Genomic DNA, 72,089 nt, shown 5'->3' on the forward strand with positions numbered 1-72,089 from the left:
AGCCATTGTCTTCAACAGCTGTATTTTCCATTTCGTTTTGGGGTGAAATAGAAAGACTCCAAGGAGCTAGAAAGACAAGACTGGTCTTGCCTAGCCAAAACAGGCTACAGTAGGACCTTCTCCTCGGGTAGTTGGTGTCTGGATGTTTTAAGGATCTCCAGGTATGTTATTAGGATTCATAGTTGCTTCTCTGTCCCTCTCTCTGCCATGTTCTAAAAGACTTGTTCTGAGCTTTCCATGTGAAAACTTGTTGTCTCCTGAAAATAGAGTGTAAAACTGTCCGTGCTTCTGAAATTGTAAGAGCCTAAGACTGTGGTTCCTGGCATGTCTTTTTTCTTCTCTACGTTTTCAATCTTTCCTCCATGATTTTATTGTTACTTCTGCTATTACACTTTTCAAGCAATAAACCATTTTTGTATGTTTCACATGTTTAGTAAAGGTCAAGTTTTATCATTTTTAGACTATATTTTGGCTCTGGCACTCTGTGTACATATTTATCATTAAAATTATTATTGCTTTAGAAGGAGGCAATCATTACTGATATAATAAAGTTCTGAACTTTATAAAAATCTGAAATAAACATTCAGAAAAGTTGTCAAACTGTTAATGGACTTCAAAAACTAAGCTGACAGCTTTGACTAACAAACATAGATATTCCCATATAATGTGACTGAAATGAAGCTGAAATATGAATTATAAATAATTCCAGACATTTTGAAAATAACTTTAATTTCTTCTCTGTATTTTCTGTCTATATAATAACCCAGTACTTAGAAATTTTTCCTAATGCTTTTAACTCATTGAATGTGTGTGTAACATGTTTAATTAAATAAGTATTAGTCTAAGATTGAATATATAAGATGCTAGCAACAAATATATTTTTCAAGTTAGAAAATTGAATCATTTTTATGACATATAATTTCCAGTATGATTTAATAATTTATTGAGAATGAGAGTATATCAGATAAAATTCATGTGTTTAGAGATATTTTGAACAAGTGTACTGGTAAATCACACTTAGTACATATACTCATAGTCAACACAATCTTCCTTTTCTTAAATACATAAAACAATGCCAGAGGAGCTGCAGATGACAATTGGTTTCAGGGGATAGGCCCACCAGGAAACAAAATTCTAATAGATGAATTTCAGATATCAAGACACTAAGAGCCTCGGTCCCAAAATGCCTCTTGCTACTGTTACACCTTTGCGTGTTTGCTGCTGCTATATTTCTCTGGTATCTGGCAAGGTGGGAATGGGCATGAGAAGATCCCCACCTCCCTTAATGCAGTATGATCATCTCTTGGAAATGTCCAACTACTGGGCATTTTCATGAAAATACACTAGGAATTTTTATGAAGATGGTTTCTTTCTAAGCTGTACTGTCTCATCGACAATAGTAACATTAGTTTAGAGTTTTGATGATTGAAAATAAAAACAAAGAAGTGTCACACAGCTAAGGCCTATGCGTTTCACTTTAAGGAGCTGCATAGATCGCAGTTCAGGTTAATGATTAAGGAAAACAATTGAGTCCCAGGAGCCAGGCTGGCTCAAATTCGTTTAATTGTGATGTTCAAAGGTGCATTCAAAGGTTTTGTTGTGCATCATAGCTAAAGCAAAATCTTAAAATAACTTCAGGTTGGGTTGAGATATTTTGATAGTGGCTTAGAGAAGAAAATCCCTAGAAACAATCTAAAGTTTACAAGGACACATAGCTGAGGGATAGATTCATTAGGTTAGTGGTAAAAAAAAAACAAAGCAGCCCAATTATTACTAGCTGTTGGACTTTCCTTGCTAGCATTGGTTGGTGATCAAAATGATGATCAATTCCTTGTGCCCCTTTCTGCCCCCAATCTCCTGATATAAAAAAAAAAAAAACTATTGATGAGTGGGTATGCACCCTAAAAATTGAAAGTGGAGATGACAGATAGTTTTTCATGTATAAAAGCTGAAGTTTGTGATTCCTTTAAGGCACCTTATAAGATTACCTTTCAAGATAAGTAATAAAGTGATTGACTCTTTCTTTGTAACCGCCATATGCAGCCTGCCAGTAAAAACACTAGCTGAGAAAAATATCTTGCTTGCTCACACCCTGTTAATCCTTAACAAGATACGTAGATGTAAATGTAAGTGGGTTCTTGGGACAACTTTGTTTTAATCATGTAAGGGAGATGAAAAACATGTTTTTACCTGTATTCATTATAAACTTTCACTTGAGAAATAGGATGTAACCACATTGTGATTTTTATATTGCCGGAAAGATTCTGTTGGGGTATATAAGCTATAAAGGGAAAATAAAGAATCAGAATAGAGAATACAGAAGAAAAATAAAGAAAAAAGTCTGAAGGAAATGATTTGAAGAGTGTGCAAGTGTCTTTCCCCTTACCCCTCAGAATAAAATAAAAAAAAGTCTTAGTACACAGACTCCATGGATCTCCTTCAAGCTCTGCACTGTTGGAGACTGGTCCCCCAAGAAGTGGTACTAATGTATTCATTAGATTCAAGAAAAACAATGTATTTAACAAAAGTTATCAGAAAAATTAGCTGCTGAACAATTTTGCCAATATTAGAAGCCTAAATAACACAACTGAATACTATTATTGAACAGTTTTTCAAAAATATTCTCATTTTTTTTGCACAGTAAAATAACACAATGAAAGAAATGCATATTTAAACTCTCAAGATTTATTCCTGATGAATATAAAGAAATATGTTGGAGATATCATAATATCAAGCTGTTATTCTCTGATACTCTCCTGTCTTGCCTGATGTCACTCATCACATTTGAGGATGTCTCTTTCAGTGTTTTATTAAATATTAAATATCCACATAGACAATAATTTGCTAGTATTCTGTTATGTCCATTTTCCTTGTCTTTTTTAAAAAATTAATATACATAGGAAAGAACTTACAATAGATCCTAATAATAATAAAGGTCATTCATTACTGTTCTTAGTAAAGAAGACAGAAGAAGATAAAATCAGCCACTATGAAAATCAGAGTCAAGAATTCTCAAAATGCTAAAAGTATATGTGCTATATGATCTATATACACCAAACCTTGGTATATGCCCAAAAGAGCATAGCATCCTCCTCCATAGACGCACAGTCATGTCCATTGCTCCTCCACTCAGAATTGCTAGACAATGGAAACAAGTTAAATGCCCTTCACCAAATGAATGGATACTGAAAACGCAGTACATGTTCACAGTAGAATTCTATTATGATAAAAAAATCATGAACTTCTCAGAAAAAAAATGGATAAAACAAGTAAATATTTTTTACTGTGTGTAGTATTTCAAACCCAGGAAAACTAACATTACATGTTCTTTCTTATTTATGGATCCTAGCTCTGAATACCAAGATACGAATATATAATCTAGAGTAACTGTGGAGACCTGGAGATACAATTTCTCAACTATTAGTAAAATCCATAGTCATATGAAATCCTGTATTTTCTCTGTTAGACAATGATAGGGTAGTAGGTCACTATTCAGAAATATGGAAATCAAGGTGAGGAAAGTATGTATCTAATCCCTGCTTTTCTCTTTTGTCCTTTATTTTAGCATTTTAACTGGGGTATAAATGAAATTGAACAATATATTATGAAGTATTATATAATTCATACAAAAGTTACTAAAAGTATTTCCCATCAACATATGACACTGCCTTTGTGTATTCATTCTTTCTGGCATTGTTCTTTATTTTATTATTATTCATTTGAATTGTTAACCTGTATTTCTGTCAGCATTAAATTCAAAACTCAACATTATTTCTCCAGTTTGGTTGGAAACAGTTTTAAGCCAAGATCATGAAATGCATGCTGACTTGGTTAGATCAAAATCAGATGTATTGCTGACATTTTACAATTCTGTTTTGAAACCAAACCAAAACCATTCTGTTAAAAACAAACTCTTACAGACACTGAAAATAGGCATCATTTTTCTAACTTAGCAATGATTAGTTGATGCAACTTTACCTGAGAACACAGAGGGTGGAGAAGTTACTACTTGGGTCAATACCCTTATAAGCAGAAAGCCCTGAAGCAAGAGGCAGCGTTCAAGGATCAAAAACCCAGACACATAAAATATGCTGTATACTGGCCTTGGGTGAGTGATTTGTCTACTGTTCTGATCTCAGCTCTATTAAATGCAATGCCCTAGGCACCAACACTAGTTAAAGCAAACAAGCAAACAGAATTAGGCATTTCCAACTGTCTCTGCCAGTCTCTCGAACCCCTACTGTATTCCAGCTAATGTAAAATATGCTCTGGTATAAATTTGTCATAAAATAGCAACTCGGTGTAAAAGCATTGATTCATCTTAATGAAATCTTTGAACAGATGGGACGTTTTTTCTGCCCTCAACCCTTTTACTTGAACAACTTGCTTTGTAATTAGTATTGTTCTAAAAGCATTCTCCTTGAAAGGGGTAGAACTGACTACATTTTCAGGCTTCACAACGAAACCCATGAAACAAAGAAATCATGGGGCAAGATTAATTTTTAACACTTATTTCCTTTGAGTGGACATTTTTAAAAGCTGTGAGTAATTTCCTGTGTTTCCCCATGCTGTTTACCCCCTTATGGCTTCATTCAAAGTGTAAACAATTAGATAAATGCAAATTGAATAATGTAGGTGGTCTTTAAAGGAGCATCCTTTATGTCTGACCCTGGGTTCTCTTTGATGATCAGACAGCTTCTATCTCTCTTTTTCTTTGTTTCCTTCATGCATTTTCCCCCTGAATGTTGTCTCTTGTATTCATTATCTTTTCTACCCTTATTTTTTCTCTTTTCAATCTTATAAAATAATAAAAATATTATAGCAAAACTCTATAGCTCTTTAAATTTAGAAGTGATATGCTATATACACAATTTAACAGTAAAAATAAGGAACATGAGTTTTAAAGTGTTCTATTTGCTACTTAAACTCCAGAAGCAGATTTTTACAGAGATGGATTTAAATAGCTAATATATGCTAAATATTTTGACTTATCTCAGTTTTCTTCCATGGGAGAGAAAATGCCTCACAACCAAATACTAACCAGGTCCGATCCTTCTTAACTTCAAAGACCAACCCCAGTTCTAAGTTAAAAAGCTATTTTAGGAGAAGGAGAGTTGCTTTTTACTAGGGAATAGCCAGCTTAGGTTAACTTCAGTCCAGTGGATGGTCTCAAAACCATGAGCATATAGGCAGTACTAATTAGACTTGGTGGGTTATAATAAGTAAAAATATAAAAGATGACAGGAAGTTGGGAAATAGATGTGGGCCAAGGTGTGCTAGAGAGAAGGGATTGGGAGTGAATATGTTCAAGTGCATTGTATAGATGTGTGTTTTCAATGGTATATAAAAAGTAGAAATCAATTCATGTTTCCCCTTTAATACTTAAGAGCTGCAAAGTTTAAATGAATAATTTTTAGACTTTTAAAAATAGGAAATTAAAATTGAGTTAAATTGATAGCTTTAGATTCTCATCAGAATAAATAAAAGGAACACTGTATTTGGTTTCAAGGTTTCCCTTCATCCTTATGGAAACTGTTTCCCCATCTTTTTTAGATCTGCTTTCAGTGGCTTGGAGTTCACAGACCATTTCTAAGCTCAGTAATCATAATCATATTCATTTGCATTTGGCCTCTCCTAATGATCAGTAACTTGCAGCCTTGGGGTTACAGACTAAACTATCCAAATGTACATTTTTTTTTTTTTTTTTTTTTTTGCTTAGACCCCTGGCCTCTCATGTCAGGCAAACTGCTTTCTGTTGGTTCCCTACACTTCTGTTCTAAGATGCTGCATAAACTTGTGCTCACTAGATTTTCAGGTGTCACCCACTACCACTCTATCCTAATCCTTATCTTGCATTTGGGACGCTTTAACCCTTGTTGTATGTCTAATATTTCTGTCTTACTTTAAGGGTTTGGCCAGCAAAGTGACTCTAGATCATAAATACAAAATCATAGATGTTCAACAGGATAGAGTGAGTGAGAAAACCTTCTTTCACCAGTGGAAAAGCAGAGAGTTCAAAAGTGTGAACTTGCTTCAACATTAGCAGTGAGAACTTAGATGGTTAGGACACTCTTGATAGTTTAACCTAGGTGATTCTAAAATTTCCTAGGTGGGTAGTAAAAATAAATCTTCGATGCATTTTATTATTTGCTTGTCTCCAGCACTGGCTCCAAACTGTTTGAAATTATGGTTGTATGTTCTATCAAGGAAGTCCCAGAAAGTAATGCATGGAATACAATGTCCAGTGTTTGTTTATTAAATAAATTAATCTTAAAAAAATAAAGGAGGCAGCCAGGTATGATGGTTAAGACCTGCAGTTCCAACATTTTGGAAACAGAATTAGGACAATTTCTAGAATATCAAGACCAGCATGATGTACATAGTGAATTTAAGGCTAAGGAAACAAAGAGAGAGAGAAAGAATGAAAGAAAGTAAGGAGGCAGGCAAACACTTAAACATAACCAGCCAAACAGCTGCCAAGATTTCTGAATGAAGTAGAATCCTAAGGGTCTACAAGTGTGAATTAGATTGTATCTGTTAATTATTATTAAAATATATTACCCAAATTTAGTAACATGATTAAGAAGATACAAAATAAAAAGTGATTGAAGTGATGTGAGAAGGTGAGTCCTGAGTTGCTGTTGATAAGAAACAGACTGCTCTAGAGCAATGAGGGAGAAAGGCAGAGGTAGGCAGTGAATGTAGACTCCCTGTAATGTTTCATCAGGTCTGCTACTGTGCCTTCTCCAAAGGGAAAGAAATGGGCATTCTCGAGAGACATCTGCACTCCTATGTTACTGCAGAACTCTTCACAATAGCCAAGAAATATTAGAAAACAATAAGTATAATTATTTTATATAACAACATCATAATTCTATTAATTATAATTATATGTAACCTATAATTATAATAATGATATGAAATATCTGTGTCAATCAGTTGATGAATGGCTTAAAAATAAATAATTAGATGCACAAAGGACATGAAAAGACAAATCTTACAAATTTCAGCAAAATAGATGAAAGTAGGGGTCAGTTTACTAAGTTACTTTTATATTCTATTGCACTGTGTCTGCATGTCTGGTTTTGGTGGGTACCATGCTATTTTAATGACTGTGGTTTTCAATATAATTAAAGATCATGTAGAGTTATATCAACTGCAGTATTCTGTTGTTAATTAAGCATCTTATTGGAAAAGTAATACAATTTCTATGAAGGATCATTTTATGGGACGGATGAGGAGCAAACGCATAGGAGGTACAAAGTCTTGGACTCAGTCTCCATTATGGTAAATAGACATTTGATGTAGTCATTGTTTCCTTCTTCCATTTACTTATTTTTTCATTTGTATCAAGCTGTATTTATTCAAGTGAAGCTATTTGTTCAAACTACTTTTTCAAATCATGATGTTTATACTGATGAGAGTATAGAAAATATGAATCTTACTATATACTTGTGAGCCAAGAAACTACATGATAAAGTTTGAATCTGAAGCATCATCAGAGGCAGAAGTTAGGAATTGCTGACCCTGGTTTTGGACATGACTTTGAAGTATTGGGAGTCTTGTTCAAGAACCTTGGCTGGGAGAAAGTGAGTTTGTCATTAATATGTTGCGCTAGGTCTCTGAAGACCAAGTAAAGACCTGTTCCCTCAAACACTATCAAAAGACTGAAGCTTCTCTTACCACATGGGATAACTGTGTGTGATAATGGTTCACATGTAGTAAATCAACAAAGCCAAGGCAAACTTAATCATGATGCATGAGGAGAAAAGTTTCTTCAGCCTGTGGGGGAAACACTTCATACCAAAGGACATCCCTAAAATTTCCTGACTAGGTTCAAATAGTGAATAGAATCTCACTCAGTTGCTTCAGCACTGCCTGAAATCCAAAGCCTCACCTCTGGTTTTGTAGAGGCCAAAAATCGCATCTATTTTACTGGCTTTGATACTGAGTTGAAGAACACAGTAAAATCAGCAAATTGCCTTTCTCAATGTCCAAAGTATCTACAAATAGAAAGTCTCCATTTTCCACAATAGTAGATAATACACATATTATTCAAATTTTCCACTTCAACACTTCCAACTCAAAACAATAGCTGTACATATTCTTTTGCTACACATTTGAACTTCATGCTTCTGAGACTGAGGTCTGTCTAAAACTAATTGCCTAGACCCACTAACTTCTTACCTGCATACAAGCATTTGTTTCTTAGAATCATTGGCAGAAACTTATCTGTTAACACAAGAAAAGAATGCAACCTTTAAATCAGGTGTTAACACATCACCGGCTGGGCAAACTAAGGTGACACACTGCAAAGACTCTTTAGTTTGAATTGTTAAAAGCTTGAACCCAAACCAGTAAGGCTCCCCCAGACAATCCCACTCTTATTTTGAAGCAAAATTAATTCCTTGAGAGTTACAATTTTTCTGGTTTGATTTGCATTGTTTGTGACTTCGTACCCTAACCTGCCAGCTACCACAATTCCTCTGCACCGACTTCTCAGTTTTTTTTTTTTTTGCTCCAAAGCTTACATAAATATCTTACAACAGTGAAATGTGGATTTCTCTGCATGCACAAATATAACGCGTTTCAAAGAAAAAGAAAAGAAAAATACCAGTACTTCCTCAAGACAATAGAGAAACCAGAGAATGAAAAAGAATATTCTCAACCTAGATATGCCTAAGTTACAGAAGAAAAGTAAATGCATGTGGTGGATGCAGCACGGTGAAGGGATGGATGCTAGACTCAATAAATGAGTTCTAATAAGTTAAGTGCATCCTGTAGGACAGGGCAGATGATCTTTCTCCACACAGCTGCTTTCCTTTTCATTACTTCAATGCTTACCCCTCATCCCAGGACCTTGCCAGGATGCTGAAGACTTGCTCATGCATAATCAATACTATGACCTTGAGTAGCTTCTATGTACAGAGACTCCTGGAGTGAAGGCACACCTGCTTGACTGGAGGGTGATTCAACTTCAATAAGTATGGAGAGGTTGGAATGTTGCAGGTCCCTGCCCTAATTACAAATTATTTTGAAGATCTCTTGACCTCTTACTAGCCATACAAGTTATCTATGTATATGACCGAACATTTTGCCAATATTATGCATGTACAGAAATCAGCTTCTACCAAACAAAGTGCTAAGAATGCTGTCACACAGCATCTAAAGCCTGTAGCAGACATAAAATTCCCCATTTTTGTGTAATCCTCTACATTACATGTCTCCCAACATCTTTTGAAACGTCATTGCTTTATGATCTCCTCTGTTCTGGTATAGTAAAACTTTACAAAAATGTTACTTAAAAGTTGTATATTTTTTCATCCACACTTCTTTCCATATATAGGACCTTGACACAGTAATTTTATTTTGGTAGTAGAAAACAAATTAATTACTAAAACACTACAGCTAATTTACATGGTCAATGGTCAATGGACAGAAAATTATGTTTCGATATTCTTATATAACTGGTAGTTCAGATAAAAACAAACAAAACCCTATAGTTCATTCCTCAGCTAGACCAAATTTGTGTATACCATTTTCTATACCTGTTGTCTGTGAGATCCTTTTTGATCTTTCCAAAGCCTTCCATATTGTGACAAAGGAGGAATTCTTTGTAAGCAAGTTCCTCCCTACAGGAAAGTCTTAGGATTGAACCTGAGTAAGGTCTTAGAATAATTTGCCCATTTGCTACATGATGGAAAAGTTCTTTTTAAATACAAGGAACAACATACTATTTGATACTTGGGACAGTGTTTTGAACAAATGAGTTACAAGCTTACATACTTCATAACTTAGCACATGGCAAAAATAAATTCCACCTACAGATATTTATAATAAAGGGGCATGGACAAGTGATAGAGCATACTAGTGTGAATCTTAAATAAAATGTCAGTGTTAATGGGTGTGGAAATATGTTTGGAAACAGAAACAAACAAACAAAAAAACACATTTGTTTTCTACTTTGTGGGGCGTTTACCCAACAGTTTACCCCACAGTTCCCCAGAGTTTTCTTGAGTTTGAGCAGCAGGAAATATTAGATAGAAAGATTTAGATTGTGAAGATAAACAGATAGAAAATAAAGGATAGTCTTAAGAGGGCCTGGAACCAATTCCAAGGAGCCCTGACTGTCTCTGCCCCAGGGTATTTATAGAGACACCAAGGGGTGGATCAAAAGACCTCCCTGCCCCTAGCATAGCCACGTGCAGGCCATCTTAGACACCTACACTCAGGCCTGTCATCCAATCATCCTCTCTATGCAGACCTACTGGGCAAAGCCACAAGGAACCTGAAAACGGGCTCCCACACCATGTAACTCTACCTCATTTCCTGCATGTCTGTCTTGGGAGGGTGTGGGGGTAGGGTGTTCGTTTTAAGTACCATTGTCAAAAAAGAAACATTATTTTCTTATCTTTCTTTCATGTCTCTTTTGATTCATTTACAAAAAGAAAAGAACATATGTTTGACAGACTAAAATCAGTAACTCTAAAAATTAACTTACTTTTCTCCTCCAATAACAGATTTAGACATGTACATAAATAATGCATCTGGAATACAAAGGAGAACAATAAATGCTGTAGAAATGACAGTTTTCAGGAGACAGCTAAGAGGGCTATAGAAATGCCTGGTGCCCAAAGAATAAATAAAATCAAGTTGACTAAGATACATTTCTCCTTTTGATATAGATTCTGTGGAAATAAAAGGCTTGCAATAGAAAGGACACATTTTTTTTTTCATTTCAAGTAAATTCTGGATAATTTGCACTCATCTAATAAATACAGCTCTTTTATATGTGGATTATAATATTTGACTTTGGTCAATATTGTTCTTCTTTTTTAGTGATATGATAATACTGTCTGACAAATGAATGTCTGAAGAATTTACAAGGATGTGAGCAGTGTGTTCCACTTCAAAAATTTTGAAACTGTTTAAAACTTATCAGCATTTCTTTAAGTGTAAATTCTTTTAGTATAAATTTGGAGCTGAGTAAAACTACTTTCTCCTCACTGGAGATTTGTTTAAATCCCCAAGTAAACTCTTATCCCAGCAAGCTGTCAGTTTGGATATTTGTAGCTGATTAGAGAGAAATTAATGTCCCATTGCACTCTCCCTCTGGCCAAAGAATATTTCCAAGGTTTCTTAAAAACCCAAGTAGAGTTAACTACCTAATACATAACTCAGAGTAAATGCACACATTTCTGTGCTTGAGCATTCCCACTAATAGAACCAACAAAGACCAGTAATTTGTCTTAAAATAAGTGTCTCTTTTGTGCTCAGTAAATGGGAATCCATTTACCGTCTTTTGCATTCTATATAATTACAGCAGATGGGAACGCTTTTCCTTAGATTGAAAACTTGGCATTTTACTTGTTTAATTTGGCTCAAGACAAAATAGTGATAGAGCTGTGTTCTGGACAGTGATTTTTCTAAAGATTCCCCACTGGATTTAAATGTAGTAACGTTAAATACCTCACCCCTAAATTATAACCTTAAACCTAAATATTATTTGCTAGGTACAAAACAAAAATGCAGTACATTTTTTAAAAGTATATTTTCTAGCCTACTTTTGGAATTCTGTAGCTTACCTGTCAATTCTCTGATTTATTGTTAACTTAGTTTTAACCCACACCAACAGTTTTTGGATTATTAATAATTAGTCATGACTTTTTCTATGGTATTTTCATGTATTGCTTAAAGTCAAGTCTTTTTTGAAATGACTAGCAAAGAAGAGCATTCTGGACATGCTGAGAGAGTGAGACAGACTAGAATGTCAGATCTTTACCTTTACTCTTTTGTATTTGTTCAATTTGGTGATGAGAACTGGGCCACGTACATAAAATTAGCACAAATTATTAAATCAATGCTGATTTTTTTTTTAGAGGAATCAGGAGTTTACAGGGAGGGAAGAAATCCAACCAGTTTAAAAGATGTGGCTGGGTGACCAGAAAATTTGAAACAAATGAACAACTTGCTGTGTCATGTTTGGAATCAATGCCTAAATTCAAAACAATGATAAAGCTTATTCAATACAATTTAATATCCACGAGTGGAGGTCACCATGGGAACCAAGCCAGAGCCATTCAGAGTTGGCCTGGTAGTTGTCACACTTCAGAGAATATATTGATGTAAAACATCAAAACTAAAAAGGGTAAGATCAATTTCAAGAAAGAATAACTGAAAATTACAGAGGACATAATTAAATTTATGTGACCTTCAGAAACAGACAAAACCCTGAAGGAAGAATAAACACACCATTGATTTTATCAGTGATTCTGTTCTTTTTTTTTTTTTTTGGTTTTTCGAGACAGGGTTTCTCTGTGTAGCTTTGCGCCTTTCCTGGAACTCACTTGGTAGCCCAGGCTGGCCTCGAACTCACAGAGATCCGCCTGGCTCTGCCTCCCGAGTGCTGGGATTAAAGGCGTGCGCCACCACCGCCCGGCTTCAGTGATTCTGTTCTTATGTATGCCATCAAAGTATAACCTGCAAAAAGGAAAATAACAAGCTAGATTGTCCACGATTTAGATTGAAAAAAAAAATGTACTTCCCCAAAAGCTGTTAAAAAAGTAAAACAAAAACTCAAAAAGTGAAATAGAATATTTGCAATTTGTATATTCAATGGGAGGTTTGAATGCAGATTATATTAGACTTTTCAATTAAATAAAATCTAAGGTAATCATTCTATTAAAAAATGGATGAGAGAGCTAATCTTTTTCCAAACAAGACATGCAGTGATTGTCAAGCACGTGAAAGAGTGTTCAATATTGTTAGCCAATAAAAAACACAAAGAGGCTGTGGTGGTTGGATCAGGGTAACAGTAAAATGTTCATTTTATAGGAAGAACACAACTTAAGAAAACTGTCAGCAATGTGACTGAATTTACCTACAATGTGTTGTATATGAAATATGATAAAGATCAAATGTTAAACGCTATCATATAACATGCTAAATGATATGTGTTATATGCTATCATATCTCATAGGCTAGTTATGAGAATGAATTAGTTTGTGTTTGCACTGCATAGCATCAAGTTGTACAAGATTTATCATAGTGTTTCCTGTAAATTAAAACATATGCTAGATATATAAAAAAATGACTCTCCTTTTTTATAGTATCACCATAAATACCACAATTGACAGAGATGTAGAACGTGTAGCCAGTATGGTAGGAATATTACTCAATCCTGCCACTATGGAAAATAAGCTTGCTCACCCTTAGAAGTTAAACCACTTGCCACAACTAAAGAATTCCCCTGTAATAAAATTGAAAACATGCACACTGAAAAAGTTTACTCAAAAAACAAAAAAACAAAAAAAAACAAAAAAAAAAAAACAAAAAAAAAGGCCGGGCGGTGGTGGCGCACGCCTTTAATCCCACCACTCGGGAGGCAGAGACAGGCGGATCTCTGTGAGTTCGAGGCTAGCCTGGGCTATCAAGTGAGTCCCAGGAAAGGCGCAAAGCTACACAGAGAAACCCTGTCTCGAAAAAAAAAAAAAAAAAAAGTTTACTCAAAATTTCCAAATACATTTTTCATAATTACATAGGTATAAAAAGCCCAAACTTCCATCGAACAATAAATGGATAAACATACTATGGTATATGTGTACAATAGAATATTCATTAAAGAAAAAATGCAATAGGTTATTTACATAAGCTACAGTGTGGAAGGATACTGCCAACATTATTGTAAGTGAAAAAAGCAAGAGATTAAAAGACTATGTATTGTTTAATTCTCATAATGGATGAGTCCCTAAATAAACAGAAAGCACTTCAACCTCCCTTAGCTCTAGTGTGTGCATCAGTGTGTTTGTAGAAGCTGGTAGGTATTGACTGGCAATATTTACAGTTGTTTGAGTTGCCAATGCAAAAAAAAAAAAAAAAAAAAAAAAAAAAAAAAAAAAAAAAAAAAAAACCTAAACTAGAACCATGATGCAGTACAGCTCTGCAAGCTTATTAAGGAGACCACTAGATTTTACAGTTAAAATATGAGGCAAATCTGTTTTAACATTTTATTATAAAACCTAACAGTAAAGAGTACACAGTGTTCTTCCAGACCTGAGTTCAGTTCTCAACAAGCACAACCACTTGCAGTAGCTAACGACTGCTTATAATGTTAGCTCCAGAGTGTCTGAAACCCTCTTCTGGTTTCCAATGACACACACACACACACACACACACACACACACACACACACACACACTCACACAAGCACACACACAGAGATACACATAAATAAATTAATTAATTAATATTTAAACTTTTTTTTATTTTAAAGAACTTGCAAGTAAAATCATCACAGGGCAAAATTAACCAGACCAGGAATCTATAATCTTCAATGAACTTCTATACCCCTCAAATCTATGAAAAAGCAAAAGAATATCCCCAGGATACAGATGAACCCGATCAATAGAGGATTGTGTTTTTGCTGTAAATCATTTTGTTTCCTTATTTATCTCTTTTTTACCCTGCTAATTAAATTGAATCTGTTAGTGATAAAATAAAACTCTTTTTACATCTGGATCCTTATGAAAAGCTTATAGAAATATTAAATGATTGTAAAGAAGCATGAGTTTTTTCCCTTCTCTATTTTATTATCCACGTATTTAGTTTCATACATGAAATTTCAGAAATTCATTTATGATGTTTTGAGTTACATTTCTTTATGAACATGTTCAATGTTCTGATAGTTATCATAAAAATAACAATACTTAAGACCAACTTCCTTTAAATTTCTTTGCTGTAATGGATGATAAGATATATTAATTAAAAGCCAATACTCTTAACTGAAAAAAAAATCTTTTTTTTTTATAACTCATTCCTTTAAGAATTGAAGCAAAGTTAAATTTACCTATATTTTGGAATTTAGTTATAAAAGGAAAGTTATAAGAGAGCCTGAGAATTTCCTGTATTATATATGTTTCTACCTCTTACAAATGTGAAACCTCCATGATCACTTTTATGACTTACATTTTAAATATTTCCAGGAAAATATCAATAAATTAGACTTACATGAATATAGCATGTATGTAGTTACATGTAGCATTTATGAGATTCTTACATGTGTATAATTATTTACTTTGAGTGTCATTAACTACAATGCGTAACATTTTGTGTTGAGCTTTGTTAGAGTTGTTTAATACAGAGCAACTCTATTTCTAATGATCCAAGTGTAAGTAATTATTCAGAATGCATTTTCATTGCACATGGACACCAGAAAACAAAACATGGAGATGAAACAAGATCTGAAACATGACCAGCATACACATTTCATGGCTTCCCAAAAGTGAAATATCTACCATCTTAATTCCATGATCATTACTGATTTACATACGGGAGAATAGAAGTACAGGATACCCTAATGTCATAAAACAATTAGAAGAAAATGACACGTTTCAAATACACAACATACTTTAGCAAAGAACAAAACAGTTTAAAGAATGTTATGTGAAAAGTTTTCATGCACTTTTGTGATTTTTTTGGAATGATTTTTTCCAACACAATTTTCTTTAACTTTGGCTGCAAAATGACTGAATTCCTTTCTGCTTCAAATGTCAGAATTCTGGTAGTTATAGATGAACAGTGTCATAATTCAAAACTAATACTTTTTGACTGGTTCCAGTTCAGTGATTTTCTAGTTTTGCAAAGGATATATCTAAAGCATAAGAAAATAAAAGTAAGAAACCTGACAAGTTCTCTCAAACTTCATTGCAAGTTCAATAGTCCCTACCGTGCTGGCTTAGATGACCTGCTGTCATCTGTCAGCCTGTCACAGATTGTCACACATTCAGTTCTGAGGACATAGTAATGTGTTTGCATGCTAACTAAAGAATTAAATAAAGATCTATCTTTGATGAAGTAAAACAATTTTGAATAGGAATCTATTTGACCGATAAAGATACTCAACAATTGACAAATAAGAATTCATAAGATTCAGAAGTTCTGTACAACTAAGGAAACAATCAGTTGAGTGAAGAGGAAGCTAATAGATTAGGAGAGAATCTTTGTCTGCTATACATCTGATAGAGGGTTAAGATCCAGAATATATAAAGAACAACAACAGCAAAAGGGATAAATTAAAAAACAACAACAACCGAACAACAGCAAAAGCACAAATGACCCATTTAAAAATGAACTTGGCAACTGAACGGAGAGTGATCAAAAGAACAAATAAAAAACACTCAGAAGCATTTAAAGAATGCTCATTGTCCCTACCAATTAGGGAAATGTAAATCAAAATAACTTTGAAACTTCATCTTACTGCTTGAAATTTCATCATCAGAATAACAAAGGTCAACAAAACAAATGACAACAAAGGCTGAAGAAGATGTGGGAGAAAGTGACCTCTCCTACTGTTGGTGTCATTCAAAACTGGTCCAGCACTCTGAAAATTAGTGTGACAAAGCTAAAAAATCAGTCTTCCATATGACTCCGCTATATGACTCCCTGGATGATCAAAGGCCTTGATATTTCATACCAGAGATACTTGCTCAGTCATCTCCATTGCTGTTTGAATAAGAATAGCTAGAAAATGGAGAAAAAGGGGGCCTTCTGTTGACAACAGGATAATGAAAATGTGGCATGCATCCACTATGGACTATTTGGCTATAAAGAAAAAATGAAATTATTAAATTTGTAGGTAAGTTAATAGACCTGAGGAAGATCATATTAAGTGAGGTAATCCAGATCCGGAAAGACAGATGTTGCATGCCCACACTCATTGGAATTTCCTGTCTCTAAATTATCAAAAGTGAGTTTATAAACGAGAATAACTACAGAAAGGGGAAAGTCAAGAGGCACCGTTTCCAGGAAGGGTGGGAACTAGAGCAGGTAAGAGCAGGCACAAGTGAAATAAAGGGGGGAATGAAAAACTGAGAGTCTTTAGTTAGAGAGGGGAAGGGACATAAATACAGAAACAATGAGGAAGGGGCTGAACAAAAGTAAAACAGTGTGAGTGTCTGAAAGTATCATCAGGATTCATTCTATTATCGATCTACCTACTATTAACTATCTTCACAAAAAGTACCTGTAGGACAAATATTTTGATATGCTACCCCAAATAACCATAGACTAACAAAACCCCAACACTAGGCATGAGAAGCTGCTTTTGAATTCTTGGTCAGGGTTTTCTAAGAGACTCCCCAAACTACAGAACATTGTTGTTGTCCTCGGTTGCCCCCTACAGGTACAAGGGCAAATATGTATTGCAGAAGAAATCATTCACTTTGGACAGAGCCCCAGAGGCTCTCAAGGTAGATATGACCTGGAAGCCTCCTCAGGGAGCTAGCTTTCATAGTACTAGAAGGTACCTGGCAAGCTTCCAAAGGAGAGAAGCAATCAATAGTCTGTCCAAGCTATGAAACTATGAACTAAAACAAGAGCCTATTGGCAGCAGTGGCATACGTACCTTGGTGGAAAAACAAAACAAACCAAACAAACAGCTCTCTCTTTGAACTTAACAGCCTGCTCGACAAGATCAATATCACTCCTTGTACTAGAAAACTAGCCAACTACCCAGAGATCTTGAAGAAGAATCTACAACTGCTAACATAATCCATAACTGCATTCTAAATAGTTATCCTTATACTCTCTGATAAATGTAGCTCTTACCCCCACCAAGGAAATTTATCTTTGCAACAGATGAAGATCATTACAGAGAATCACCATCAATCAAAAGATAGAGTTTGAAGCCTGGTAACTACTGGTACATCTCCAATGTGACTCCTGGACCACTGTAAAAAAAAAAAGAGAGAGAGAGAGAGAGAGAGAGAGAGAGAGAGAGAGAGAGAGAGAGAGAGAGAGAGAGAGGAAAGATGGTAAGAGCTGGAGAAACAGGAAGATTGTGGAGAATTGTGTGTCTTAGAAATATCAGAGAAGCTAGACACATGAAGTCACACCAGCATGTTTGCTTAAATATAATTGGAACAAGGAAGACACTAATAGATTTGCATATATGGAAGGAAGGAAGCCTCAACATTAGACTAAGAACTACAGGCAACTAAGGGATGCTGAGAGTGAGAAAATGTGTGTTCCTCAGGAAAGAGCACAGGAATTGGTTATCCAATACCAAATGATCACTCTTACAAGCATATACATACAACACTATACAGAATTAACTTGTTGTATTGGTATATAGAAGAACACACACACACACACACACACACACACACACACACACACACACACACACACACCCAATTAAAGGAAAAGGCCATGGATTTGAAAGGAACCAGGGCAGAAATATATGAGACAGGCTGCAGAGCAGGTGAAGAAGAGGTTGAATGACGTAATTATACTATAATTTCAAAAGATATTTTTAAAGATTTATTTATTTATTTTATGTTTACAGTTTTTTTTTTCTACAAGTCTGTCTGCACACCAGAAGAGGTCATCAGATCCCATGAAACTCCAGTTATAACCAGTTGAGAGGTGTCATGTGGCTGCTGGGAAATGTACCCAGGATCTCTGGATAGAGCAGCCATTGCTCTTAACCACTGAGCAATCTCTTCAGCTAAATTGAATGAACAAAGGGGTATCTACATAGTTTACAAGTACATGCTCTTGACTTCAGGGGTTCTTTTGGGGAACACTCAGTAAACATATAATCATGCACCCTGAGCATACTCAGCTCCTGCTCTTCCCATACTGTAAATACACAAGCATAAGGTAATAGCTACTAAATCACTATCATCCTTCTCATATGTTTTGACTCTGAGGTTGCAATTATGAGTTTTGATTATATATATTATGTGTTCCTGGGGATTGAACTCAGGACCTTTCCTGTGCTATACAATAAGGATCTACTGAGACATATATCCTTCCCTCTTTATTTGTAAGATTTTATTTTTATTTTGAATTATGTGTATGTGTGTGTGGAGATGAAGGAGCTTATACACAAGGGTGATGTCCATAAAAGTAATGACAGGGATCCCATGGAGTTAGGGTTACAGATAAGTGTGAGCCTCCCGATGTACAATTCAATTCTCTACAAGAGTATTATGTGCTGGCAATGGTTAAACTATCTCTCTAGGTACAATCTTTGTTTGTTTGTTTTACTTTAAATGTTGAGACAAAATATCATTAAGTTGCCCAAGCTAGGAGTAAACTTATTCTTTAGGTCAGGCTGGGCTTGAATGCTCATTATTACTTCCCCAACCTTCCAAAAGTATGTGGAATTATATACCTTTCCCACCAGGCTAGCTTATCTGTACATATGCAATTGTCATTTTCTCCTAAATTCTGAATCATTGAGAGAAGAGCAGTTTATTTTCAGCTTGGCATTCCTTCATCACCAATATTCTTAGGCCTTAATATATAAATCAAATCAGGAAACAATTAGATGTTTTAATTAATTGTTGTAAAGTGCCAAAAGTATGGTTCTGGTTATTTGAAAATTGTTTAAATGAATTAATAATTGGTTAATTTTACTAGTATTTTCACTGAAGTAAATATGATAGAAGAATATTAAAGTAAAAAGATGGATTGTCAGGTCATTTGTAAAGAAAATACACTTCTCCAAGTTCCAATTATACTCACATGCCAAGGTGATGAATGAAAGTAAATAATCTAGAGAAGAGACATGAGTAGCAAAAGCAATGTGGTATTTTGGAGGAAATACTGAACAAAAGAAGCCCAGTAGTGTAAGTTTTGGGAAATCCAAATGACACATAAAGTTTAATTAATAGAATTGTATTGATGTCATTTATCAGCTCTTTGTATGAAAGATGGCAACATCAGTTGACATGGAATGATAAGTATATTGGATATCTCATCATTTTTTTAAAATACTTTTATAATTTAAAAGTATTTATATATAATTTATTTAGTACAACCTTTTGATGGTATGACTGATTTAGGAATCCTTTAGAATGGGTATATTGAAAGCTTGGATAGTTTACTAAGAACCCTTGGTAAATCTAAAGTTATACTAATTTCTCACTTACATGATGAATAATGATAACAGGAAAATATTAATAGTCTTTGTTTTCATGATTGAATTAGTATGGTTCTATAAAAGTAGTAAAATTTGCACGTACTATTAAATATAAGTAACTTATAAGTATACTATTAAGTATAAGTAACATTACTGTAGCTCACTTTATTTATTTTATTATTATTTTTATTTTGGTTTTTCGAGACAGGGTTTCTCTGCATAGCTTTGTGCCTTTCCTGGAACTTTGTAGTCCAGGTTGGCCTCAAACTCACAGAGATCAGCCTGCCTCTGCCTCTCAAGTGCTGGGATTAAAGGAGTGCGCCACCACTGCCCAGCATACAGTTCATTTTATGATCTCAAATAGAAGCTGAGCTGTTTTAGGGAGTGCTTGGTGGGACTGTGTGGTGTAAAGGTACGGCAGTTCATGCATGCTGTTTATTCGGAACCAAGGTGACACTGATGTTGCTTGACTGAGCACAAGAGAGTGCTGTCAAAAATACTGCAGCCAGGTTACTTGTTTCATTTTGAGTTAATATTTGGTTGTTGCTTGTTCAGGCAAACTTTTGCTGTTGTCAAAGTACCCATAAATTTAGTTATATGATTATATATAGAGGCATTGCTCACAAGCTAAGAGACCCTTTATTTACATTCTTCTATGTACACCCAATGAAAGTAAGCAGTTCAAAATAAAAAGCCATCAAAACACAAAGAAGAATATTTGGGAATAAGTGATCAGATTGAGTGAGGAGGTAGAAGGGAACCCAACCTAATATGGAAATCTGACCAAAGTACATACATTAATAAAAAAGTCATAATGAAACGTATTTTATGTATAATATAGCAATAAAATGAAAAAAATTAAGCATGATTTTTTGTGAATTTAATAGGTATATTTATCAAATAATTCTTAAGGAAACGTTAGCTGTAGCCTGTGACAGGAAAACTCTACTGGAATATGCAGCCTTAACACCTATTTTATAGAGTAAACAGGAAAGAAATACTCAAGGTGACTAAATGTCTAAATCTGCCGATAAAATATGCATGATGGGGCTATGGGAAGCAAAAATGGATTCTACAACCAACACTGGACCTACTGTGTACCCAAAAGATGCAAGACAAAAGTGAACAATCTATATAACCCAAAAAAGTTTGTTAGGTGAGCAGTGGAAAGACAATGATATGTGAAAAACATCATCTTCCTCCTGCCATAGAAAAATATAACACGATGCAGAAAGCATGGCATTTTGGCTTTTATAAGATGTGCATCAGACATGATCCTTCTATCCTCACCAATGTTATATAGGGGCCTGTGAGATGGCTGAGTAAGTACAAGTGCTTGATGCTGAGCCTGGGGTTCTGAGTCAGATTTCTGGAAACCATATAGTGAAAGGAGAGAATCAACTCCCTAAGTTGTCTTCTCTCCATGATGTTGCCATGGCATGTGCTCAGATGCATAGGCACATGCACACACACACACACACACACACACACACACACACACACACACACACACACACCTAAATAAATAATTTTTAATGAAATATAATTGGAGGCATTTCTCAACCCTCATCTGAGAGGCTTCTATTTGCAGTAGATGGTGATTAAAACAGAAGGCTTACAACTGGCCAAGGTGCAGAGAATAAGAGACCGAAGAATGCTCAACCCTAAGTGGAGCAGATATATTACCCAACTCCCAGACTCAAGGATCACTGTGGATGAGTGGAAGAGGCATAGAAAATTGATGGCTATGAGGAAACATCTGGACACAGCAGGGCAGCTGCACATAAGAACACACAGCAGTTGCAGCAGCATGCACTAAACCTACAAAAATCCCAAGCAGACCAAATCCTAGTATGAGCAGGGGAGGAAAACACAAAATACCACCACGATATACAGAGAAATTGCCAGGTGCTTGGAGATGCAGAATCTTTTTTTTTCCTGAGAATAGCCTGTGGTAATTCAACCATACTACAGTGGAAGACCACACATGCACACAATTTGGGTAGACAATTTGGAACTGGAGGTTTTGAAAGATAGAAGATGATAGGTTGGGAGAGAAAGGAAGGGGGGTTGGTCTGAGATGAGCTGGGAATGGAGATAGATATTATTAAAACAAACTATACAAAGCTCTCAAAGTGTTTATAAAGATAATAAAAATAATGCTGTGTTTGCCTGGAATCAAATCCTTTGGAATTAGAGACTATAGGCATAAACCATGGAGACACATTCATCGGGCCCATGTATTGTGGCACTCTGATGCACCACTCACTTAAATCAATATAAATGTCTCAAAGGACAGAATTACTTGGACAGATGAGGTTCTGATCTTAGGAAAACTCAGGGATAAGTCCATAAAATGGGTGAAGTGCTATTCTCATGGAGATTTTCACTGTACTTGTTTTGTCCACTGATCTCAAGTTACAGTGATTGTTTTCAACTGAAACTCCCTAAGGTATGTATCACCTACAACTTGTTGCTTGTAAGTTAAAAAAAAAATCTCCAGACAAAAATATCAGTGAATATATCTATGCTCCAAGTCTCGGTTTTCAGATCTTATTATTAAAGACATATGAATTGTTTATCAACTTCTTCTAAAGCTTCACTGGACTTTCTGTATTGGCATTCTTCCAGTGCCTATATGGAGAAAATATTGTACAGGCCTCTCATCCTATGTACATTCAGGTTCAAATAAAGAGAATGGTGAAGCATGCTACTCAACTCTTCCTGAAAATAATGTAAGAGTTGTTATACCAATACTGCATTAAATACTCACCTTGGCCATATTGGCAAAGCATGGAGTCAATTCTTTCCTTTACTGGTGAGTCACTGGATCCCACTGAGAGCCTACTGAGATTAATGAGGCACATCTCCCCTAGAAAGATTGGCAAGACTTCAACGTTTTGATTTGTTGGTTCTCAAGTCTATTCCAGCCTTCAGGCTTCTACTCTATATTCCTGAAAGTGATATTTACAATGGGCTTTCCTGAAAGTTGATTAACATAGGTTTCTTGGGCTGAAAATGAGTGCCAAACCATCTTCCCTCCCTTTGCTTCTTAATACTTTTGACAATAATGAGTGACTAAGTCTCCAAATATGAGTGGTTGATTCCAATAAAGCCACAAATATTCAGTAATGGCAAGTGGGGCAGTGGGGTTGGGGTGGGAGTGTGGGTAAGCCTTCAGCAGTTCACAGGGTAACAGCAACCAGTATCTAGCAGTGTAGCATAAGCAACAGCAAGTGTGGTTATAATATGCCATCACCCCTTGCTTTAACTCTTGGCTTAAAGCAGTGTTTTGCTTCCTTGTGTTTTAGATACTCTTATTACCAGCTCCTTTTGTGCACGGCATAGCATGGTTTCTCTATTCATAGCTCATTGGTGCTGAGGATGTTGCCAATTACCATTGTAATGATGTCCAGAGACCAACAATGGAAACTTTGACTTGGGTTGCTTTGAAGAAAAAATGATACTGGAAGCATTTCTTTTTGATTCTCACTTTTATAAATAAAAGCACTTGAAGCTTGAATTTCAAAGAACGGCTGATATCTTTTTTTTAAAAAGTCAGGATAAACAGATCTAATCCTATCTTACTGAGTGATGTTAAATTACAGAGGTTTAGGTACTGTAATAGCAGTAGTTTCTCCACATTATTTTGGTGTTGATCAGATATCGAGAAAGCTGTGTTTGAACTTTTCAGTTGTTTTATGAGAATAACAAATGAAAGAAAACTTCCAAAGAATTTCTTTAAAAGAATTTCTGATAATGAAGGCATGTGCATGGCTTTGCCATGTGGCAATTCAAGAGTCCTTGCTCTCAAGTGGCTATACACAAGGGTTATTAATAATTATTTTGTCTCATCAGATTTTAATTATCATATCCAGGACTTTAGAAATTAATTTAGGTACTGGATAGGCTTGTGAGGACAATTATTTCCTTCATAATTTTAAAAGGCAAAAATCATGTTATGTATTATATATTACATATATATATACACACATATATATGTGTATATATATGTCTATATATATAACCTATTTAATATAAGTTTTTGATGATATGGGACACCTGTTCCTTATAAATAAATAGTTATTGAAAATGGAAGTAATAGTAAGTAATTAGAAAGTTGGTATTCAGCCTCTGCTTTGGTCAATAATAAAAGTTAATTTGACATCCTCTTTGTATATTTCTATGTACATTTATTTAAATAAATTTCACATATTTAAGAACTGAAATTATACTATATTTTTAAGTCAGTTCTCTAATCAAACATAATACTTTGTAAAGTCTAGAAATTTTGCTAATGGGCTCTCTCACATCCTGAAATCTTATTACTCTCTACAGATAAATACATAGATAAATAGATGTGGCCATGTCATACCAGTATTTAGTAAAAACATTGGCATTGTAAGTTACTAACTTGGAGACGTTAACAAACTTTTGGGACTAGAGTAATATTTGGCTGTGAGATTTCATCATTTGGGAAAATTTGTGGTTTGATTTTGATTTTTTTTTGCAGTGCTAGAATTTGAACCCAGGGATTAGTAGGTATTAAGTCACTCTTCTACCACTAAGCTACATCCAATATCCTCTCAACAGAAATTTAATTTTCCAAGAAAGAAAACAAAATAAGATGATGATAAAACAACCAGTACTCAAGAGAAATGTTAAAAGAACATTTCACAAATTATATTATTTTCTCTAATTTTCTAACATAAGAGAAATATTGAATTATGGTTCTAGCCTGCAATAGTTAGACATTTCTACATGATCATGATGGTACATTGATTAAATGATTAAGGACTATTTAACAAAATTTACTATATTACAAACTACTTTATACCAGCTGAACGACAAGAGAAAACATTGCTTCTCTTTCTGAATTTATGACTGAGACAAATAAAGGTAGAGAAGTATAAAATTACAAATTGTGATAAAATAGAGTGAGGAATAGCTATTTCCTATGATAGAGATCATTATACTGAAGATTGATACATTTAAAACTTCAGTATTTAGCAATTACATAAAGAAACAGAAATTCTGCAAAAAGATACAGAAGAGGAAGATAGAAATGTTGTTGTCATGGATACGAAAATAAAAGTGCAAAATGGAGGCGACCATACACAATTCCTTCAAATTATGCAGAAATTGCTGTTAAGATGAACGATAAATATTCACAATCAAATTCAGTGACATAAAAAGTATCCTATATTTTTACATGAATGCATGCGTTTTGTTTGTTGCAATCCAGTTAGAGGGTACTGAAGAATTTTTGCTGCAGAGGGAAACAAAGGAAACTTTTGCAGATATCTCTCAGGAACTCTTTTTCTTTAATAAAAGGTGGCAGAGATAGAAGGAAAAGTTCTCAAAAGTTAGAACTCAGGCATGAAAAAACCTGAGACTAGCTATACCCAGCAGATATAGAAACAGTATAACTTTAAAGTGAGCCCACCAGGATCTGATGGATATTTCTAAACACAGGGCCATGTAGGCACCATAATTAAAATCAGTGGGTGGACAAAACAAAATAAAAAAATGTGAAAAAAAAGATTTGTATGGAGAAGAAGATATTAATAGGAGTCAAGGGAACGAATAGAGGTGTCTGAGAAGATAGTAGCCAGAATGCATCATGGACATGTATGGAATAGGCAAAAACACATTTATTTTACAGGAAACTCCTACATCTAAAAAAGGAATGATGATGTGTGGTGACATATTGTGCACTCTAATAAAATTTGCCTGAAGATCAGAGAAATGAACAAGCCACTAGGTTAAACATAGAGGCCAGGCAGTGGTGGCACATACCTTTAATCCCAGCACTCAGGAGGCAGAGATCTGTCTGGATCTCTGTGAGTTCAAAGCCACCCTCTACTACAAGAGATCGATTCAGTCTAAGAGAGAAACAAAGCCAGGCAGTGGTGGCACACTCCTTTAATCCCAGTACTTGGGAAGCACACATGCCTTTAATGGCTGGGTGGAGAAAGGTATATAAGGTGTGAGGAGACAGGAACTAAAGACGTTTTGGGTGAGAACTCAGAGGATTTCGTTCAGAGGATTTGTGGAGTTGGCAAGGTGAGATGTGGCAGTGGTTTGGTCCTTTGTCTCTCTGATCTTTCAGCATTTACCCCAATATCTGCTCTGGGGTTTTTATTATAAGACCATTAGAAATTCAAACAATAACAATGACCATGGGGAAGAATTCAGAAAAAATAGCCAAAATATTATTGGTAGAAATGTGAATTAGTAGAAAAGTTATAAGAAACACTGTCCTCTTCAACAATTACTTAGAAGAACAGGAAGGCAACTGGAAGTCCACAAGAATAAAGAAACATACATGAGGAAGAATTCTGAAGTAAATGGTAGAAGAATATCATCTTATGGATGTGGAATGAGCAACATAAAGAAGCAGTTTTCTAATAAATAACAGTTTTTGATTTCCCATGTAACAACACATAGTTACATTCACCCAGCATTGAGTATTTGTGAGTTGAATACACTGGAGCAAAGCCATAGAGCAGAGGCTTGTTAAGAGATACTTATTACCATGTAAGATTGTGAAAATAACTTTAACAAAGAAGAAAAGATTCAGACTAGGTGAAGGAAATCAAAGACAACTGATTGGAAGTTTTCATAAGGCAAACCTAGTGTTACAAGGGAGAAATAGAGAAATAAGCTTGATTTTAACGTTTAATGAACAACAACATAGCTTCAGATTGGTGTCAAGTCAAGTAACCCAGAGGACATGCTGCAAATTAACAGTGTTGGAAATCAAATGTACATCAGATCTGAAAGTAACAGATTCATTTTATGAAAATAATGAAAGAACTCAATTCTGTCTATCTCTATCTCATTCCATTTCTCAACCTCATCAGCTCTCCCCCTATTTGATCAGTTCTCATCTTCCATCCCTGGCCCCAGTCCACCCGTAGAATCTACTCTACTTCCCTCTTCCAGGGAGATCCATGTGTCCCTCTTAGTCTCTTCCTCTATCTCTAATCTCTCTAGGTCTATGTATTGTAGCTTTATTATCATTTATTTAAAAGTTAATATCCACATATAAGCAAGTACAGGATAGGTTTACTTTCTAGGTCTGGGTTATCTCGCTCAGGATGCATTTTAATTCCATCCACTTGCCTGCAAATTTCATGATGCCATTTTTTAAACAGCTGAGTAATACTCCATCTGTAAATGTAAATATTTTTCTTTATCCATTCTTCTGTTGAGGAACATCTAGTATGTTCCTAGTTTCTATCTTTTAGGAATAGAAAAACAATGAATATGGTTGATAAAATGTCCTTGTGGTGGGATAGAGCATCCTTTGAGTATATTCATTCTCAAGAGTGGTATAGTATCTCTGGATACTGAGATAGATCGATTTCCATCTTTCTTAAGAACTGCTAGACATTCGAGGGGTTATAGAGAAATCTAGTACAGTGGAAACTACCTAGAATATATGAAACTGATTGTAATGAAGTCTCCAAATGATGGAGGAAACAGTCCTAACTGGCCTTCTCATGTCACCAAATGAAGCTTCCAATACTGGGACTGGATTACATCGAGTTGAATTGTTGGCCAAAGAGATCCCATTGATATCCTCAAACAATCCAGGCTGCTGTTGCCAAGACAATACGGTGCTAGGAACAAACTGATACTAAGGTACCATTGCTGAAGACAATAGCCACACAACTGATTAAACATGGAGAGGTCAAGCAAGTGCCTACATAGAAACCTCACCCCCATGTTCTAGTGTCTTTGGTATGGAAAGGTACTCAGCAGGTCAACAGAAGAGAAACATAAAAACCAACATAGCCACAAAACCTTTAATCTACAATCTCTTCTGCCTGCCAAATAAACTAGGTCAATGGTGGCACAAAACCTGTGAGAGTAACCAACCAATATCTCAGGCCCACTCCATGAGATGGAAACCATATCTGGGTGACCAAGAATCAGAAAATAGATAGCACAGAGACCTAGGCTAAAATCAAACACTAGTGTTCTTAAAAATAGTGATAAAAAGATAAAATAGTATGATATTTCACTATGTTCATAGATCAGTGCCTTATTCAGCCATCATCAGAGAAGCTTCCTCCTGTAGCAGATGGAAACAAATACTGAGACCCACAGCCAGACATTACATATACACACATGAGAGAGAGAGAGAGAGAGAGAGAGAGAGAGAGAGAGAGAGAATGGAGGACAACAAGTAAACAAAAATCTCTAAATCAACATGAATTCACAGAGACTGAAGCAGCAAACACAAAGTCAACATGGGTTTTCACCAGGTCCTCTGCATATATTATATCTTTCAGTTTATTATTTTATGGGACCCTTGAGTGTGTTAATTAGTAGGTCTCTGATTCTTGTGTTGTCTATTGAGGTTTTTTCCTTCTGTTGGTTTGCCTTGTCCATCTTTGATGTGGTGGTATTTGTTTTATATTATTATATTCTATTTTCTTATGCTTTGTGTTATCAATTATGAGTCCATTCTTTTCTAGTGAGAGACAGAAAGGTAGTGAATCCAGATGGGAGGGGGGTTAGGGTGGAACTGGAAGGAGTAGATGAGGGGAAACTGTAATCAGGATGTATTGTATAAGAAAAAAGTTATTTTTTTAATAAAAGTGGGAGGAAAAAGAAAGAAAAGGAAAAAAAAAAACCTGACACAAATAGACAAGGAACAAAGAGTGTCCAAAGATGCCATTTAAAAAAAAAGTAAGAACTACTTGAGATGGTACCTGGTAAAGTTCTGTAGTACACTGAATATAGAAAGACCTATGGCTGATACACATCATATTATGTTATACTTAGCATGGCAATGCAACAAAAGCATGAAAGCACAGAATTTTAGGCATCATTAACCATACTTAAATGCTTAAAAGTCTCAAGAAGCCATACATGTGTAAACAACATTCTATAATATAATAGTATTAATCAATATAACTCATAGTCAATAATGCATTAGAAATCTCAAAATTTGAGCATACTATGTAATGTATAGAACATCTGATTAATTTTCTGAAAATGAAATTTAATAATCAAATTTTCATTGCTTGTATTTAATTTCCTTAGTAAGTTTAAGTATATCTAATTTTAATAAATGTTTGTTTAAAATAGGGGATATTGTCCACACAGGTTACAAGTAGTATGTCTAGAGTCTGTGGAAGCTATAAGTTGGGAAACTTATGCTAGTTTATAGTAGATAGAAATCAGGAATACTGTTCAACATGTTGCAGTTCCCTGGGTGTCTCCTGTAATGAATGATAATCTAGTGAAATAATATTCAGCCTTCAAAATGAGTGAGTTCTAATACTTGACAATCACACAAGCATTATATCAGGTAATATGAATCAAATATAGTAGAAAATATAACATGTTCTCACTTGCATAATGAATCTCGAGTGGCTGATCTCACTGATCTTAGAAATACAATGTGGTTCAAAAGGCTGGAAGAATAAAGGATGGGAAGAATATAGAAAGACTGGTCACTGGACAATAGCCACAATTATAGAGGAGCAGAAGTTCAGGTGAAGAAGGGAGAAAGAACATAAGAAAGGAAGACAGACACAGGGAAGGAGAAAAACAAATGCAAAGAAACCCCAAGGCTGCTTTTCTGCCACAGTGTAGGAAGACACACAACCACTTTCTAAATGATTCTATGATCAGGGTGGAAGCTCATTAACGTAGGTGAACAAATAATGATACGCTGTCAAAGAAGGATAAGGTGTTATAGTTACTCTTACCCCTAACCCTTAACATTCATGGTAGATGACTAAAGGGAATTTTGTTTGCTATCAAAACAACGCAGTTGAACTCACAGGAGGGCATATGAACTCACAGCAGTTGTAACAGCATAACTTGCAAGACCTGCTCAAGCCCAGGCCAAACAAAACTCTAGCCTGGAGAGAGGAATTTGAAATGAAGTCTCTTCCCTACTATTGTGGGACAAAGTTTTTCCTTGGGATCAATAACACATGCCTATTCATCCCAGATAGGAAGCCCACAACTGACTAAAATATAGACACCACTTAACTCTAACTTGGTGAACCAAGGAGTTTTATTGTGATTACTTACAGGAATATGAATGAGAGGTTACTTAAAGGAGCAGAAATGACTACAAGACAGCTGCATCCCTAAGGCCCCCCTTCAGCATGGGATGATAGGAAAAATCTAGAATAGTAGAATCCACTTGCTGCCTTTGGAAAAATAATATGCTCATTATCTCACAATATTCTGAGACAGCTCTGACTGAATGTTGTATAATCCAACTAAGATAGAAGATGTAGAATTTACCCAAGATTTAGCTTATGGAAAGTATATTGGAACTGACACAGACTAATATATCACCCTCAATACATTTGGTAGGTAGAAGAAAATCCCTTGCTTTCAAACCTACACATGTACAAACCAATGTTTCATTTGACCCCATTCTTAAAATTGAGACTCATTATTCGACCACAAACAGATTTCAGAATCTAAATTTATAGGCAGTTCATGAAGAAACTGACTTAAATCTTTGATATGCTTGCACGATGTCAGTGCACAATTTATTACACACCAGAGTAATCAAGACTTTTTCTTTATTCATTTCCATATTCCAAGTCTAAAAAGGAAAATGATGGTTAGGTCTATTTATTAGATTCCTAGCTAGTATTTAGAATTGCTATCTACAAGTAGAGTTTTATATTTGTAGTATATTGCTGATGTGGAAGACTTCTCTGAGGACTAGCTATCAGAGCATCCAAAGGTTCCATAGAAGGACCAAGAAAGAAAATAAATTAAAAGTCCTACTTAGCTATAAAACCTTAGAACCACAAAAATGATGACCATGGCAAGATACGCCTATGACGTGATGGCAGAATTTCTATCTTGGGGAAAAACAATAGTAAACTGATTGGGTTAAGGCCACTGAATATGAAAAAAAAAAAAAAAACATCATTCCTGGTAATGTAAACCTAGCCAACAACCTGTGGCTGGTGAAGTCATAGAACTTAGCGGAAAACCTGTAACTTATTTTCTGAAATGTGTATAATTTTCCAATATGTTCTAAATATCTATCCTTATATCCACAGATAAATATAGTTCTCACCCTTCATCAAAAAAAAAAAAAACTTTCTGCAAACAGATGGAGACCATCACAGTGATTCACAAATTATCAAAATACAAAGAACAACCTACTGTGATGCAAATTTGCAATCGATATATCTATATCATAACCTATTCATAAGACTCAGGGAAGTTTGTAGAAGTGAGAGTGGAAAAAATTGTAAGAGCCAGAGCATCACCATGTTTGCTATGAGGGAGAATCTGCTATATATAACAAGGCTTTGCTCCAGTGAAACAAGATTGGCACAGTGATAATACCAGTTGGCATCCCAATATGGATGCAGAAAATCTTAAAAATTTACCTCTGCATGAAGAGCTATGAGTATTTAATGACTACTTAGAAAGTATTTATTCTCCAGGGAGGAATAACCTGAAAGGTTATACAATACCAACTAATCATTCCCCAAAACATGTGCATATGAATATTACTAAATGGATAAAGAAAGACATGTGTGTTTATATATACAATATATATTTATATATTTACTTAATGATGAATAGTCATTAAGTTGAAAGACAGTAGGGTTTGGAAGAGCTTGAAGAATGAAAGCGCAGGGTGAAAATCATGTAAATACAGTTCTCATGCATGAAATTCTCAAAAAATATATAATAAAACTAGTACTCATAAAAAGATGACTAAGAAATTAAATGTGGCTATCATATTCATCATCAAAATTATAATATAGGAGATTTTGTTACATTTGTATTTATTAGTTGTACTTTTTCTTCACACTTCAACCTTTCATTGTTATTTATTCTTTTATATATTTAATGATGAAAATAAAATCCCAGGACTTACTTGTGCTTGGGAAGCATGACTTACTGAATTATGCCACCATATTTTTTTATTTTTTAATTAATAGGAATGACCTTTTGTATCACCATCTCATTTCTATACACTCTGTCATTTGCCTGGTGTCATCAGTCCAGAACCATATGATTATTCTAATTTGATTATTTCTTGTTGTTAATTTGGAATACACAGTTACCATAAATTAATATAAAGCTAGCACAAAGCTTAAGCTTAATTCAGTAATCAAAGAAAATCACTTCATAATCTACTCATGATTCAAATCCCATAGTTATCTTATTGACCCATCTGAATATTACATATGAGATACTTAACCTAGAAATTCTTTATTGAATATTCCCTTTTTCATATGCCATATCTTTCTGTATAAATTTCTATTTATTTTTTCCTATCAGTTTTTTTATTCATAATCACATTTGCTCACAGTTCCTACAAACTTGGAATCTATTTGGTAAAGGTTAAATGTTGCTAAAATACAAAGTTCACTGCATTAAAATTGTGAAAAATAACACCTTGAGTAGTTTTCAGGAGCTTTCTTGATAAATTAACTATACATAAATTGCAAAACCAATGTAAAGAAAGTGGGTTGATATATCCCATTTAATTTGATAAGCACTGTGACTTCTTTATAAATATAACTTTGTATGATGGTGAGCCCTTTCTGTCTCTGACATAATTACCCCTCTAAGTTTACAAACTGTGCCATCAATCTGAAACCTATACAAAGCTGCCCCCTACTGTCCTGCTGTTTGCAACATTTTTTTGTCACTGTATTCTGAATTAGCTTTTGGCTCAGGAAAAGTAATTGGACAGGCATAAAATTAAGTAGAAGATTTACCAAAAGGCACAAAATACATCACTCTGTAAAGAACAGCAAACAGGCAATAGGTTGACTTTTGTTAAAGAAAACATTACCGTTGCATGTTCTAGCTTTGATGTTCTCTGCTCTTCTTATTTGACCTGTCGTCTTTCTTTGTTACTCTTCAAACTGTGTCTATTTCTATTATTCTGACAAGTATAAGTGAAAGTACTTTATTAGCTACTACATGAGAATTACAGGTACATGTGTTATCTGTGTATACTGTTAATCCATAAAGATTCTAGACAGTTTTATATTTATACAATGATAAAATTCAAGAGCTTTCTCATCCTTGTAGCAAGTCATCTGTGCCTTAGTTGTGAGAGGCAACTAGAAAGTTTGATACATAGTTTTAGTGCACAAATATCCTAAGTAGAATCCAATTTCCTCAAGAGTAACTTGTCTTCCCAAACTATGTGCCCATATGTTCTTTTGGTGTACAGTATGTTCCATTGTATTGGTTAGCAATACTTGCTTTGTTTTGTTTTGTTTGGGTCACGTTCTCACACTGTGGCTCATGGTAGCTTCAAACCTACATCTCTCATGTTGACCCATCCTCTAAAGTGCTGGTCATACAAATGGAAGCTACAGGCCAGGCGGTGGTGGCGCACGCCTTTAATCCCAGCACTCGGGAGGCAGAGGCCGGCGGATCTCTGTGAGTTCGAGGCCAGCCTGGGCTACCAAGTGAGTTCCAGGAAAGGCGCAAAGCTACACAGAGAAACCCTGTCTCGAAAAACCAAAAAAAAAAAAAAAGAAAGAAACAAATGGAAGCTACAGTGGAAGTACAATTTAAAAATCCATCAAACCTTTGAATATGTTATCATTAATTAATAATAAAATCATTTATAAATTCTATTAACTTAAATCTTTTTTTGTAAATTGGTTTAAATGATTTATAAGTCCTATTAAATGAAGGGAGAACAATTCTAAACAATATGGAATAACAGCACGTTTTTAAAAGAGTTGGTGTTATATAATCATGAAAGAGCTTATCAGTTTATGTGCAGTACTGGCTCTGTATCTGGTACTGAGTTTGAATTAGACATGTCCACAATGACATGTACTTGGTGGTGGAGGACAGACAGGCAATTCGAGGGTCCACAAGCAAAGTGGGGACCCCTCTACTAGTTCTAAGAAAACAACAACCTTTCAGGAAAAATTGCTAATTCTTCACTACATAGCTGCTTGAGGACTGGTGGAGCCAGATAGACATCACTGCTTCAGAAGGATGAGTGACAGCAGAACAGCTAATGGTCACAAACAGACCCTGAAACTCTGCGGGACTCGTCGCTGATATTTAAAAAGGGAAGTATTTGATATCCCTTGACTCTAGCCCTCAAAATCCTGTGTAAAACTCCCCCCTGACTAACTCTATTTTAAAAATTAAAAAAATAGGGTAATAAAGTTATACTGTAGTTAAATGGACATGGACCACAGCTCCCAAGTGTTATCCCTTGTCCACTTCATAGATATACATATTTTTACACATTGGGAACCTGTAATTTTGCCTAAAATGATGTAGCTATCAACCAAAGATGTCAAATTATATCTTAAAATAATTTTGAGATTCAAGTTTAGCTATTATAAAATAACAAAAACAACAATAATTGTAACAACAACAATAATAAAAATAATGTGAAACCAAAAGGCAGTGCTAGAGATGGAGGAAGGGGAAGCCACATGGCAATTATCTTCTTTTCTAATGTTGCTCACATGAGTGCAGTATACACTGTACTAATTTCTTCTTCACATTGTCCTCAGCAAGCACCACAGGTTTTTGTTGTCCTTTCATGGTAGAGTGATGCAGGAGCCAGAAAACATAATTGTGTAAGTGAACCATCTTTCTCTGAATAATGTTTCCTAAGATTATTTTGTATCTTCACAAGAAATAAGGATGGTAGGTAAAACAAAACAAATACTGAAACAAACCTCTTTTTCAATTATATAACTGATTTTACTGTCATTTATAGCATATATACTATACATTATATAGTTTTGCTTAGGACATGCAGCTCTGTCTCCAACAGTTTCCTCATTAATTAAATGGAAACTAATGTCTCAGAAGCAAGTGTAAAGTAACATTGGATTACACATTTCACAGACCTGGAGTATAGGCACTTTGTTAATGCCACTCTTCTGTAGTAGTGGAAATATAGTGGCGATAGTATTTTTCTCAGAAAAACTTAGTACATGTTTTCTAGTAAATTTTGTATCAATTATGAATGAATGAATGAATGAATGAATGAATGAATGACTAGGGAATCCCCAAAGTCAAAATGAACTGTTAACTGTATCTGACAATACAAAGTGGTTTGCAAAACAGTATCAGCAGGAAAGATTGGTGTTGGTTAAGTTTTTAATGATTCAGTCCATCATGATGGGGGAGGGCATGGCAGAGGAGAGCAACTCACATCATGGCACCTGGTTATCAGAGGCTGCTTGCCTACCTTACTGTGCCTTCATCTATCCCCTCCTTTTACTCAATTTGGACTCCCAGCCTAATGGATGGGGCCACTTACATCCAGGGCAAATAGCTTCACTGCTTTTCCTGTTGCTGTGAAAAAATACCCTGGCAAAACAACTTAAGAAAGGAGAGGCTTGTCTTAGCTCGCCATTCCAGGTACTGTATGTCCATTGTGGAGGGGATGTCAAGGCAGCAGGACCTTGAAGCAGCTGTGTAGTTGGTAGTTTCTCTGGTCCCACCAGGCCCTCCGGTCCTGTATTTCTCCTGTCCTGCCTGGCTGCACCATCCCATAGCTGCTTATAAAATAATCACTCAGAGACTTAATATTAATTGCAAATTATATAGCTTATGTGTCGGGCACATTATTAACTAGCTCTTATAACTCAATTGAACCTATTCCTACTATTCTATATGTTGCTATATGGCCATGGCGTTACCTGTCTGCTGGTATCTTGTTGCTCCTTTTGTGGCAGGCTGGCGTCTCTCTCCTCTCTACCTTTCTTTCCTTTGTATCTCTGCTTGGATTTCCCACTTGGCTCTGAGCTTTTTTGATATCGACCCAAACAACTTTATTTGCTATCCAATGGGAGCCCCCCATATTCACAGCAGACAGAAAGACATCCATCCCACGGCACAACTGGTTATGCAGCATCCACAAACAGAAGGATAGGAAAGAGGAATATGTTACTGCCAGGCCAAGAAGCTAACCTGAAATAAATAACCCAGTACTATGCACAAAGGCTTGTCTCCTAGGCAAGCATAGATTCCATCAAGTTGACAGTACTCTCAACAAGAACCTTTCCCGCTTAGATAATACTCTCTGGAAATATCATCACAGGTGTATACTTTATTAATGCCTTATTACTTCTAAATACAAAAAAAAAGTTGACTAGACATACTAATCACTACAGTGAACTATTTGCAATTAGCTATACACACCATCGTCCTAGCTGAGCACTAGTATAAACAGATGAAGTTATTCCATACTACATTACCAATCTAAGACAGGAGAAAACTAGGACCCTATTCTGATGCATAACAGATAAATTCATAGGCATATAAGTAAAACTGACTTATAGGCATTGTTTTGTTTATAATATAATCTGATTGGAACACTAAATCTTTGTGGCTTCCCAAGAGTAACCATCTTGAAATACTACTATATACATAGCAAAAGATTTTTGATGGAGGATTAGGCCAGAAAACCAGACAGAAACAAATGATCAAGAAAGCCCTAAACCAGTACTTGAGCATGAAACCTTGTGTGACTGATGTTCAGGCTGCTATTCCTGGTTGGAAGCTTACTTCATTCTTCTTACACAAGTCATAAAAAAGTGTGATGTTTATAGGAGCCATTTTAAACAAGCCACATGCTTGAGAGCTACAGCTGTCAAAAAGGAGGATCCTTCTCTAAGATCCATGGCTCTAATTACCAAATGTATTGTTAAGTCAAGACAGACTGTGGAAATGTTTGAAGTAAGCCCATCTGGAGTCAGAATTTCCAAGTACATTATTGCTGACCACACACAAGACCCAATGCCTAATTAGGTGAAATGAATGCCTTTAGGGTACAAACAAATTTACTCCCATTTATTTCCTTTGCCAATTTTAAAATATATTAATGTAAGTGTAACAATGTAAAATGTAATCTAAGCTTTTTGATGGCATAATTAGCCCAGATATGCTCTAAGAGCTTTTAAATACATTAGTTTCCTTATTTCTTAATACAACCATATAAGTCATACAATTTTTTTGTTGGGGATAGGGTCATTTACTAAATTGCCAAATGTCAAACATCTCTGCCATTTGTAAATAAGATTAAATCATAGCCATGTGGATCATGAGTCCAAACTCATCTAACACAATATGTTCACTCTTTCATTGTTAGTTGCTGAGTTTGGATTCCTAGAAATATGGTCTGTACAATTGCAGAGACTTTCATGCTTCCCAAGGGAATTTCATTTGTTTTAAGATTACACTGTTTAGTTGACAATCATTCTTGGGAGCATGGTTTCTTTTTTAAGTCCAATGTAAAGGATATCATTCAGTTGGCAAAGCATATGACTCACATCAACAGATCTAACTTGTTGGTCTGCTCCATATGATCATCCTCTAAATTACTATCTTTCCCATTTCTTAATTCTGTATAGTAAATATCCCCAATTTGTTAAGGTATATATATATAAAATAACTATATATAGATATATAGTTATTAACCTAATATTTTAAGACTGTTTTACTTCTTGATGTCTGTGGACTTTGATGAGAAGACTCAATGCGTGAGCATGACTCTATTGCCGGATGATGATAGAAGGTTCTGGTGTCTTTATTAATAACCTGGATCAACTGCACTCTCAGTAGCGGATGCTGAAAGCAACACTTAAAATATGGCATTTATCCAAAACACTTATAAGGGGGATAGGAGGATCACAGTTAATGGTCATTCTTCCCTACATAGAGAATATAAATCCAGTCTGAACTACCTAAGATCCTGTTTCAGAAACAAAGCGAAATAAGGCAATCGAAATACAGTTGATTCTCCTTGTAACCTTAACTTCCTCGTAGTAATTTAACATCATGGCACACAGACTTTGGAGAGAATTACATGTTCTAAGTGACTATGTCAAAACTGATGGGGATTTTTGCTATCGTAGTCTCAGAGTCATTCATATAGCTTTTATATTCTATTATCGGGGAGCAGTGACTCACTTGCCTCAGTTCTCAGAGGAAGGATAATGCTCCTACTTCTTAATAGAATCCTGCAGAATCACACAACAGTATCTTAAATAAGTTCTTCCCTTGGAAAAATATGGTTATTCACGTGTACTATGTACTTCAGAAAGCATAGCTAAAAATGGATTGCTATAAAGATTACACTGTAATGTATTTTACATATATTTATGGCTGACATTCAAAGATTCAGCAGCTCTTGATCCATTCTGGTTGAATAGTCACTGAATGGATTTGTGATGAAACACCATTCATGTATTGAACATTAGTGAAGGATAATAAGATGTATGCTGTGGGATGTTCTGTATGGAAAATGTGTTGCTAATTAGTCAATAAATAAAACACTGATTGGCCATTGGCTAGGCAGGAAGTGTAGGTGGGGCAAAGAGGAGAATAAAGCTGGGAAGTAGAAGGCTGAGTCAGAGAGACACTGATAGCTGCCACGATGAGAAACAGCATGTGAAGATACCGGTAAGCCACAAGCCACGTGGCAAGGTATAGATTAATAGAAATGGGTTAATTTAAGCTGTAAGAACAGTTAGCAAGAAGCCTGCCACGGCCATACAGTTTGTAAGCAAAATAAGCCTCTGTGTTTACTTGGTTGGGTTTGAAAGGCTGTGGGACTGGCAAGTGAGAGAGATTTGTCCTGACTGTGGGCCAGGCAGGAAAACTCCAACTACAAATGGCATCCAACGTGGTGGCAAGAGCTTCCACCTAAAAACTGAGAAAAAAAGATTTTAAAACGGAGCTAAAAACAGCTTCCTAATTGTCTCTCTCAAATGAGCGGCAGCTGCCTGTTTGAGCTACTGGTGGGTTCCTAGAGTGCGTGCTCGACCTGCAGTATGGCGGGAATGAGGCCTCTGCAAGTGGCACATTAAGCTACATGGTGGATTTAGCCTTTGCTAGTGCAAAACAAAAAAGGGTTTCTGGGCTACTTGCTGCTTGGATAAAAGCATAGACCCACGATAGCTCCCAGAGCTGGTGGTAAACCACTGCCATGTTGGGAAGCTGAGGTGGGTTGAGCCAGCAGCCACAGCTGCTGCAGTTTAAAGCAAGAGATTCACAATAAGACAGATTCAGATGTAATAGTTTGCAATGTGTGTAAAAGATACGTAGGCTTGAAAGAGACAAAAAAAGATGATATATAGAGTTATAGAAACAAATACATAGTTTTAAAAAATAAAGTTTTTAAAGAGACAGTAAAGGTAGTATAAAATATAAGCCATGTAAAAATGGATATTACACAGAGAATCTGCATTGTGTTGTCTTTGGGACTTGTAACTGCAGAAAAACATTTGATTGTAAAAGCTGTTGAGTTATGCCAAAATGTATATTTTAAAGGTACCTTGACTTCAAAATTTGAATATAAGGATATGTTACTTTGGAAAGGAGACTCTGCTTTTGTTCCCACAGAAAGCAAGAGGCTATGGATTTGTTCAAGATTAAGATACATCAGGTTTGACCAGCCAAGACCCCCTGAAAGGTCTCCGATGACACCATGGCCCAGATGACACCATGGCCCAGATGACACCATGGCCCAGATGATCCAACATCCAGAATGATTTGAAAGCAACTGGCTCAGATGATACACCCTCATGGACTATTCTATAATTCTAAAATTTTCTTTGTATCCCCATAAGATACAGGGCCCCCCTCCAGCAGGAAGTAGTAAGAGAAGCTACGCCCAAATTCCCAAATTATATGTAATTTTACTTTGTTAAGGTTAAAACCTTCCTTTTTGAAAAAAAAAAGGGGGAAGTGCTGTGGGATGTTCTGTATGGAAAATGTGTTGCTAATTAGTCAATAAATAAAACACTGATTGGCCATTGGCTAGGCAGGAAGTGTAGGTGGGGCAAAGAGGAGAATAAAGCTGGGAAGTAGAAGGCTGAGAGAGACACTGCCAGCTGCCACGATGAGAAACAGCATGTGAAGATGCCGGTAAGCCACGAGCCACGTGGCAAGGTATAGATTAATAGAAATGGGTTAATTTAAGCTGTAAGAACAGTTAGCAAGAAGCCTGCCACGGCCATACAGTTTGTAAGCAAAATAAGCCTCTGTGTTTACTTGGTTGGGTTTGAAAGGCTGTGGGACTGGCAGGTGAGAGAGATTTGTCCTGACTGTGGGCCAGGCAGGAAAACTCCAACTACAGATGTATGATTTTTCATATAAGTTATGGAGATAATTATAATATTAGAATGTAAAAGCTTGAATGAAATAATGTTTTACCAGTAGTAACAGATTTTAATAAAACCATAGGAAATAGATTGTAATAAAGGAAATTGGTCCCTGAATATATTATGGTGGAAATTGGAGTCTAGATGAAGAGAAAATTGTAGATTTATTATATAATCATTTGATTTCTTTACAAATATACAACAATTCCACTTCCCTTAGATGTAATTTAAGTTAATTCTATTTTTAATGGAAGCAGATAAACATTATAAAACTCATAGTTTGAAAGATGCATATAATGATAATTGGAAAAGTTGGATTTTTTCCATATGTTGATTTAAAAAATTAAATTAATAATTTCACAAAACTGAATTTGGAGGGAGTTTACCTGTTATTCCTATACATCTTTTAAAAATAATTCAAATTATGCTTACGTATCTCACACAGGGACTCAGGAAACCCACTAGCCAGGTTTGCAAAGGAAAGGAAAGAACTGAGACATCTCTCAATTACACAAGTAATTTAATTGACCTCATACTGTTATTCAATCTAGGAGCTCATATTGAGGCAGGGGATCATGGGAGTACTCTTAGAAACCTTTTATCACAGCATATATGTAAATAAGAAATACTACCTGTTTTTCCCACTCCATTTTACTTTTCTTAAGATTAAATTCTTACTTTGAGAAGTGAAAAAAAATCTTAATTTTCTGCTTTCAAATAATCACAAAATTCATAGAAAAACATTTATGTATTTTCCAGGTATAATTCTTCCTTCAAATATTAGAAAAAGAATCTCATTATTATGCAAGAATCAATTAGAGAAGGCAGAAAACATCTGCTCTTACTCACTTGTTAAATAATCAGGGATTTCTAGTTATGTAATATACAGGTATTAAGGTATTGTGGACACTAAAACATACAGGACTCATCCCTGACTTTACAATATTCTAGGTAAACAAGAATAAATAAATTATTAGATATAATGAAAGATGAATAACCCATCAGCAGAATGCTAAAATAACATCGGACAATCATTCTAAACAGAGAGAGGTTATTGAAGAGAGCCTCCCAGAGAAGGGCTAAGATTTGATTAAGGTACTAAATGATTTATTTTACTAATTAAATCTCAATATTTCTTACTTACAACACTCCATTAGAAGAAGCATGAAGATTTGAATATGACAAGAGCGAGTTTTCTTTGAATGTAAAGCATGTAACCACTGAAATGATGTTTTGAATAACAACAAAGAAACTGCAAAATTTAATACACACCATCTGCTCCTCTTCTTTAAACCAGACCTCTGGGACAATGGCTTTCATGTGAATAGCACATGTGATTCTAACAGTTTTGATTCTTTGGGTTTATATGTCATTAAGTTCACAGAATATTGAATCAAAGGAAGATTATATAGGAAGTTACTGCATGCATAGATGTTTTGATATTAATAATGATGCATAGTAACTATACCAAGAGTGTAACACATTAAATAATAAAAGCAATAGAGAAGAAAATATTACTTAGAGTTTTTATTCATGTGAACAGTGGTAAAATGCTGAATTTGGTTATATATACATGCTGCACATATTTTCTTTTTAAGTTTAAATTCAGTACTCCAACACTGATACTCTAATTTTACCTTACCCTCCAGTGGGAAAAAAGAGAGATTCTTAATGATTGAAGACAACATCAGTTAGTTAGATAATAATGTCCCTTTTGTGATAATGTATAAATCCTTTTAGCAAGTTGCTTCCTTCACACTAACTTCTGTTAGCAGGCTAATCTAAGTGTCTCTAGATTCCCTGGTCCCTAGCTATGCTGGGTTTCACAAATCCATCTGCTCCAGCTTCTGATATGATCACACTCTACATATGTTATCTTTATTTCTGAAGGAGGTGACTCCACACACACCCTTTCTGCCATGGTAACAGCCTTTGTTTACTGCTAGTTTACATCTTGAACACAGACTGCCAAAGATGTGCTGTATACACTAATGAGACCATTACTTCTTTTCCCAGTCAGGGCCAAATCTTGTCTTAACCTCAACATAGCACAGAGCATGCGTGGGGTCCTTCATTAAATAAGAATCCTATGCTTCTGGGTGTATATTTTCTTGCCACAGGCATGGAAAGATTCCTGACTTTCATTTCATCTAAGCCTTTTCTCTGCACAAATTGTTCCCTTTTGTGTCAGCATCAGATTATACCAAATAAAACTCTTTGAAAATTTAATTTTAAATTATGGCATACATACCTGGCAAAGTGTTCCTCTTTGCATCCCACTCACTGTTCAAGCCTAGCCTTAACAGTTTGGAACACACACGAAGAAACACTTCTAAAATGTTTCAACAATGTATTAATAGAGGCAAGTGTGTAGAAAAAAATTCAAATGAAAGACAAAAGATAAACTTAATATTTAAATTTCAAATACTTTAGTTTAACATAAAAAAAAAAGCCATACCTAGATTGGCTGCCTCTGAAAAATCAAGAAATTTCACTGAGATTTTTATAGCACATATGAAAATCAAGCATTGCCTTGGGTCTGAAAACTCAACAAGTTCATATTAAGTTCAGATACAGGTAAATATACTACAGTAAATAAAATTTGTGAATTTCTATGAGATGCTGCATACCCACAGTTCACAAATTTTTATGATTATCTAAAACATATTTTACTAACTCATCCACATTTAAAGATTCCCAATGACATTATATGAAAAAAACACATGAATAAAAATTAATTGCAAAGAAATGTCTCTTTTAACATTCAATTACAATTCAATAGGGGAACATTTCAGTTATGATAAAGATCAAAAAACACAATACATTTTTATTTTTATCAAAGTTTCATTAATTAATCCAGATTCTTTAATCTAGTAAATAGCTCCCAAACTCAGCTTCTTGAAAAAAAAAAAAAAAACTGTTTCTGTACAGCATCGACACAGATCAGGTAGATCCTCCTCATTGTTGCTTGAATAGTTTCATCTTGTTAATCACAGGATGATGGTTATCCCTGTTCAGGAAAATTATTAGAGTAAGACAAGACAATGGTCCCTCTTATCAAATGTGAAGTTGAAGTAAGAGTGTTTTTTCTCATTGTTGCATCCAAAAGGCCAATAACAAATACTGTCTTTTCTGCACAGATAGCTGTGAATTCTGCTGAGTGAGGTGGCATCAGCAGTCAATAGTTTTTGTTGATTTTTTTTTCCCAACTAAGAAAATATAAATGATACCACTACAATATAAACCTATGCCACTTACCCTTCATAGACTCACTGAACCATTGGATTAAAAATGAGAAAAACACAGGATAAAGGATGTCTGCAATACCACTATTGAAAATTCCATAAGGAAGTAGAATAACTACTGCTAAGTAGAGCAAGAATGAATCACTGTGTTCGTTACTCTTCTACTTCTTATGACCAAATACCTGACCAAAAAAAAAAAAAGAAAAAGAAACAGCTTGAGAGAGGAAGTAGTTATTTCATCTTAGAGTTTAAGAAGGACATAGCCATCATGGTGGGGAAGGGGTAGGTACAGCCACCATGGTAGGGAAGGAACACGGCCTTCATGGTGGGGAAGGAATGGTGCAATTGTCTCTGGAGTCTGGATGTGAGCTGGACCAAAGAAAGAAAAACAAAAACAAACAAAAAACCAAACCCTAGTGACCCACAGATTTTAGAAAGACTTTCCCTTCCAGAAGGTTCACAGTCTTCTAAAATAGTGTTACCACTTGGGGACAATTTGTATTCAAAAAAATAACAGGCAATGAGGAACACTTGGGATCTGTAGGAGTAGCAATAAAAACTTAAATCATGGATACTTCCAGATAGAATGGTCTTAACATGAAAGTTTAAGAATATCCAGGGATGCTCTCATGAGCCTGATAGTATATGACCTGTAAGTAGTAACTAGGAATGTTAAGGCAGAGGGATCTCAAGTTTAAGGGTTTTTTAGACTACAAAAGAAGTTCAAGACCTGTCTCAGCAATTGTATTAGTCCCACTTTCAAATAAAGAAATAAAAATGGGATGTGAAAATAGCTCATTGTTTAGTGTCCTTGTGCTAACATGTGTAAGGCTCTGGTTCAACACACAACATAATTACACACACTAAATATAAATAAATAAATGATAAAGCAAGAAAAAGCTGTAAATGTGAAGGGTATAATATGCCACTGTTTGACTATATATTGTTACAAATATATTCTAATATTTTTACCTATTTTCCCTTTGGTCTACCTTCTATTTTTTATTTCACATAGCATATTTGAATATCAAATAGTTTCCAAATATAAAGCATACATTTCAGAATATTGAATCAGAATTTAAAAAAGAATCTTGGAAAGAAATATCTGCACACAGAGACTATATCAGCATTTTGCCCCTGTCCAAAGAAAGGAAGAACGAAAGGAAAAGAGTGAGAGAGGGAGGGAGGGAAGGAAGCAAAGAAAGAAAGAAGGGAGGAAATGAAAGAGAAAAAGAAAAAAATGAAAGATTTCACAAAATTGGGTCCTAACATTTTGGGAAACAATGAAAGAGTTTTTAATTACAGAAGCAGTATGTGGGTGTCTTTTCCAGAAAACTGTGTGACAAATGCAACCTGTACCTATGGTGACGGCTTGACAACACTGCTCTCCAAGGACCAGTAACCATGTTATTCCAGTTTCTGCAAAATTAGAAAACAGGCCATAGTTGTCTTCGGTTGTCTAGGCAATGGTAAGCCCACCAGCCTCCAACAGAGTTTTAAACCTGTGAGGACACAGATGGTGTTGCTTTAAGTCCTTGGGTCACAAACAAAACAAAAAGAAATAAATGTAAGAAGAGGACTTGAAGAGAGGAAGAGGGACTGACAGGCAGGAAGTAGGTAAGAGGGCATTGAGTCAAATTGAACATTGTAACACACACACACACACACATACACACACACACACACACACACACACACACACAATACATCAATAAACTCATATACATGAATTTGTCAAAGAACAAATCTAATCAATAAAAATTAACAGTGTTATAAATTAAGAAGTGTTTATAGAGAAAATGAGCATGTATAGAATTTTCCCAGCTTATGTAAAGCTGAAAGATGTGCAGATCCTAAGACGTGGAGAGACCTGGGAGCTTTTGGGGTTCCTTCTGGATTTGAGTGCTAATGAATACTCATGGTCCTCCACGAGTCTTCTCCAAGCAAGCTCTCCAACACTAGTGTAAAGAACTAAGGTGATAACAAGAATCCTTGTCTCATTTCATTCTCATGAGAAATATTAGACTTTCAAAATGCAAATCCAAAAATCCACAAATATATTTTTCCTCCATTTTGAAAGCAGAGTAGAAAAGCTCCAGACTCTAAGGAAATTTAATATAAGATACAATATTTGGTTTTGAAAGAATCAACTTTCTTATCAAGTAAAAGTAGGATATTTTAAACAATGAAACATTACAGAAAAAAAGTTGTATTTGCTTTTAGCCATTGGAGTATTTGACTCCATAAAGCCTGTCTAAAGCTGAAAAATTGCATTTTAGCAAAGGAAAATATTTAAAGCAGGTTCGTTTGATCTTTATGCCCATATGTTCAAGTCTGTCTTAAAATAAATCTTTCAGCAAATTTGGACCTCTTCTAATAGAGTAGAGAAAAGTCAGCCTCTAAGTTTGTAAAGATTTTTGAAAAGAAAACATTGTTTTTTATTTGAAAATAAGCCTGCATACTTTCTTAAAGCTATTCAATGAAATTAAACCTAATGGCTCAGACTTTCATAGTGTACTCAAACACTTAGATTTTCTGCTGCAAACCATCTCAAAACCTAAAGTCTGTATCAATCAAATGTGTAATGGATGCCTCAACTGATCTGAATTTGTTTTAGATATCTCAATCAGGCAATCTAATCATGTATAATTTATCCAGCTGTACCTTTTAAGAAATCTTGGTCATTGTAGAATTCTGAGAGGATCAGAGATAAAGATACCAAACATTAGTTCTGTATTTTCCACTTTAATAGTAATATCAGATAAAATAGCAATACAGGCTTAAGCATAAGAGAGGAACTAAATGTGTAGAGACAAAAGCATTCACAGAAGGGAAAGAAAAGTTCTGCTTCGGGTGGCAGAGGCTTCATAAGAAAATAAAAAAATCAATCTCTCCTGAAAGGAGACAGAGATAGAAGACGAGAGAGAGAAACTACTATTACCATTTGAAAAATGATAAAAAAAAGACTTGGAAATACCTTCCAGGACATGCTATACTCTCTTGTATCTCCTCATATTATATCAAGATTAAAAAAAAAATTGGTTTAGGAAATCTGTGTGTTGAAATTAGAATCGAGGTAAAGAAAGAAACAGTGTAGACTGTGAACTATGATTTGAGCATATATGTTTTAGCTCTTCTTGAATACTTGTCTCTTTGTTTCTATTCCATATTTATCATTGACAGAATATTTGAATGTTTGGGATTCCTAAGTGTTAGTTATCCTGTGGAAGTATTGACTCATAATTTTAAAATTTTCTTCTACTTGGGTCAGTTATCTAGATTTTTGGAACCATCAGCTTTCCAGATACAAACGTGTAATGAGGTTTGAGATTGCATTGCACGTGAAAAAACAAACAATAAGAATCTTTACTATTATCCCGATTTTTGAATTGTAGCTGCTAGTTACAAATAAAGCATGCTTTTGATGAAACAAAACAAAACAAAAAAAAAGAAACAGCATCAACAGCAATAAAAGTGGAAAGAAAGGGCATTGGAGGTATGGCTAAGCAGTTACCGAGAGGGAAGACACTTCTTCCAGAAAGCAGCCGTTGTGTTTGCGGTACACACGCTCACTATCACCTGCAATTCCAGCTACTGCATTGTACGTCCTCTCTCGACTCTGCATCTCAAGAAAGACATTAAAAAAAACCCTCCCTCAGCAATCTTTAATTGCTTGTAGCTCTTGATAGGATGCCTTGAGATTTCCCCCATTCATAGTGAGTTGTCAATTAAGCAGAAATTGTTCAGACCTTGTTTGAATAGACATGTTGTTGAGATTTCCTGAGTGTAGTTTCCTCATCACTTCCAGAAGACACAATCTCACAGCGGACTTCCTCTGGTACTCACAGTTATTTAGACCCCTCTTCCATGCTGCTCCCTAAGCCTTAAATGAAGTAGTGCTTTGCTGATACTTTGACAGGGGCTGCGCTTCCCACAGTCAGTTGTTCTCATTTTGAAAAGTTGTGAAATTCTGTAATAGTCTCTGGCTCCTGAATGAAGAAGATTCTTAGATGATGAGTGAGAGCTATACTTAAACTCTGCCTAGAAGGATAATTATTTAAAACGCAGTTAGCAATCATACTGTTTTAACTTATCCAATACTAAGTGACCAGCCATAAAAATATATATGTATAAGCAATGCTAAAGAAATACAACATGTTGAAATAAAAAGTTTGCATTTGTTTATTTATCTATCTAGTCATATCTATTTGTGTATATGTGTGTATAGCAATAATTTTTAAAAAAGAGTCCAGGAATTTGATGAGAGGGGACAGATATGGGAAAGAAAAAAGGAGGAGAGGGAGGGGAGTTATGCAATATTTTAAAGAAAAATAAATCATTAAAAATAAAAAAGAAACAATTGTTTTGTTATCAATTAACAGACATCTCAACAACTTATAAGTAGTGAATGTCACCAAACTCAGAGAAGTAAGTTTAAATATTTATTCATGTTTTGGCTTTATCTTGTGTACCTTTATCACCTTTCCCTTGAAACCTTTGAACCATAGCTCCTTACTAATCTAATTTTCTGAGCTTTATAGCTTTTCCAAAAGAAAATACTGATACACACATTATATATATATATATATATATATATATATATATATATATATGTATATATACACACACACACATACACACACAAAATAAAACCAACCCAGAGGACCATCAACAGATGGAGAAATGAAGAAAATGTGGTACATGTGTTTAATGAAATCTAATTTAAGCATAACGAAAAATGAAGTTGTGAAATTTTCAGGAAAATTGATGGAACTGAAAATTATTATCATAAGTAAAATTTCTTCTACTTATAAATACAAATAATGAATGATTTCTTCCCTCACATGCAGATCCCAGATTTTAGCCTGTATGTATAGGTATATTGGGGGGTATATATCATAAAAATTTTTCTACGTATAAATACAAATAATGATTTCTTCCCTCACATGCAGATCCTAGATTTTAGCCTGTATGTATATGTATATTGGGGGGTATATATCATGAGACTAGAAATAACATGAGAAGAGAAAATGTTCTTAAAGTAGGGATACATAGGAAAATAAAATAAGGAAAATATGGAGTCATGGCATAAATCCAAAATGAAAACAGAGGGATCTTAGGGGAACTAGAATCTGCAGGATGGGCCAGGGTATTTAGGAAGAAGAATGGGTAAAGTGATGTCCCAAATGAAATCCATTATTTTTATGCTAATTGAAAATAAATACAGCAGGCAGATGATAAGAAAATTTATACATAATGAGAATTTTGATTTCTAGAATCAATTTTGTCTTTTATTGATGCAATCATAATTTCATATATGGGCATATATATTTGTACATACTAGTTCAGGTTTATAGAGAAAGCATATATTGTAGCCTAATCAACCATATCACTTATGCACACAAATAATTCAAAGTGGCCTGTAGTTTAGCAATGTCAATCAGAATGAATATGAAGAAGTCTTAGGAAATTTATTATTTTCTTATAAATTCAAAATTAAGAGTATGTAGTCATGAGAGGTCAGAGCTGAATCAATTGGAAAAGAGAAGATTCAAAAAATATGGTTAAAGTAATGGAATATGCACCATTTCCTAGCATGCACAAAACTAAATTCTTAATAGCACTAGAAAGAAGAAGAAGAAAAGCAGAGAGAGAGGAGGTGAGCTGTGTGTGTGTGTGTGTGTGTGTGTGTGTGTGTGTGTGTGTGTGCATTTGAAAGAGAAAAGAGAAGAGAAGAGGACAGAAAAGAAGAGCAGAGACAGAAAAGAGAAGAGGGGAAGTAGAAAATAAATGGAGACAAAGTGGTTTATAGAAAATATATTGAAATTTGTTTCAAGCTTATAAGAAAATAAACCTGTGTCTCTTGCATAATTTAACTACTTTGAGGGCATATTTACTGCAATCAAAATGAAGCTTAGAGGAGGTTGTTCCTAACCATATGATCTCTTTGCAGAAGGTGATACATGGTACAGTTTATCCTAGTACCAGGATCCACAGGTTCTGGAATCAAATGGTGAAAGGGGAATAGTTCCACTCACGATCACTACTAGTAACTCACTAAGACGAATATTGCTTCCTCTTCCCTTAACTTTAGGTTCTGATTGCCTAAAAGTTTTGGTTTTGGAGAGGGAAGCACTCTTGACAGGAAGCAAAAGAAACATTCCTTTGATCTAGAAGCTCAGATTTCCCCCTGGCTACTTTGGGTTTCTGATTGATACCTTTAAGCCAACAGGCTAGAAAAAGAATAACAGTGTTAGGAGGGCAGATTGATTCAGATTACAAGGGGAAATTGTATTACTTCTCCACAATGGAAGGAAGAAAGTCTATGTCCTGAGTGCAGGATATCTTTTAGGGCATCTCCTGATGATACAACCTCCTGTAATTAAGGTCAACTGGAAATGATAACAACCTAATCCAGACTGTTTCATTAAGAATGAAGGTATGGGTCAGTCCTCGAGGAAAAGAGTCAAGATATGCTGAGGTTCTTGCTGAGGTTGGAGGAAATACAGAATGGGTAGTAGAGGAAGGTAGTTATAAATACCAGCTAAGGCCATGTGGCCAGTTACAGAAATGAGGATTGTAGTTGGCATAAATGTTTCTATCATATTTCGTTACAACATTTTTATACAGATATTTGTGCTTTCTACCCTTAATTTCTTTACCATGTGATGTAAAATCAAGAGACTATCAATGTTTATCATATTTAACTTTGAGATACTAAAACAGTGTCGCTCAGGAACATCATCATCTCTTTTAAATTTATAATGTGTTTGTGGCTGTATGAGGGATATTTACATCATGTTAGGTGTAATTATGACTTGGTTAAATATACAAAGCAATTGTGATTTTATGTGGGATAGTTATATCATGCTTAGGGGCTATTAGGACTTGTTTATTGGTTTCATTTGAAAATTAATCACCACATAATGAGATAACGATATTATGCTATATTCATAGATCAGTGCCTTATCCAGTCATCATCAGAGAGACTTCCCCACACAGTAAATGGGAACAGATGCAGAGACCCACAAGCAGACACTGTGCATAGAAAGAGAGTCTAACTTGAAGGTCTCCATTACATATTGCCTGTCAGAGCTCAGGAATCCTGTGGAAGAGAAGGTGTAAAGATTGTAAGAGCCAGACGGGATGGTGGAGACCAGGATAATCGGGCCTTTGCATCAACTATGCAAGGTACATGTGAGCTCACAGAGACTGAAGCAATAAGCACATGGGTCTGCACCAGGTCTTCTGCATAGGTATTTTAGCTATTAGCTTAGTATTTTTATAGATTTCCTGACTGTGACAACAAATGGGTCTCTGATTCTTGTGCCTGCACTTGGGACTCTTTTACTCCTGTAGGGTTTCTGTGTCCAACTTTGATATGACAGTTTTTACCTCATCTTCTTATATTTTATTTTGTCACATTTGGTGGTTGTCTCTTGGAAGTCTGTTCTTTTCTAAAGAGAGACAGAAAGGGAGTGGATCTGGAGAGGAGGGGAGGAGGGGAGGAATTCAGAGAAGCAGAGGGAGGGAAAGCTATAATCAAGTATATGGGAAAAATCTATTTTCAATAAAAGGAAAATAGTAAAAGGATTTATCATTGAAAAAACATGCAGTTTTCTATTTTGTAAATCTATTAGAATATCAGTTTTAAAGGTATGATTTCCTTCATCATTTCTATGTAAAAAAAAAAAAACACAAACAAACCTGAAGTATCACATGGCTGTCTACTAACATTCAGGTATTCATTCCTTCTCATGAAAAGAACTTCATTTAATTTTCTTATGCCAATATTCTCTAAAGAAGATGAAGAAATATAGAGAACTACAATTGTATGAGAACTATTTTTCTCATTTTCTCTCAAAATGGTTAGCATGAATAATTCAAATACATTTGAATTTGACAAAAAGTATGAGCACTGTTTTTTCTTATTGAGGAGGGAGTTCTGCTGTATGTCAGTTGTCAACATTTACAGAGCAGAGAGGAAAAGACAAGTGTTCTCGCTTAATTGAAAGACAGGAGGAGTGTGACATTGCACGGCCTGCAGCTCTCTGTTTATGCATGCTTCTTTCGGTGATTTATGTATTTCATAACAACTGCTGGGTGTCACTGCTAATATATAAATATTTCACAGATGTCAGGAGAAATGAAATACAGTCTAACTGAAGAATAAAATAGAAAGTCATTAATAAAGGAGAGTAAATTCTATTCAAAGCAGGCGGTTTATGTTTCATAAAATCATATCAATTGGATATAATAGCATATAAATTTTTAGATAACTTTGGATATGGTATTGATATAATTTACTAGGCACATAATTCATAATTATTTCTTATTCCTCTATAGATTTCCACAAAAGACATTAGGTATCTAATGTAAACATTCTAAAATATGTTAATATCATCTATGTGAAGTTTAATTCTTAAATATAAAGATATTATGAAATTTAAAAATAATAGTGTAAATATTATAGCTATCAATACAAGGGCAAGGGATCAGAATTAAAAGTTTTTTTTCTTTTCATTTTTCTTTATTAAGAAATTTTCTACTCACTCTACATACCACTCACAGATGAAAAGTAAGACAGAGAAACTGTCAGAATGAAAAGACTACAATTATTTAATGTTTAATTCCAAAAAGTTATATGTGCAAGAATAAAGAAAAATGAGTTTTCTAATCTGAATTATAATATGGACAATAAGAGACACAGAGAGAATTTCTAACAGGCACTAATATATGTACAGAAGTGGAACTCATGCCAGAATAAGTCATTAGCATTCATGTGATTTAATATAATCATATAATATAAAGTTAAATATATTAATGTGGTTTATTCAGCACAACACAGAATCCTGTAATTAGAGAAAGGACTCTCTTGGGGACTCATAAGCAAAATAAATTCTTACTTTACTTCATTTCTATATGTGTGCTAAAGTAATGTCTCACAGAAATTAAGGATCCACATATGTCTAAGCATGTTTGGAAGACAAATGGCTACCAAATTTAGAAAACTGGCAGAAATAAAGGGGCTAATTTAATATTGAGAGAGAATGGTGTTACATAGAAATGATGAGTTCACTGTCTGGGTGACAAAGCACATCTGAGAGTTTCTGTAGGATGGAAATTGTCAGTTAGAATGCTCATTCACCAGGAAAGTACAAAGAAGTGAGGAGTGAAATTAAGTCACTTGTGGGGAAAATATTCTCACATGGTATATGTGATCAATGATTACCATCCAATACAATGAATTCAACTCAAAGCTAATGACCCTTAAAAATAAATCCAAGCATGTGAATGTGTGGTTCATGAAGAGATCTGCAAAGGGCAGACTAACACTTGAAAAGATGTTCTGTATCACAAGTGGTTACAGGACTGAGTTATTTTTTTTTAAATACGGTATCATTCATACCTATTAGAAAGGCCAAAATTCAAAAACTGAATCATTAAAGTCAGGGACAAATATAGCTCAAGGAAATGTCTTCACCATTGTAGGCATGCACACACTGCACAACTCCCTGAAGGGAAACGTTCTGCGGTATGTTACCTGAATAAACTTGCTGCTATCATGTGTCCCAGATGCTGGGCTGCTTCTCTCTACACAAAGGAGCTGAAAGCTTATGTCCACAGGTAACCTTCACGTAGGTACTTACAGCAGCTTTATTTGTGTGCTTGCTCCATATGTAATCCACGAACATGTTCCTCAATAGGTAAATGGACCGATATCACAGATTTGGTAAAACTATGAAACTATATTTTAAGAGGTGAGGACTCTGCTTTGATTTTTATTTGTTTTTCTGTTAGCTGATGTAAATGTGACTTAAAAAGCTCCCAAGTTTTGCCTATCCTGTTACTGCTTTCAACTCCAAAGTAAACTTCGTGGAACAATAAAACAGACTAAACTGTTTACAACTTTAAAAAGACATTTATTCTGCATCCGAGGCCTATACAAGTGGAGGGATTAAACTTAGCAAAAGGACTTACTTCAATTTCAGCAAAATGATCATGTTCACTTTAGTTTGGGCTTGAAAAATTTTACTGTATCTTTTATTACTTTTTGTGTTGGTAATTTAGCATTTTTTCTATTTACTTTAATGACTTTTCACTAGGCAACCAGCTCCATTCATACTTCATGGGGGGTGAATACGGTCAAGTTCCTGAATATCCTGTAACATGATGAGCTAAGAGTTGTTGAATGAACCCTACTAATTTTCACCTTATCTGGGAAAACATAAGAACATGCTTGGCACTGTATCCCCAAAGTACAATATGACTCAATAAAAGTCCACCTATGCCTTCCTTCACTCTCTTTTCTCAATTCCTCCTCCCTTCTCTGTGTTTCTGAACTTTCATTCTTCCAAATTTTCTTCCACTTCCACTCAAATATTGGCTTTACAGTTGATTTCTGATATGCCTGTCTTAATTGATTGCTAAGGTATGTTCAAAACCATATAAACATCTCATTTATTAAGAAAATTTTGAACATCTATGTATTGACTCAATGAAAAGATGATCATAGGATTGTAAATCAATGTTCCCAGAAGGGTATTAGTTATGAGTAGCTCTGCACCCTGAAATTTTATAGATTCAAACTTGTAACATGAAGACAATAATGCATAGTTTGCACTGTATTAAAAAAAATCAACTATTTTAAATTTCCAAATTACAAGCTTTACTCTGGGGCTAAGTTTTGGAACAAAGATGGCAGCCACATGATGATACCTTTCTAAAAAGTTGATAATTAAGTTTATCATTATGTACATTTTTGTCTAAGGATGTTGAAATCTGATTTACCTAAATGACTTTGTAAAGACAGCAGTTTGAATTGCCGTACTGCTTTACTGCATCATTTTTACCACTGTGCCAAAGGACCAGGGAAACCAAGAGCAGACATCTTGTCTGTGTCTTCCCTGGGAAGCTGTTTATCTCAAGGGATGGTTTAATCTAGCAGGTAGACAAGGAGTCTTCAAATCACATGACTGTTATGATTCTTTAGATGGTTCAGGTATGTAAATTAAATATTAAATAGAAGAAGCCTTTTTAATAATGTTTTTTTTTTTCTAGGTTTCTCCTTTATTTTATCTAATAATTCTGGGTAAGCAAAACCAACTCCCTGGTAACATACTTCCTTTTGTGTCTACATTAGTTGAAGTTTAAGTAGCTATGGGAATTCTGTGTAACAGATAGCCATATCTAATATGGGCTCATGATTTTGGTGGGGATGTGCTGTGGTCTTAGTTGAGTAAGTTCATGCAGCATTATGGACCCCAAGGAACTTAATTTAGGGACTGTCAACTCCACCAGGTCAATGAAAATATAGGTGGGGAAAGAACATACTTTGACTTTTTGATAATTTAATAGATCTTTCTTATTTAGTAAATGAATTAATAGAACAGATAGTTTAACATATATTTGGCATGGCTACTAATTAGTTTTATGTCTTTTGTTTCATTATCTTCATATACTGATTTCTCATCAAAAGTTCAAATTTTGCTTTAGACTTATTATTGTCTTTAGTTTTATGTTTGCTTGAGTCTAATTTCCACATTTTGTATTTTATTGGCTTGCTTTAACTTCAAACTTACTTCATGCTGTGCAGTGAAATTCTTTTAAGTCAGATGCATGCTGTGAACAACTTGATTTATTTATTTGTCAAAATCATGTTAAGGTCTTTCTTCTATTGCTTATTTCCATTGCACTTTTACAAAATGCCTATAAAGTAAAACATGGTAATACAAGATTATCTAGCATATCATTTTTGAAAATAATGAATTATTTAAGGATGATGCTTTTAAAAATGATAATGAAATTTAAATAAAGATAGCTGAGTCTTGAAGAATGCAGTTACTGATTATAAGCTCCAGAATATTTTATTTCAAGTCTTTCTGGAACCATATCAAGTAAGAACATTATTAATTTTTTGTTATTTTTATTAGACTGACAGTATAACTTATTTTAATCACATGATTAGCTTACACAACTCCTTACTGACTTCCAGAAACAGTAAGGCTTGGCAAACTATGCCTGCTACAAGGTGTTTGTTGATCATTAGTGGATTTTTTTATGCATTCATATATTTTAAGCTATTTATTATTTAGATTTTGAGAAAGAGACTCTGTGAACTCAGACTTCTGCAGAATTCATGATGGTCTTTCCTCTCCTTACCATGTGCTGGGATTACAGGAGTTGCCACCATGCATGGCATTTGTGTTGATTCAAAATGATATCTTCTCATTTGACTAAATAAATTATATGTAAATTCAATCGAGTAAAGCCTTTAAATTCAGCATGACAATTCAGTTGGAAATTATAACAAACTGGAATGCCTAGGATCTGAGACTATCTTGTGTCTTCTAGATAACACTTTAAAAAATCCCACAAGAGAATGAGTGACCTTGTGTCAGTGAGAAGGAGTAGGTCTCTGTGCACTAATACTCCTACGGACCTCAGTTGCTCCAGTGTGTCCCAGTGCGATAGAATAGGTCAGTTTAAACAGACTACATGAAAGACACTTTGGCTCCCACTCCTCTGATGACCTGGAGGCAAGAGTCAGCTGACTGACAGCTCTCAAGCACAACGGAGCACAAGACCATCTCTTCCTACTGCTCTTAGTTTGACTGAAGAGATGTCCATATTCTCAGAATCTTATCTTCATGTTTCCTCTATATAAGTCTTTCAAGGAGGTTTGGGACTGTCATTTTAAGTTATTAAGACTAAAATGAAATAGATAAACTTATTTTGACATTGATGAAAATCCCTTTAAACTGTCTTATACCACTTAAATTTAGAACAATAGAGTCTGTTGAGGATGAATGGAAAACAATTAGAAAGATACACAAAATAGAAAATGTTTTAAACAGATTATAGATTGTTAAAGACAACTCAGAATTTATTCCTTCTATACATAAAATGATTTGAACTCAGATGAAATAATTTGAACATTTAGTTCATACATGTTGTTATAGTCCAGTTGCATAACTGAGATATTGAATAATAATTAATAATTTGCTTAAGCAATGAGGTTTAGCCACTGTCATGCAAGACAATTTTATTTTTAGTACTGCAGATATTTTGAATATAGGTTTTAGCCAAAAATATTTTTAATACTCATGATAATATATTTCTAAACAGAACTACCCTAGTCTGTCTGGGGAGCTAATTTTAATAAGTATATTCCAAAATCAGTCCTTTGCTATCAAGAATTTTTTCAAGTATGTATGTATAAAAGCATTGAAATTGTGTATAAATGTAGTCATTTTAATTTGTTTAATCACTAGATAAAACATGAAATTATAATTGGTAGAGTAAATAGGATGTAATTTGGAAAGCAGGCATTTATGTTTATTCTGAGAGTGCCTTACGTATCCCCAGCTGGCCTTTATTCACATAGTAACTAAGGATGACCTTGGACTCCTGATCTTCCTGCCTCCATCTCTCAAATGTTGGGCTTGCAAGTGTGTGGCACCACACCTGACTTGTTTCTTTTTCATTAAAATGAACCTTAATATTCTATATAATTGAGAATACTTAAGCTCAGTCTGGAGCCACCTCTCATTTTAGCATATTAATTCTACTATCTCTGTACAATATCAGGCACACTGTCTAGCACCATCTTTCAGGTCCCTGGTTCTGCTCACTACTATAATAATATATGGAGACAAGAGTGATTGCAGCAAGAAGGGTGATTTTGCATTCCAGAAACCACAACATCCCTTGCAAAGTATCAATTATTTCCATGAATATTTAGACATAAGCCTGTGTTCTGGTCTACTCAAATTTACACCATAAGAATAGTTAAACACAATTGCAGAGTACAGCAAAGAAAAATCCAAATATGTTCTGGTACTTATAATGTACAGATAGCAACATTTCAAGTTATTCATTATCTAATATCTATTATCTAACAAAAGCAAGGAATGAAACCATGGTAGTTAACGTAGCTGCATATGCAAAACACATGAAAATCTTTTCTATTAATGTGGTCTCTTGGAAGAACTTGAGGCTGAATAAATCAGAATATTTTACAGTAATAATTTAGCATGAGAATTTATTTTAAGGTACCTCGTGTATTCTAATGACGAGTCATTAATTCTGCATAGAAAAGTTATCATAGGGCAGAGGCAATAACATCTCTATTAACAGATTCTGAAGGACTGCACCAAAGCACTTGTTGATGAACAACTAAAAGCATATGGTTTTATTGAATAGATGAAGAAATGTAAAAGCAAATAGATTCTTCCCTGTAAACAATCAAAGGGGCAGAATTACCATTAAGAAGAGGTCACTATTTTGATTAGGAGATGGAAGTATGGAAAGAGTTGCTGGGGGAGAGAATTAAGGTATAAATACAGTCCATATGTCTGAAATTCTCAAAAAATTATCTTAAACAACTAAGAGGAAGAATGATTATATTTGCAATATAAAATTTCATGTGGCTTATCCAGGTAGATGGTGGTATCTAGGACATTAATTCAAGTGAGGAATGAGGTATTTTGGAACATGCTTTTATTTCTCTTGACAGTCTTGAATTTGCTGGTGTTATGTGTTTGTATTAGCATTCCTAGTTTGTAAACCTTCTAAATGAAATAAAACTTTGATTCTTTTTTTTTTTTGCCAATTGTGTTTGATTTTTTTTATTTTTTTGTTTGTTTATATACTGGTGCTTTTTTATTAAGAAAATTTTTCATTCATTTTACACATCAATCAAAGATCCTCCTCTTCCCTCCTCCTGCCCCCCCCCCCCCCCCCCCCCCCCCCCCCCCCCCCCGGCCAGGCTGCCCATCCCAACCCACCCTCCAATTCCCTCCACAAGAAGGCAAGGCCTCCCATGAGGAGGCACATCCAGTAGAGGCAAGTCCAAGCCCTTCTCCCTGCCTAAAGGCTGCACAAGGTGTACCATCATAGGGCTCTAACCTAGCTCTCTGTGTTATCCAGTGTCAGGTTCCTATTCATCCAGACAGTGTAGGGCATGGGCTCCCTCTTGAGGCATGTGCTTCAAGTTACACCAAACCTTGGTTGGTCATTCTTAAAAGTTCTGCACCACCATTGCCCCAGCACATCTTGAAAGCAGGACATATTGTAGGTCAGGTTTTTGTGGCTGGACTGGTGTCCAGGCTTCTCTTTTCATAGCCTGAGGAGTAAATTCTTTCATCAAGGATACTACAAGAATGTAGAGATGAAGGCTCCATGTAGGCACCAACTCAGCCTCTTTTGTTTTCAGTGAACTCTGTGGATTTTTTTTTAGAAAACTAACATCATTTTTAAATTTTTTTTAAATAAAAATCATCACCCATTATGGTGGTTGCATTATAATACTTAATTTCATTCAATTTTTTCTTTCATTTGATGAAATATGATGGAGTTTATTGAAACATGACAATGGAAAATGTGAATCTACACACAGACATCTGACAGACCTCGGTGCTTGCTGAGAAACAATTATTTCAGTATAGCTTGACAATATGGCTTTTTTCAAACATACTATGCTTCATTTTGTCCCCTGAAGTAAGCATGCTGTTAAGAAAATTTATTCACACTGGATTCTTTACTCAACCTACAGCCATAACAATAAACTCTCTCTCCTAAATCCCTCTCAGATTTCCCTCTAGTGACAATAACTATACACTGCATCTACCAATTCAATATTGTTTAGGACTCAAGCAGTTTTAATTCATTCCTTTTATATTGTTTGAAATCCTAGCAGTTGAATGAATCTGAAGCATTGCTTTAGATTATGAAGTAGAAATGCTATATAAAAACAGGACTTGCAGTCTGAGGCTATCCATTTTTATATGACAGTGGCCAATATTTGTGTCTGGAAAACTATTAAGAATCATATTCTGTTAGCTTTCTCTTTTTTTTTTTTTGAGGCAAGGTTTCTCTTTGTAGCTTTGGAACCTGTCCTGGAACTCACTCTATAGACCGGTCTGGCCTTGAACTCATAGAGATCTACATGCCTCTGCCTCCCAAGTGCTAGGATTAAAGGTGTGTGCCACCACTGACCAACTCTTTGAGCTTTCTTATCAAATGACACACTATGAATTTCTCCCAAATGTGTTTAATAAAGTTTCCAATTTACTCCAATCAAGAAAATGTTAGCTAAGGGCCTCATTTACAGTTATTTTTCTACGTGATCATTGAATGATTTAATGAGGTTTCATGTTCTATAAATGAATATTAAAAATCAAAACTATCAACAGAGAGTCCTGCCTCAAGGACCTAGGTTCTGGGGCAAAATTTGTGCTCCCCCACCCCCACCCATCGATGCCCCAGTTACAGGTCATCAGGCAAGACTCCAGTGGGCAGGTTTCCCCACCGACATACCCCACTGGTCTCTGCAATCTACAAGACCCACTCCCTACTCCAAACCAACCGATCCCTCTGCAACCTCAGCGGTTGCCTGAGACACAGCACCAATTGGACCAAGAGGTGAGTGACTCTTCTCCTCCCAGAGTCCTGCCACTAGGACCTAGGCTCTGAGGCACAACCTGTGTCCCCACCCCCACCCATCACTGCCCCAGTTGCAGGTCAGCAGGGAAGATTCCTGCAGTCAGGCTTTCTCACAAACACCCCCCATTAGACCTTGAAATTTACAAGACCTACTCCCTACCCCAAACCCACCCATCCTCCTGTGACCATAAGGGCTCCCTGAGACACAGAATCTGCCAGCTCCAATTAGACCAAGAGCTACTATTGGACCAAGAGTAGCCCCCTGAGACACAGACACAGCTAGCACAGATTGGACCAAGAGCAGTTCCCTCAGAACCAGACACTTCTTGCACCAATTGGAGGAAGAGATGGGTGGATGCTAGTGCAAAAGTACAGACAACAACATAAAGAGCAATGTGGTACCATCAGAACTTAGTGATTCTACAATAGCAAGACCTGAACATCACAACGTGGAAGCAGAAGAAAGTGACCTTAAAAATAACTTTATGAAGATGAAAGAGGTCTTTAAAGATGAAATGAAAAATTCCCTTAAAGAAATTGAGGGAAAGACAAACAAAAAATTGGAAGAAATCAACAAATCCCTTAAAGAAAGCCAAGAAAATCAAGAAAAAAGCAATTAAACAGGTGAAGGAAACACTAAAGCCCAAAAAGTCAGAACACAAAAGGTCCAGGGAATCTGGTACTTCATGAAAAGACCAAACTTAAGAATAATAGAGATAGAAGAAGGAGAAGAACACTAACTCAAAGGCACAGAAAGTATATTGAACGAAATCATAGACAAAATCTTTCCAAACTTGAAGAAGGAAATGCCTATGAAGATACAAGGAGCTTATAAGACACCAAATAAAAAGCAGTGTTAAGAGGAAAACTTATAGCACTAAATGCCCACATAAAGAAGTGGGAGAAATCTCACACTAGTGAATTAACAGCACACCTAAAAGCTCTAGGAAAAAAAAACCAAACTTATCCAGGGGGAATAGATGCCATAAAATAATCAAATTGAGGACTGAAATCAATAAAATAGGAACAAAGAGAACAATACAAAGAATCAATGAAACAAAGGGTTGATTCTTTGAGAAAATCAACAAGATAGACAAGCCCTTATCCAAACTAACCGAAAGACAGAGAGAGAGAGCATCCAAATTAACAAAATCAGAAATGAAAAAGGAGACACAACAACAGACAATGAGGAAATTCAGAGAATCATCAGGTCATATTTCTAAAACCTCTACTCCACAAAACTGGAAAATCTAAAAGAAATGGACAATTTTCTAGACAGTTACCACATACCAAAATTAAATCAAGATCAGATAAACAATTTAAATAGATCTATAACCCTTAAGAAAATAGAAACTATAGATGAATTTCTAAACAGTCTTATTAAGTAAGAAACACAGGGCCAAATTCAGAGGTAATAGCCAAAGAGATGAGAGAACTAGCGAAGAGCCACAACTACCTTATCTTACAACCTTGTCGCCATCCCTTCCCCAGAGAGTTTCTTCCCATTTAACTTGTGTTTTTATTGCCTTCCTGTTATGTCTTCTCATTGGCTCTAAGCCCAACCACATGACTTCCTCGTCACTGCCTATCTATACAGACCTCCAGGTCTCTATGGTTGGTACTAGGATTAAAGGCTCATGTCACCACACTTGGCTGTGTCCTTGACCACACAGAGACTCTGCCTGACATGTGATCGAATTAATGGCATGTGCTACCACTGCCTGACACCTGTTTATTGCTATGTGACCTCTGATCTCCAGGCAAACTTTATTCATTAACATACAAATAAAATCACATTTAAGCACAATCAAAGTATCACCACAAGAAACAGTCTTTAAAAGTTTTCCAACCCAAAAAAAAGCCCAGGACCTGTAGCTAGAGTTTTCCTGCCTGGCCCACAGTCAGGACAAATCTCTCTCACCTGCCAGTCCCACAGCCGCTCAGACCCAACCAAGTAAACACAGAGACTTATATTGCTTACAAACTGTATGGCCGTGGCAGGCTTCTTTCTAACTGTTCTTACAGAATTAATCCATTTCTATAAATCTGTACCTTGCCACGTGGCTCGTGGCTTACCGGCATCTTCACATGCTATTTCTCATCATGGTGGCTGGCAGTGTCTCTGACTCAGCCTTCCACTTCCCAGCTTTATTTTCCTCCTTGTCCCGCCTATACTTCCTGCCTGGCCACTGGCCAATCAGTGATTTATTTATTGACCAATCAGCAACACACTTGGCATACAGACTATCCCACAGCAAGGACCAGATGGTTTCAGTGCATAATTCTACCAGAATTTCAAAGAAGAGCTAATACCAATACCTTTCAAATTGTTCCACAAAATAGAAACAGAAGGAACATTACCAAACTCTTTTTATGAGGCTACAGTTACCCTGATACTCAAACCACATGAAGATGCAACAAAGAAAGAGGATTACAGACCAATCTCCCTTATGACCATTGATGTAAAAATACTCAACAAAATACTGCCAAACCGAATCCAAGAACACATCAAAAATTATTCACCATGTCCAAGTAGGCTTCATCCCAGAGATGCAAGGATGGTTCAACATATGAAAATCTGTCAATATATTACACCATATAAACAAACTGAAAGAAAAAATAAACATATGATCATCTCACTAGATGCTGAAAAAGCCTTTGGCAAAATCCAACACCCCTTCATGATAAAGATCTTGGAGAGACACATGGATCACCCTGGGAAGGGGAAATAGATGAGATCTCCATGAGTAAACTGGGGCCGAGGGAGGGAGCAATAGATGGTAGGGGATGGAGGATGAGGACATAAGGGAATGAGATGGTTGAGCTGGAACAGGGATGGAGTGGGAAAGCAATGTAAGAGATACTATGATAGAGGGAGATATCATGGGGATAGGGAGAAACTGGGTGCTAGAGAAGTTCCTAGGAATCCACAAGGATGACCCCACCAATAGTGGAGAGGGTGTCTGAACTGGCTTACCCTAGTATTCAGATCAGTGAATACTCTAACTGTCATCATAGAGCCTTTATCCAGTAACAGATGGAAGCAGGTGCACAGATCCACAGGCAAGCCCTAGGCTGAGCTCCAGGAGTCCCGTCAAAGAGAGAAAAGAGGAATTCTATGAGCAAGGGGAATCAAGACCATGATGGGGAAACCTACAGAGACAACCAAACAAAACTAGAGGGAACTCATGAACTTTAGACCAACAGCTGTGGAGCCTCCATGGGACTGGACTAGGCCCTCTGCATAAGAGAGACAGTTGTGTAGCTTGATCTGCTTAAGCATCCCCCTGGCAGTAGGATCAGGATCCATCCCTGGTGCAAGAGCTGGCTTTTTGGAGCCTACTACCTATAGGTGGACACCTTGCACAGCCATGATGTAGGGGGAGGGGACTGGACTTGCCTCAACCAAATATACCAGGCTTTGCTGACTCCCCATGGGAGGTCTTACCTTGTTTGAAGAGGGAATGGGGGAGTGGGTTGAAGGGGAAAGTTGAAGAGGCAGGAGGAGGGAAGAGAGGGGGATCTGTAGTTGGTATGTAAAATGAATAAATAATTTATTAATTAAAAAATCAAAACTGTCACACTTTCAAATGTTCTCTTGTGTAAATTGTTTAGTTTATGCTATCTTAATTATTGTATTATTTTCTTCATAATTTATGCTTTACCTTCTGAGGTTACATTTCTACATTATCTTAAATTTAGTTGTGAAACTACTACCATGTGAAGTTTTCTTGTTTTCTAAAAGGAAAGAATTATTCCAGAAGATATCTTTTTCAATAGAAGTCTATTTATAATGTTACAGAATATATTCCAGAGATACTGAAGTGAGCATTTCTGAAATGATAGAAGTAGTAAATTGGATTTTGTCAAAATATTTATTATATTTTGCACATCCTGATCCAAAGAAGTCAATGACTTATAATTATCATTAATTTTAGGACTTTTGCCTGGGTCTCTGTAGGATGATCTAACAGACAAATTTTAGTTGCCACCTTCTGTGTCTTGGAAAGGCAGGCATATTATTTTCTGGCAAAAAAACCCTTGCAAATAAAAGTTATATCATTATATGAGTTTAATATTTAAATTAGAACAGTAGTGAATTAAGAGAATATATAAATATAATTATTTAAGTATGTAAAGAGTTTAACAATAATGGTAGTAGTGAGGATAAAATTAAAACGAGCATAGTTGCACATTTATATGTACCAATATTAGATATCTAGTACTAATGGGTAGGGAATCATAATTGAAAGTGGATAGAATAACTCATGGATTGATATTATATCCCCAAATTTCAATATTTGGGAAGCACAATAATATGGCACAACTGGTCAAGTGCAGAGATCAATTGATGGTGGAATCCCTGGCCCCGCGTACTGTGTTTACAACACTACCCTCACAGAAGTGGGATGGAAGGAACTGATGTATGTACATATTTCCTTGTTATTATTGTAGGAATCTGGACTGCCATATTTTTGCATTAATTTTTCTTATTAAGAGAATTTCTATTCATTTTACATACCAACCACAGATTCCCTGTCCTCCCTCCTCCTGCCCCCCAGCACTACCTCCCAAGGCACCCCCCATTTCCACCTCCTCCAAGGCAAGGTCTCCCATGAGGAGTCAGCAGAGCCTGGTACAATCAGTTGAGGCAGGTCCAAGACCCTCCTCCCTGCACCAAGGCTGCACAAAGTGTCTCAGCATAGGCACTAGGCTCCAAAAAGCCGGCTCATGCACTAGGGACAGGTTCTGTTCCCACTGCCTGGGGGCCTCCTAAGCAGTTCAAGCTATACAACTGTCATGCTTATCCAAAGAGTCTAGTCAAGTACCTTGGGGGCTCCTCAGCCATTGGTCCACAGTTCACGTGTTTCCACTGGTTTGGCTATTTGTCTCTGTACTTTTTCCAGTCATGGTCTCGATATGTCTTGCCCATAGAATCTCTCCTCTCTCTCATAGATTGGACTCTTGGAGCTCTGCCTGGGACCTGGCTGTGGATTTCTGCATCTGCTTCCTTTTAATAGGATGTACTTCTTCCATTCCTCCACATGTCTGGATTTGCACTGCTATTTCTTTACTAAACAAATACTAGAAACTATCGTGATGCATGACAGAGAAAATGCTCTTCAAATGGACTGGGTTTTGTGAATCCCTCCTTACTCCAGGAAGGAAGGTTGAGGAGCCCAATCTTCAGCAGGCCTTGTCCAGGCAAACACAGTTCAAACATCCATATCCTTGTTGTGCTAACGAAAGCATTCTGCATCCATGTATCCCTTCCATAGACTCTTACATTCTTTCCATCTCCTCTCCTGCAATGTTCCCTGAGCTTAGAGGGGTGACACAGATTGCTCATCTTGGCAGAGCATTTAGGAGTCAATTACTCTTAGCATCTCTACCAGTTATGATCCTCTGAAGTTCATCATAATCTGAAAAAATAAGAAGCTTCTCTGACTAAATAGGACAGCAGCACTAACCTATTTACATAGATATAAATATTAGCTGGTCACTTGTCAGGCACATCTTGTCCATGGAATAAGGCAATGCAGTAGCTTCCCCACTAGGGTCTATTCTAGCAGCAATTAAAGATTAATGGTGGAAAGAGAGGCTTTTTCTTTAGTGTTGTAGACACTGGTAAGTTTCACCTGCTCCCATAATTAATCGCCTCCCCATCCTCTTGTAAGGAAACCTAAGTAAACTCACTGAAGACAGAGAGGAGGAGGTTGTTGGAGGAGAGAAGGGAGGAGGCCTAGGTGGAAACACGTGAACAGTTTCTCTTCTTTTCTGTTAAAGCTGTTGTCAAAGAACCGTGTTTTAAAATCGAAGCTCTAGGTGGGCAAAGAAAAGGGTTCAGCAGGACTGCTGTGGACAAGACAGAAAATAAGGGATGAATATATGATACATTTATATTATAGACAAAAAACAAAAGAAAGGAAATAACTGAAAAGTATCTTTCAGAGCCCAGTGGTAGTGGTGTATGCCTCTAAACCCCAGCATTCAGGAGGCAGAGGCAAGAAGATTTCTCGAGTTCAAGGCCAGCCTGGTCTGCAGAGTGAGTTCCAGGAAGCAGGGCTACACAGAGGAATCTTGTCTCAAAAAAACAAAACAATATATTTCAGAGAGTTCTGGATGCTTTGACCATTAGTGTGAAATTAGATTTATTTTCTCAAGAACCACTAAAACCACAATAAACAACAGGAAAACTAGGAATAGGATTTCTAAAGCTATAAATGCAATGAATTTATACACCTAACTATGATCACTGACATCTTAGTATATTTGTCTTTCTATTTCAAGACACATAACCATTCTTTTGTGTCTTTAATACATGCATCCATATATTTTCATATTTATTTATAGAAATTGTATTTATTCGTGGAATAAGAATATCCCTTATGGCTGGCTGGTAAATGTAATGAAATTCATATATATTATAAAATTAGTGTTAGTTCACATTTTCTTTAGCTTTATCTGGTAAGCATAGCTAAAACCAGAAGATCTCAAGGATAATAACACTTTTGAAGTGCCAGAGTTTTCTTCTTGCTTTTTTCTTTTGTTTTTATTTTTGTTTTATATAAGGATGACAAAGTACTCTTTGCTACAATCACACAAAGGAGTTTCTTGCTAAATCCAAAAGGAATGTATGAATCAGTGACAAGCGAAGACTCCTACTTGAAGCATGACTGTGAGAGGCTGACCATGAGTCCCAGATGTTATTTTCTTGTCTTTAAAGTAAACAGTGAAGGGAAGCAAACATGACCAGAGACCATAGCCCAGCTCTACCTCAAGATGCATCACTCAGGATGTTTAGCAACAATTAGAATATTCTATGAGAAGCTAAATAAATAGCTTCTGGTTGTACTGATTAATCAAAAATGGTGATGGTTAAAAAATAAGTAAAAACAGAAAATTATATGTGCCTTTGCAGGAAAATGCAAAGAAAGATAGCAACATTAGCAATATAGGGTAGTCTTTGTTTTCGTTTTCTTTCTTTTATACTTGAGTTGGTTGATTTCATTTACCCATAACTATGCCTCACCTGGAACATTTAGTGGGGGAGATCAAATTATTCCTCCTATGCTTCTATGCTTTTGTGTAACTGTTTAAATATTCTTTCATATATAAAAATACTAACAATGTATGACATTTCACTGCTTTAATATTTGGATGTGCCATTGATTTATTATTTCTCACCTTGAATACTTGCATAAAATTTTAATATTTTCTTTCTGCTTTATTCATAACCATACTCAGTAATTTTTAGGTTTTTGAGTTATTTATATATATATAACTTAGTCATTACAATTGATAACAATTAATTTTTAAATTTATCATCTAAAACAAAGATTAAGAGTCTCATGCAAGCCAATCAAACCAGTACAGGCTGTAAAGGCTTCTTATTTCTTTCATGACCAGAAAGTTTCTAGGATCAAGATTCATATGATCTAAGTAGAAGTTAAGAACTGAATTCTGTTACCACCTTTTTAAGGCTGGCCATATGGCAAAATTACTTATTGGGAGGCAACATTTCAAATGACTTCAAAAAAATCTATGCCCCTGGGGTATAAGCCATTTTATGATGTCCTTTTCCTAAATTAGGTGGAATATGTGTTTGTCTATGACAAATACTGTTGAATAGATGATGAGATCTTTGCAGTTGCCTTTGAATTCAAAAGGGAGATTTTCTAAAATGGGTTTGAGACCAGGCTTTTGGTGAAAGACAGATTCTGCTATAGGTTTTGAAGAAGAAAACTTGTGCATTATGACACCCATAAGGCCGGAATCTGTGGCATTCTAGAGGTTTAATAACTCACTTATTTACACACAAGTAATCAAACTAGGGCAAGAATCCTTAAAGTTGAAATGCCAGCTCGACACTGGAGGACAATGAGCATTGACTAGGGCAATGATCACTACCTAGAATTACTAGGTAGAAAGTCTAGCTAAGTCATGTGTTGAACTTCTAAACTATAGAAAGTGAGATAATAAATATATGCTCTTTTAAATTTCTAGATTTTTAGTAAATTAGTTATGTAGCAATAGCAAACTAAAACTCCCACTAATGGGGAATTTGAGCATGTTAGAGTCATTCATAGACAAAAATGATTAATTTTGGCATTTGTGTTTTGAATTTAGAGCAACTATACACCATTTAAACTCAAACTCCTTTAGAAGCAAGTTTGGAAACCTTAGTAGCATATCAGAGTTTTGTTTAGCTCTTTCAATAATTCCAGTCTTTAATTATTGGAAACCTGGGGAACATGTTCATTTAATGAAGCAAAATATTCCCATTTATGTTCTTGTTTAAACTGCTTTCCCCTTCTATCTAAAAATAATTGATTGAGCATGCATTTCACCATCCATACAGACATATAGGTAATTAGGTATAGAGCTATGAACATAAATGTAAGAGGGTGTAACAGATACTGAATTACATTGAAGGACTTGATAATCAGTTTTCAGGGGAAGTCCTGCTAACAAGATGAAGAAAAGGTAAGAAAAACCTTTTCTCTGTCATCATGCTACCTCAGTATCACAAAGGGTTGCTATTTTGGATGATACTTTCAACTCTGAGATGGAGCACACAAGGAACCATTTATTACTTGTGACCCCTTATCACTAGTGATGATAATTGTTGCCTAAATTTAAGTTTAATTTAAAATTCACACTTCCTTCATGTTTAAATTACAGAAGCTATATTGTTGGAACAGAGTTTAATTAGGTGTTTTGGTAACAACTGTCTTTCCGTAAAGTCACTTCCTAGATTTTTTTTAAGCTATTTTTTTAATACAGTAAACTACTACAAATATTCCCTTCACCAGTTTGGTAGACCAGCATAACTCCTCACTAATTCATAACTCTCATTCAGAAATATGTGCATCTTCCATCCCTCATCAAAGAAAATTCTCCTCACTGCAGAGTCCATCACGGAAATCCACAGCTGGACGCCGTGCAGAGATCAGTGTGTAGTGGGAAGCCCAGTCACAAAGGCTGCATCTCTACCACAGTTCTGGTGTCAGAAATGGACCAGAATGACCAGAAGACCCAGAACACCAGGAACACTACCATGAAACAGGCTCTCCTAGAACTGACTGCATCAACATTAAACAGTAGCACTGTCAATGAACATGCTAATGTGGAAGATAAGAAATTTCACAGGATCGGGGCAACGTAGTACAGGCAACTAATAATTGCTGGGACTGGGAGAAGTAGTCTTTCCCAGGAATGGGTCTTCTCATTGGTTATCCAATATAAAGCAGTCAGCCCTGAAACCATATACACACAAGAAACAAAATTGATTCAGCCATTTGTATTTATATACTTGTGAATACATGTGCATACCACACATATAGTAACAACAACAATCAAAGAAAAAGAGGCTATCAATTTCAGAAGGGTCATGTAAGAGTTTGGAGGGAGGGCTTCTAGGAGTGGATAGAGAGGAAAGGGGAAAAGGTAAATGATATGTTTCTGTTTTAATTTTAAAAATATATTAAAATTCATTTCCCTGCTTATTGGTTCTGAAGGTGGCATCTCTTACCTTCTCACCATGAACACCTCTTTCTGGGGGAGGGAGAAGGAGCATGCTCTTACTATCTGCTGAATACTTCACCCAGTTTCTTTCTTCTTTTCAGTGATCTTAAGCTTGGGAATTAATGAGAGTCCTCTTTCTTTTACATCCAGAATCCATAACTGAGTTCACCTACAAGATGTTATGAGAAGTTACATGTACAAATGATGCCAGAGAAGGTGAGCAGCATTGAGATTTTTGCCTGGAAAGTTAAAGAGAACTAAAGACAGACGATCAGCATATTATATAAACAAGTCAGTTGGGTGCCTCTTGTCTTGTTTGTTTGCTTTGGGCTGAGAATATACCAAGGACAGAAGCAAACTGTTGTGTCTCTTGACCTGAGGAGGTTGGGGAAAAAATTACCATTCACCCCACAGAGTGCAATTACGACAGACAAGAAAACAATTCTTCTAAAGTTGAGGTTAATGAATCAGTGAGTCCTCTGGGGTTGCACACACGGACATGGATGAGTGGTAACTTGCAGGAACACTGATGACTAAAAGGCACCTGCATCACTGAATAGTCTACCACATCATGGGTGACAACTCACAAATTGTATCTCTGAAGCTCCTGTGCCACAAGGAGGCAGCTTGTCTGGATCTAGGGTCTTTTCTGCCTTTATAATGAAACTGCTTCTATGACCTTCAGGAGGCCACGTGCATCTTTTAAATTTCTTTTTACACCTAGTATGCTTTGGTTACTTTCTGAGTTCTGTGGCCCCCTGCAATCCTCTGGTAGTAATCATTTTAATTCTGAGGGGGAAAAAGCTATATAACATAATTTAACATTGGTTTAATCTATAAATTGGTGGCTGTTATGAAATTTGAAAAGAAATGCAATGAGCTACTGAATATTTATCCCAATTCTTTCTTTTTCTAGGTGACCTTAAGCGTGGGACTTAATAGGAGTCCTCTTTCTCTTAAATCTAGAATCCACAACTGAGTTCATCTAAAAGATGTTACTAGAGGCTACATTTGGAGGACTTGTTATCTTTAAAAAAATTAGGGTTCTTGTTTGTGTGTTTAGTTTGGGTTTAAATATAGAAATTTTATTGGAAATCTATACAATGTTGAATTGTCCTTCCCTATGGAGGGATTAGCTGTATTAGTGTCTCAGGAAAATATCTATCTTACATCATGATAGAAGTTTGAGGTATGTAAAATGATACTTGTAAAAGCATCACAGGGGATTTGTGAAGCTAAAGATTTTAGAATATTAGAATAAATCAATGAGTTTCTGCCTTGTAAGAATGGTAATAAACCTGTCTCATATCTTTTTTATGAAGACTTCCCATATGTTATATCATTTAGATTTTGAATTAGTAAGTCTTAAATCAAATCTAGATTTAAAGTATATGTTCTATTATAGTGTGTACTTGTCAGTTAAAAAAAAAGAGTGAGACAAAGCCTGTGAGAATGGAAAGTGCAGGGGATTCTACACATGGAGATGTCCCATTCAAAGAGACCTGTCTCAGCATGACCCTGTGGTCACAAAGAGGCACACATTCTAGTCATATGGTCTTCACAGTCTGTGGCTGCATGAGGCTACATGCTAAGCCCAAATAAGAATGCTGAATGCTTACACAGTCTCATCTAAGTTTAGTCAAGTATTTATTTTTTTCATTTCCTACACATATCACTATTTTTTTTTATCTTGACTGTTTCCATAGCCTCTGAAAACCAAGAAAAAAGTTGTTGTATTTCAATTGACCTCTAGATCTGCCCCATCTTTTCCATCACAATTTCTCAGAACTTCAGTTCCAGAGCAACTCAAAATTAATCACAGGGCTTTAAAAAAAATCTCAAAATACTATACATACAGAATTTGAAAAACAATTTACATACTAGAGTGAAAGGTCGTGGTCCTACAATTATGATAGACTAGATAATACAAAAAAAGTTTACAAAAATCCAAACATGATGAAAAAAATCATTTTCTATTAAGATATTATCTTAACAAAATTCAAATGCAAACTCTTATGAGTACACATACTCAATTATAGCAATAATATATTAGCAGCAAAACTAAAGGATGTGGTAAGATTGTAATTATTCAAAAAGTTTTGAGGAAGAGTAATTTATATTCCAAACAGAATGATTTTCTAAATATTGAAAAAACATTACTATCATTATATACAAAGTTAATTAAACTTTTATATACCAAAAAATAAATCTTATAAATTTTAGCATTTCTAGTTTGCTAAATAGAAATCATTTTAATTGTGATCAAACAAGAAACTTGATTTTTTTTTATAATATAGCCTTTGGTCATATAGAATTGTGAAACAGCTTGAACAACAGTAAATAAAGAGCCAAATACTTGAAAACATCCCTAGAAGAGATTTCACGTTTTCTACACAATGTTTACAACCACAATGAGGGAAATGATGTAATGAAAACATACACCAGCATATTCCCATCATGTTAAAAACGTTAAATGTTAAAAATAACAAATTCATTCTTACAGTCATGAATAATTTCTATAATTATTATTAAACACAAAAATGTTACAGATAATCTTGGCAGCCAACTTGACTGCATCCAGAATCAACTTAAACATAACTATTTTGAACTCCCATGAATGACTCTCTATCAGATTAATTGGAACTGGAAGACACCCTAAAAATGCACAACGCTGTCTGGTGTCTAAGTAAAGGACATGGAAGAAGGGATTTGCCTGCATGCCTTCACTCTCACTGGCAAGCTCAACTCTCTTGGTATTCTGCTATTCCTTCATTCATACTAAAACCAGCTCTGAGGGCTTCCAACATAAAC

The sequence above is a fragment of the Peromyscus californicus genome, unplaced genomic scaffold (genome assembly GCF_007827085.1).
Source record: "Peromyscus californicus insignis strain IS unplaced genomic scaffold, ASM782708v3 Scaffold_20__1_contigs__length_68692818, whole genome shotgun sequence".
Lineage (NCBI taxonomy): Eukaryota > Metazoa > Chordata > Mammalia > Rodentia > Cricetidae > Peromyscus > Peromyscus californicus.